At 33.4% G+C, this 72,089-nt stretch overlaps 3 protein-coding genes and 1 long non-coding RNA gene across 13 annotated transcripts; 3 read left to right on the top strand and 1 right to left on the bottom strand.

Moving 5' to 3' along the window:
- Positions 1–16,720: 16,720 nt before the first annotated feature.
- On the top strand, positions 16,721–17,603 carry LOC141701537 (uncharacterized). The gene is made up of 3 exons (XR_012566815.1): positions 16,721–16,859; positions 17,311–17,421; positions 17,521–17,603. It is a non-coding gene; the product is annotated as an uncharacterized LOC141701537 (long non-coding RNA).
- A 17,743-nt stretch (positions 17,604–35,346) lies between these two features.
- Positions 35,347–37,743, top strand: LOC141701533 (uncharacterized). The gene is made up of 7 exons (XM_074505158.1): positions 35,347–35,419; positions 35,594–36,008; positions 36,256–36,663; positions 36,760–36,859; positions 36,949–37,108; positions 37,198–37,456; positions 37,623–37,743. The coding sequence occupies exons 1-7, from the start codon at positions 35,347–35,349 to the stop codon at positions 37,741–37,743; spliced, it is 1,536 nt and encodes a 511-aa protein (XP_074361259.1).
- A 344-nt stretch (positions 37,744–38,087) lies between these two features.
- On the top strand, positions 38,088–40,165 carry LOC141701535 (uncharacterized). 7 transcript variants are annotated; one of them, XM_074505170.1, is made up of 7 exons: positions 38,088–38,244; positions 38,558–38,712; positions 38,830–38,966; positions 39,163–39,273; positions 39,422–39,467; positions 39,562–39,867; positions 39,977–40,165. In XM_074505170.1, exons 5-7 carry the CDS (start codon positions 39,454–39,456, stop codon positions 40,047–40,049), a joined length of 393 nt encoding a protein of 130 aa, XP_074361271.1. In that variant the 5' UTR covers positions 38,088–38,244; positions 38,558–38,712; positions 38,830–38,966; positions 39,163–39,273; positions 39,422–39,453; the 3' UTR covers positions 40,050–40,165. The 7 variants fall into 7 exon arrangements, with proteins under 7 accessions (XP_074361271.1, XP_074361270.1, XP_074361264.1 ...); XM_074505165.1 differs by having other exon boundaries at positions 38,089–38,244; positions 38,830–38,945; positions 39,375–39,467; XM_074505166.1 differs by having other exon boundaries at positions 38,089–38,244; positions 39,375–39,467.
- A 1,376-nt stretch (positions 40,166–41,541) lies between these two features.
- LOC141701534 (transcription termination factor MTERF15, mitochondrial-like) lies at positions 41,542–46,521 on the bottom strand. 4 transcript variants are annotated; one of them, XM_074505160.1, is made up of 4 exons: positions 44,502–46,521; positions 43,176–43,476; positions 41,896–41,973; positions 41,542–41,819 (listed from the first exon to the last, which is right to left on the bottom strand). In XM_074505160.1, exon 1 carries the CDS (start codon positions 46,338–46,340, stop codon positions 45,270–45,272), a length of 1,071 nt encoding a protein of 356 aa, XP_074361261.1. In that variant the 5' UTR covers positions 46,341–46,521; the 3' UTR covers positions 41,542–41,819; positions 41,896–41,973; positions 43,176–43,476; positions 44,502–45,269. The 4 variants fall into 4 exon arrangements, with proteins under 4 accessions (XP_074361261.1, XP_074361262.1, XP_074361260.1 ...); XM_074505161.1 differs by lacking the exons at positions 41,542–41,819; positions 41,896–41,973 and having other exon boundaries at positions 43,035–43,476; positions 44,526–46,521; XM_074505159.1 differs by lacking the exons at positions 41,542–41,819; positions 41,896–41,973 and having other exon boundaries at positions 43,039–43,476.
- Positions 46,522–72,089: the final 25,568 nt, after the last annotated feature.

Genomic DNA, 72,089 nt, shown 5'->3' with positions numbered 1-72,089 from the left:
TCTTAATTTTTCCACATACTAAAAATCTATACGAATTTGATATTTGATTTGAATGAAGTGGATAGGATGGCTCTTCTAAAATTATGACAGTTGAATCATTCTTAAAAATTAAATGGATTTTGATGCATATTTAGGGTGATTTGATCAGAACACAATACGTAGGAAGGCCTATTCGCAGTACAGTTAATAATAAAGGGGAAAATGTGGAATTCGCAGCCTAATAAGAATTAAGACTTTTAGGGTTATGGTGGACTTCACAGTGTGTGATATATTGCAAAAGAAGAAGTACTACACCACTTCTGGCACACAGAACTTCCAGAATTAAGGAAAAGCAGTTTAAACAAAGATTCTATGGTATAGGCTTATAAAAATTCGTCACACATTTCAGGTCCCACATAATGTTTTAAGTGGATATGTTCATGTTAAGTTATTGTGTACTGCTAGAAAGATAATTAAGATGTAAAGAAAGATGGTGTGTATGGTGGAAGAGTGGAAAAATTGTAGGTTACTAATGATCTAACACAAATTGCATCTTATTTGTAACGCAGGTCATGGTCAACAAGCCGGGAAGAGCAATATTACCCTCCGATAAGAAGCGAAAGAGCAAGAAGGATTGAAATGATGAACTCCTTTCCTAATAAAGGGGGTTTGCTTTTGATAAGGGCCTTTCTTGGCTGTAAAAGAAAGTAAATAATTGCAGGGAAGGGCTTAGCAGCCTGTTTCCAGAGTTTAGATCATAGACCAGATAAGCTAAGATATAAGCACATCGGGTTTAGAGATAAAACTACTAACTTTGCACAAAGAAGAGAAGAAGTGATGAAGGCAGCCCCTAGACTTATTCGTTAAATGTGCCAATCATTCTACAAAATTTAAATTGTCTAGAATGGCCTTGTCAAAAAAATTAGTCAAGAATGGTACAATATGGTAAACATAGAATCACGCAATTTGCATATCTACAACCCCATACAAAGTAGTCTAAAGTTTTTATAAAATTAATTTACAATTCTCTCTTATATCAATTTGATTTTTTTGAAAAAATTAGCAAAAAAAAGATATTATTTTTTAGAAAATTAGATTAATAACATTTACTTGTTGAAAAGGGTCCAAAACTAGAAAAATAGAGATTATGTTGCTAGAGGTTATTGAGCTAATAATCCAACTTCAAAAGATTGTTAACTTTATAAAACGTGTCATGTATATACTTTTACAAATACTTTGAAATTGAGAGATTTAGAAATTACATAAATTATAAAAAGTTGTAGCAAATATATTAAAATCCATATTTTTTAGTTTAAAAATCCTCCAATACATTGATATTACATTTAAATTTACAATTCAAATCTAATGTACTGGAATTTTTAATATTTTGGAATCCTAGTGGAATACCCAATATTTTCAAAAACAATTAACAAATCTAATCTAGGTTAAGTTATATGTAGACCACTTTTTTTGGAGACCTTGGAGACCACTTGTGTTCTGCAAGTTAAATGTTGCATAAAAAATTGCAAAACATATTATTTTGTAAATCATGCTCTACAAAGATCTTTATTTTATTCAAAATCTTGAATATCATATATGTACTGCATGTAAAATATAAAATATTACAAAAATACTTTATTCTGCAAAACATGTTAAGTTTGCAGAACATTTGTTCAGCTTGCAGAACATACACATTTTACTTAGGGTGAGTTCTATGGAGTCCACCTTTTTATCGGAGTCCTCGGAGTCCATCTACGTTCTGCAAATAAAATATATTGTAAAACGTGTTATTTTGCAAAACATGTTACACAAATAGCATAACTTCAACAAAATCATGCAAATCTCATATATTTACCGTACAATATGTATGTTCTGCAATATGTTCTGCAACATGAACATTTATGTTCTGCAAACTAAACATGTTTTGTAGAATATATATTTTTGCAATGTTCTGCTTGTAAAATGTATGCAATCTACAAGATTTTTGATAGAATAGTGATGTTTGTCGAAAAATAATATGTTTTGCAATATTTTAAGCTATATTTTACTTGCAGAACATATAAGGACTCCGAGGACTCCAATTAAAGGTGGACTCCATAGAACTTTACTCTTAAACTTAAATGATCTTCAATAATTTTAATGAATTAGTGATATTCGTAGAACATACTTTACAAAATAATAAATTTTATAGTGTTTTGATTGCAGAACATATGTGGTCTCCAAGGTCTCCGATTAAAAAATGGTCTCCATAGAACTTTTCCATCTAATTGAATACGACAAGATTTTCTAAATTTCTTAAAATATAATTTAAGTAAATATGAATATCTTTAACATCCAAAAAGATCATTTAAAATCCCCTCAAATACACCTACTAAGCATCCCTTTTAGAATATTTTAGGCCCGTCAATATATTTATACCCCTATCTACAATAACCATTTACACTTCTCAAAACAAATAACATATACACAGTTTTATGCACAATCAGTACAAGATGAGAAAAATGGCACCACCTGAGTACCAGATCATGAACTTAGACATAGATTTGGTCATCATCATCTTCTCCTTACTCTTGAATGATAACTTCATAGATTTTGCAAACTTCTTTCACATATGGGTATTCTATCAAACTCCAAAACATATATCTATAATCCTACAACATATAGATTGGTCAATTATCCATATTCATGAAAGTAGTTTAAACCCAATTTCCCAACACAAATTCTCCGCCTTCGTTAAAGACTGCAAAACCAGAGGTATAAATCATGCACTGTGTTATGATGCCTGTAAGCATCTTCTACAAAGGAAAGATCCTGAAAATAACCTATACATCCTTCGACAACTTTCACACAACCATTTCCTTTCATTTCTAGCATTTCATGTATTCAGCTCAATATCTAATGGAGCTTGTGTTGAAGAATCTGCTACATCCATCTACCATAGACTAAAGAATTTCCAGTTCAAATCTAATTTACAAAGTATGGTGATAACGCTTCAGAAGTACACCAGGCAGCACAATCGAGGAAGCTGGAATGCAGTTCAACCATTCACCCCACTCCCTTTATGGTGTCGATTGGGTAAGGAAAGGATAAGAACACATTTCTATTTCCATGGCTGGCCTCCTACTTTTGAAGAAATTATCAACTCTACTTGCCCTCTCTGTTGTCTGCAGATGATATGTTACGAAATTTTCGAGGAATATCTGTATTGGTTTTAATTTTTCTTATAGTGCTTTTATGAAGTATACCATAGATATTCACTTTTTACCTAATATATTGCAAATAAATTACGGAAAAAAAATATGGCGGTGTCTACACTCTCGACTTTTTTCACAAATTTTTGGACTAACCACTCAAGTGAAAGAACATAAAAATATTCTTCATAAATTGTTTCATCTATCATATTTTTTCTTAGAAAGCCATGTTTAAAATTTCAGATTGGTCAATTGTTGTTGACATCTAAAGCCTGAGAAAGGTAAAAGATCAGAGCATCGATCAGATTGAATTTTACGTACCTTAAAAATTTGGAAGAATTAAGAATATATCACTCGAATTTCAACTTACATCCAACCTCCGCAAGTAAAATCATGTCTTCCTAATTATGTCTACCATACGTTAATTTCCCCAAATCTAACTTATGCAAAATTCATGAAGTTTTGGTACATAAGAAAAAGCCTTCTAAACACGATTAAAAAAGGACCTGCTAGTCAAAACTGATACGTCAATAATACTTGAACACAACACTATATTAAAAAAACATGTAAAAAGTAAGTTATAATAAATTTCATTTTATAGATTAAAATAAAGAAACCTTAGTTGAATACACACTCCACATGATTTTGCACACATTCATTCGAAACTAAATTAATGTGAGATAAAGCTAATAGTTACAACGGCAAGAGTTAATCTATACATTTCTTGTGTGGAAAGCCGCCATCTTCAGGTACATCATAAATTCATAATTTATGGGGGAGTAGTTTCTTGTGCACATAAAAGTCTAATATAGAAAAGAATTTAATTATGAGTGCACTGGTATTATATATTCGAAACCTTTTTTCATATTTGTCATCATGCGAGATAAAGACATTAATTCTACAAATATACTGATATTGTATACGATTCACAAATTTATTAACATTCGTCAATAATCATATACTCTTAAGAGTTTTAATAGTTTTAATAGTTAATGTATATGACTGTAGCACTAGGTGTTAGTTTCGAATATTGAAGCATTTTGTAAGTTTTGTCTAAGTGATCTTCAATGGTTGGTGCCTTTTTAATTTTTTTCTCATACTAAAAATAAATATTTTGATTAGATTGAAGTTGATATGATCGATTTTCAAAAAATCTGACACTTGATCCCTTTTGAAGAATTAAATGGATTTTGATGCGGATTTAAGGTGTTTTAATCAAAATATTATAATAAATCATCTTATAATTATCATACTATATAAGCTAAACCTATTTTTTACCTTCATCATAATGCTAGATAAAGACATTATTTCTTCAAATACACTCATATTGTATTCACAAGTATTCACAAAATTTTTAATCAGAGGTAATAATTACTTAATGTTAAAAATTTGGAGATATTAAGCCATTCCAAAATGTGGTATGACAACTAGACCCGGTTCTTTGGTGTAGCTTGCTGGAGTGGAGAACTAATAATTCTTCGACCTTTCAAATTTCCACGATCGTTGAAAACCGATTAATGTTTGAAAAGTAAATAATATTGAGCACTATAATACTCACAATCCATATACGAGTGCAAGTATGATAGTATGGGAGAACCGATATAGGGTATATATTTTTCTATGATTTTAAACGTGTGAGTATAGTAATATCATTTTGAAATCCATTGCCCTCTTTATTGTCAAGTTGGGACCTTGGCTTTTTGTATATTTCATGAATTGGTGTACACACATTTCAAGTGTCATTGATTCTCGTAATGATATGTCTTTGTTAACCCTCGAGCCCCTAAGTTGGTGTGCGGGGCCTTCAACAGCCTATAGTATCATGAACTATCGTTTGGATTTTTGTATATTTCTTGAATTGGCGTACACACTTTTCAAAAAATTTAAAAAAATTATTAGTAAAAATATAAAATATCTATTTTTTAAGTAAAAGTGTAATTATTCATAAAAAAAAACATTTAAAAAATTTGTATCAGATACAATTATCGATGTTAAAAAAACCTATTATTAAATATATGTTATTCAATCAATTTAAATTTTCGAAAAAGTTATTTGAGTTTCTTTTTTTCAAAAGAAAAAGAAAATAATTTTTTAAAGAAATTAGTCGGTAACCTTACCGGAAATGATACTGAGTTGATCAGTGATAAATTCGTTATTAAACTGGATGCCTGATCAGTTGCACGTCACTTTTTTGTTATCCATTTTAAGGCGAGCTAAATCATTAATATATTGAGCTCAATATGTAATGAAGCATGTGTCGAAGAATCTGCTACATCCATCCACTAGAAGCTAAAGAAATTTGCGTTCAAATCTTATCTATAGAGTTTGGTGATAAGACTTCAGAAGTACAACAGACAACACATAATTTGCACGACTAACCAAAACTTTCAGTTTTCACAAATTTTTACACTAATTAGAAATACACTCATATAGTATTCAAAAAATTATTAATATCGTCAAAATCACACACCCTTAAATTTAGTTTAAATAATTAATGTATATGATTTTGATAGTGGGTGTTAGTCTCGAATGTTGAAGCATTTTAATAAGTTGGGTTTATCTAAGTGATCTTTAATCGTTGGTGCCTTCTTAATTTTTCCACATACTAAAAATATATACAAATTTGATATTTGATTTGAATGAAGTGGATATGATGGCTCTTCTAAAATTATGAGAGTTGAATCATTCTTAAAAATTTAATTGGATTTTAATGCATATTTAGGGTGATTCGATCAGAACACAATCCGTAGGAAGGCCTATTCGCAGTACAGTTAATAATAAAGGGGAAAATGTGGAACTCGCAGCCTAATAAGAATTAAGACTTTTAAGTTATAGTGGACTTCACAGTGTGTGATATATTGCAAACGAAGAAGTACTGCACCACTTATGGCACACCAAATATTATTTCAATGCAGTATAGGTTTTAAAATATGATTTTACGGGGTGGTTTTGGTCAATTAATTTTATCATATTAAATAATCAAACTTAACGATCCAACCGTACAGATCTATATGTTATGAAATATAAGAGCCTTGCTAAAAGTTTAATATTTTTTTAATTTATTTATCTTAGTTATTATAGGAAAAAAAATCAAACTTCCGTGGGATTCAATCCGTGGAAATAAAGACCCAAATGCCACAGATTTCTATATCCGTAGAATTCAAACTTCCGTGGAATTAAATATCTGTCACATTTATAGCCTATTCCGTGGTATTTATATCGGCTGAATATGTAAATTCGACTCACGTAACGGTAATTACTTTCCTTATTTTTTTAATATTGTTTTGCATTATAGGATCAGTGGTATTTATAAATTCCACCGAATTCAGTCAAATTAAAATCTTCCAAAATAGAAACCCTACTGCCACTTTGTTTCACTTTTTTCTTGTGGCCTCCTTTCTTCTCTATTCTCTTATCTCCTTCCACCATTTCTATTCTAGTGGAGTTTCATATAACATCAAGTAAGTATAATTTCTTACTTCTAATTAAGCTTAATGTGATTATTGTTGTTTTATTATTATAATCGTCTTTAAATACTTGATTGCGATACAATTGTATTTGGGGATCTTGATGTTATTCATGGAATTTACATAATTTTGAGTTTTCACTAGTTACATTGTTTAAGTTATTGAACTTATTATTAATAGTTACATAATGTTTAATCACAATATTCATGAATTACACATCTACATATTTTCTTGTTAAAATTAATTTCATCCTTTATTTTTATGTATATATAGAATAGTTAATTTCACTTGTTCTTAATTATGTTTGGGACACTAGTATGATTACTAATAAATTTTGTAAAAAATATCTTACAATTTTAAATTTGAAAAATTTACTTTTGACATTTATAACCTACTAAATTATGTGTAAATTTTGTAGATGACATCCGATCGTAGTTGGATTGGTCGTAGTCGATTTGATACATGGAAAAATATATTCGAAGATTATAAAAAGGTGTAGCAAGTTTATTAAATTTGCAAGTGAACATGTTGAAGATGATTCCAATATCATAAGATGCCATATCAAGAGTGTGAAAATAAACTTTGGAAAGGTTATGATGATGTGACATATGACTTATATCGACATGGCATTATGGAGTGGTATACTAAGTGGGATTTGCATGGTGAGAAGAATGTGAGACATGTTGAGGCCGGAACAAGTTCGTGTAGTATTGGTCAAAGAGATGTTGATATGTACGACGTAATGGATATGTTAAGAGACATTGGAGAAGCAAATAGACATTTGGAGGATTTGGAGGAGGAACCAAATGCATCAGCAAAAGATTTTTACAAGATGTTGGATAGTGCTTCCGAACCAATTTATCCAAATAATACCGATTTTACAGCATTGTCATTTGTAAACAAGCTGCTTCATTTCAAGAACAAACATAATTGCAGTAATAATGGGTTTGATGAGTTGCTTAAAATCATTACATCAGTTCTTCCTCCTGGCCATAAATTGCCACTTACTTACTATGAAGTAAGGAAGATGATAAAAGGATTACACATGAGATATGAGAAGATTAATGCTTATGAGAATGATTGCATTTTGTTTTACAAGGAAAATAGTGAGAAAACGCATTGTGACATATGCACTGTAAGCAATATAAGGCACAAAAGGATCAAAAAAAAAGATCCCAAAAAAGATCTTGCGTTATTTTCCTCTTACAGAGAGACTGCAACGTCTATACATGAATAAAAACACCGCAGAATGTATGAAGTGGCACCACAATAGAGTTGTAGTTGATGGTCAGTTATCTCACCCGGCGGATGGAGATAATGAATGGAAACAATTTGACCGTAGATTAACAAATTTTACAGAGGAAATACGGAATGTGAGACTTGGCCTTTCTGCTGATGGATTCGATCCTTTTCGTGATTCACATGCAAGGGAATATACAGTTTGGCCCGTTGTGGTTGTAGTTTACAATCTTCTCCCATCCATGTGTACAAAAGCTCCATACATGTTTATGCCTCTTCTCATTCTCGGGCCAAATGATCCTACAAAAGATTTTCATGTTTATCTTCGACCACTAATTGATGAATTGAAGCTATTGTGGCGGAGAGGGGTGCAAACATATAGGTGACTTTCCTGATGTTTATAATAGGTCATCAGGAATAAATTTTATGATGAAGGCAGCATTGATGTGGACAATTAGTGACTTTCCTACACTTGGCATGCTTAGTGGATGGTCGACTAAGGGTAAGTTGTCATGTCCAGTATGTATTGGAGGTGTCAAAGCCAAACATCTTAAGCATGGTGGTAAACCTAGTTTTTATGGCACTGCTCGATATTTCTTAGAAGCAGATGACCCATTGAGAAGGACATAAAATTTGGAAGTAGAGAGACACGATCAGTCACTTCTCGATATTCAGGATTAATTGAAAGACCCTTTGTGAGGAGATTCGGTTTCCTCCCCCTGGAAAGACAATCAGAAGAAAACCAAGGGATTATTGTAACACATAATTGGACATACTTCTCTCCATTTTTTGAGCTACCGTATTGGGAGACACTCAGTCTTCGTCATAATATCGACGTCATGCATACGGAAAAAAATATCTTTGAAAACATCTTCTTCACTTTGTTGAATGTTAGGAAGAAGACCAAAGATAACTCGAAGGCAAGGAAAGATTGTAAAGAATTAGGTGTACATCGTGAGTTGTGGATTCAAGATGGTGACACAATGCCGAGTGCTCCTTATGTACTTGAGAAAGAACAAATCCTCAAATCGTTCAAGTGGACTGAAGAATTGGAACTTCCAGATGGGTATGTATCAAATATATCCAGGTGTGTTAATTATGAAAAATGCACCATGCATGGGATGAAATCATATGATTGCCACGTTTTCATGCAAAAATTGTTGCCTATGTTTGTCATGACTTATTGCCGAGGAATGTAGCTGATGTTCTTATATTGAGATGTCTAACTGTTCCAAGATTTATGCTCATCCAACTTGAAATACACGGATCTTGAGAAGATGGAAATTGATATAGTGAGGATATTTTCAACTTGAAATCACTTATATTTCAGGTTTTTTTTATTCGATGGAGCATTTGCCGGTTCATTTGGCTACAGAGTGTAAGTTAGGTGGTCTAACTAATTTTCGATGGATGTACTTTGTTGAAAGATTTTTGCACGACTTGAAATTGAATGTAAAAAATAAAGCTCGGGCAGAAGGTTCAATGGCAGAACGATATATTGAGGAAGAATGTGTTCACTTTTGCTCATTATATTTCGAATCCAAAGCCAAGACAGTGCATAATCAGTTACGTCAAAATGAGGCATCAAAAAGCTTATTTGATCCTAACTTGTTAGAAGTTTACACATACCCAACATACCCCATGCTTCGGACCGGATTTAGAATTTTGAGCGATGATGAGCATAAACTTGTGACCTACTATATTCTAATTAATTCTCCAGAAGTCGGAAAATTTTTGCGGTATTATTTCTCAACCTTACTTAAGTAAATCTAAATTTACTATATATCTAGTCAACTAATTTTAGTTTTTTTAATATTTTTTAATTTTTATAATAGGGGATTCCAAAGGTTAGTGGATAAAGAACCTCCTGATTTCAATGATGCAAAAAAAGAAGAGTTTCAAAAAATATACTTCATTGATTGGTTTTCGTAGAAGCGTATGTTGAATAAATTTATACGTTGCCCGCTTATGTATTTGTTCATATAATATAACCGCACCCTATGTGTTTATCTTCTTTACTATTAGGTGGAAGGTGATCAAGAGCTCAAAGCTAATTTAAAGATTTTAATAAGAGGACCTATGTATGATGTTGAATCCTTTAAAGGATGCAAATGTAATGGATTATAAATTCGGTTGTGCAAAGGAAAAGGAGCTCACCTCATCAAATTCCGGTGTGGTGTTATTGGTAAAAAGTATAATAGATCATTCTTAAACTTGTAAATTGCATTAGTCTTATGTTATTTGTTACTAAATTTCATACATTTAAAATTATAGGAAGTTCATACCAAGGGAAGCTTTGACAATTATTAATGGACGACTACAAGAAGTACTTAAGCTCTACTAGCACAATGGCAATCAAAGTTGTCTTATTCAAATGTCATGGTTTGATCATACGCAACACATGTAAAAGTCGATAGAAATAGGATGACCACGGTGGATGTAAAATCAAAGTTAAGAGCCGAAGATGTATTTGTGTGGCTAGCCATGCCATCAAGTATATTACGCACCGAGCATTACAAATCCAAAGTCTTCATGGTACACGGTCTTAACAACTAAGAGATCGACAAGTTACGAGAATGTGGCGTCTAAGTAAGAGTAACATCTTTCGATGATACTTTACAAAATGATGCATCAAGCGCTTCATCATCACATATCGAAAGTAATTATTCGAGAGCCCTCAAATTTTTTTATTGACTTGAGTATTGTTCGAAAATGATTTCTCTTATCATGAGTACAATGAGGACAAAAACAAAGAGAAAGACGACGATGAAGAGAGGAGTATTCCATGAGGAGAGTTGATAGGGATCATGATGATTTGGCGTAGATTATTTCTTTTGTAATTTTAAATCACTAGTTCACATATTGATATTTTTTTTGAAATTAATATATAAGTCATATAAAAATATTTGTGTAATTGTGATTAAGAATTTCTTATTTTTCCCAGTATTGAGAATGTTGAATTTCTGTAATTGAGAATGTTGAATTTAATTTTATGCTGAACAAAGAGGTTTTAGTCAGTAGCTTCTGTTAGTTTTGTAAATTTGTAAATATCTTCGACCGAATTCAGTGGATTAGAACAGAGGACATGCCGGTTATTTCCACCAACTTCAGTGATATATTTAATGGGCTGGGTAATTTAGATTATGGGCCGGGTTATCAACTGATATCAGTCGAACAAAAGCAGTAACATATATACCTAGGTTAATCAGCTCTCTTTTTCTTACTTTTCACCTCTTTCGCCGTTGAATACAATCTCAAGTTGTTCTATATAAAATGGAAGTTGTTCTAATACTCACTTTCTTAGCACTATTTCGGGTATCTGAGGTATTCATTGTTGGATTTTGTTTAATCTAAACATATTCAAATAATATGTCAGTTGGTGTGGAATTAGTCACCCGCACTAGCATGATTTTAGGAGCTAAATAATAGCAGTGGAGTTGTGGAGAATCTGTTAGAATTAGTTCCTATTTTATAGCTTTCATTTACTAGTTTTATATAAGTCTGTACACTACATTATTTGAATAACAGAACTTCTATTTTTTCCCAGTTTACATACATACAAGAGTGTGTGCGTGTGTTGTGTTGTTACTAATACTTGGTATCACAGCACAGGAGATTACTAGGTCCAGAACAGCGTCAAGATGGAAACAAACAAAGCCAAAGAGAGAACTCGATCGGCCTGAGCTACCCGATGCTAACAAAGACGAACTATACAATATGGGCTCTCAAAATGAGAGTATTTATGCAAGCCCATGGCGTGTGGGAGGCCATTGAACCTAAAGACCCCAAGGCAGCAGTCGAATATAAGATGGACAAGCGTGCTCTAGCCGTTATTTACCAAGGAGTCCTGAAGACATTCTATTGTCCATCGCAGAAAAGAAAACATCCAAAGAGGCCTGGAACGCAGTCAGAACAATGTCGTTGGGAGCTGATAAGGTGAAAATGGCGAAGGCACAGACCCTTAGGTGCGAGTTCGAAACTATGTGTATGAAAGAAGGTAAACAGCTGGATGAATTTTTCCTGAAACTGAACAGTCTGGTGACCAACATTAGAGCCCTGGGAGAAACGGTGGAAGAAGTTATGTTGTTAAGAAGTTACTCAGAGCAATGCCTTCTAAATTCCTCCCAATTGCTTCTGCGATCGAACAGTTCGGTAAGGTGGAAGAAATGTCAGTCGAGGAGGTCATTGGGTCACTGAAGGCTCACGAGGAGAGATTAAAAGGAACGATAGAAACAAATCAAGGACAACTTCTATTGACTGAGGAAGAATGGAGGAAACGAGAGAGCAACGAGGGACAATTACTTCTGACTCGTGAGGAATGGTTAAAGAGGACCAATAGAAATGGGACTCGAAGTGGTGAAGAGTACCGTGCGAAAGATGGAGTTCGCGGAGTAAGGGACAAAAGCAGAGTGAGATGTTTTAAGTGTCAGGCATATGGGCATTATGCCGTAGAGTGTCGTAAGCCAAGAAGAGAAAGAGAGGTGCAAAAGGAGGCAAACCTCTCACAAATTCTTGAGGATGAGCCGGCCTTGTTGATTGCCGAGGTAGGAATAATAAAAGCAAAATCAATGTTGTTGAAGGAGGACTCGGTCATTCCAAAACTCTGTACAAAACGTCGAGGGACAAAGAGACTCGCAAGTGTGGTACCTCGACAAAGGGGCAAGTAATCATATGACTGGACAACGTGGAAAATTCAAAGAGCTTGATGAAAGTGTGACCGGAAGAGTGAAGTTCGGGGACGGATCTACTGTCAATATTTAAGGAAAGGGGTCGGTTGCATTCCAGTGTAAAAATGGCGAGGAAAGAATTTTACAGGAGGTATATTCTATTCCTAATCTGTGTAATAACATTATAAGTCTGGGCCAATTATCGGAGGCAGGAAATAGAGTAATACTTGAGGGAGATTACTTGTGGGTCTACGAAGGCAATGGAAAGCTTCTGATGAAAGTGAAAAAAACCGAAAATCGGTTGTATAAAATTAGCCTTGAGGAGAGCAAACTCTCATGTTTACTCACGAAGTTGGAAGAGAATACATGGTGTGGCATGCTCGGCTTGGGCATGTCAATTTTCGAGCATTAGAGCTTATATCAAAAGAAGAAATGGCACTGGGATTCCAGAAATGATACAACCATTGAAGAAGTGTGAAGGGTGCTTGATGTCGAAACAGTCCAGGAGGCCATTCCCGTCCCAAGCAATTTTCAACTCGAGAAAGACACTGGAGATAGTACATGCTGATATTTGTGGACCCATCATGCCAATAACACCCGGAGGTAATCGTTATTTTTTGTTATTTGTCGACGATTATAGCAGGAAGATGTGGGTGTACTTACTGAAGGAGAAGAGCAGTGCATTCGAAATGTTCAAGAAATTCAAGGCCTTGGTCGAAAATGGAGCTGAAAGAAGTATTAAAATACTGAGGACGGATCGAGGCGGGGAATTTTGTTCGAAGGAGTTCACGGAATTTTGCGAAAAGGCTGGTATCCAGAGGCACTACACAGCCCCCTACACCCCTCAACAAAATGGGGTGGTTGAGCGTAGAAACCGAACTGTCGTGGCTATGACTAGAAGCATTTTGAAGGAATCAGGACTGCCAGCGTTTATGTGGGGAGAGGCAGTGCGACATTCGATTTATGTACTAAATCATCTACCAACTCGTATATTGAAAGGCAGAACTCCGTATGAAGCATGGTATGGTGAAAAACCAGATTTGTCACATGTAAGAATTTTTGGGTGTACAGCAGTCATGAAGGTCCCCTCGATACACACAAAGAAACTGGACGATCGTGGTAAGTTGGTTGTGTATCTCGGTAAGGAACCAGGTACGAAAAGAAATAGGCTGTATGATCCGAAAACAGGGGAGGTGCACGTAAGTCGAGATGTGGTGTTCCAAGAAGACAAATTCTGGTCGTGGGAACAAGAGCAAGTGAACGAGGTGAGTTTTCCCGGTAAGTACGTTGAGATGAGCTGTCCCATGGATACAGGAGATGGCACTGAAACAGAGCCGGAGCCACACCCCTGCAGTCGCCACAGTCACAGTCATCAGCTCTACAATCTTCAGGTGCTGCAGTTAATTCGACGGGAGAGACAACAGATATGCCCTCTGCAGAAAGTAGTGCAGGAAGTAGTGAACCCAGACGCTACAGATCTCTAAATGAAATTTACAACGAGACGGAGGTTTTTGATATGATTGATGAACTGATTTTACTAAAGGTAGAAGGGCCAACATCCTTTAAAGAAGCAGCAGAGGAGGGAGAATGGCAGGACGCGATGAAGCAGGAATTGATGCAATTGAGAGAAACAACACATGGATTCTTACAGACCTGCCACCCGGACACAGATCCATTGGACTGAAGTGGGTATTTAAATTGAAAAAGGATCCAGAAGGGAACATAGTGAAGCACAGGCGCGCTTAGTCGCAAAGGGCTATGTGCAACAAAAGGGTATTGATTATAATGAGTGTTCGCACCTGTAGCTCGTCTTGACACGATTCGATTGTTGCTAGCTCTGTCGGCAAAGGAAGGTTGGGAGGTTCACCATCTCGATGTACAATCTGCGTTTTTAAATGGTGAACTTCAAGAAGAGGTATACGTAACTCAGCCCGAGGGATTTGTGAAGGAGGGACTAGAACAAAAGGTGTACAAACTAGTTAAGGCACTATACGGACTACGTCAAGCGCCTAGGGCCTGGAATGCTAGATTGGATAAGTGTTTGAGAGAGCTAGGTTTCAAGAGATGCTTGCATGAACAGGCTGTATACACAAGATTCGACAGAGGAAATGTAGTGATAGTTGGAGTTTACGTTGATGATCTGTTAGTGACAGGCACACACAAGCGTGAAATTGAGGAGTTTAAGTTACAGATGAGTGAACAGTTTGAGATGAGTAATCTGGGTTTGATGTCGTTTTACTTGGGTATAGAAGTTAGTCAGACAGATTTGTCCACCACGTTGAAGCAATCTGCATACGCCAAAAGGCTGCTGGAAAAGACAGGTATGTTGAACTGTAACCCATGTAAATATCCTATGGAATATAAAATTGCAGTTGGACAGGGACGATGGTGGTAGGCTAGTAGATGCAACTGAATATAGAGGCATCGTTGGGAGTCTGCGATATTTGACGCATACTAGGCCAGATATATCGTATGCAGTAGGTGTAGCAAGTCGTTTTATGGAAAAGCCCACTGTCAAGCATCAACAGGCAATAAAACATATACTGAGATATGTGAGGGGCACAATCGATCATGGGTTAGTGTACAAGAACGAGAGAAATGAGAAGTTTTTGATTGGCTTCTCAGATAGCGACCTAGCTGGTGATGTTGTAGACAGGAGAGTACATGTGGGATGTGTTTTTTATCTAAATAAAGCTTGATCTCATGGGCTTCACAAAAACAGAGAGTAATGGCATTGTCATCCTGCGAGACAGAATACATGGCGGCTACAACCGCAGCCTGTCAAAGCATCTGGCTCCAGGGACTGTTGGAAGAAATTTCTGGGCAACGAGTTGGACCAGTCATACTTCATGTGGACAATAGATCTGCAATGGAGCTGATGAAAAATCCAGTTCAACATGGAAGAAGTAAGCATATTGATGTCCGCTTTCATTTCATTCGCGAGTGCATAGAACGAGGAAAGCTGGTGGTCAAGTACGTACCTACGCACAAGCAAAGAGCAGATATTCTAACTAAGGCATTGGGAAAAGTTAATTCGAAGAAATGAGGAAGGTGATCGGTGTCTTAACAACTAAGAGTCGACAAGTTAACGAGAATGTGGCGTCTAAGGTAAGAGTAACATCTTTCGATGATACTTTACAAAATGATGCATCAAGCGCTTCATCATCACATGTCGAAAGTAATTATTCGAGAGCCCTCAAATTTTTTTATTGACTTCAGTATGTTCGAAAATGATTTCTCTTATCATGAGTACAATGAGGACAAAAACAAAGAGAAAGACGACGATGAAGAGAGGAGTATTCATGAGGAGAGTGATAGTGATCATGATGATTTGGCGTAGATTATTCTTTTGTAATTTTAAATCACTAGTTCACATTATTGATATTTTTTTTGAAATTAATATATAAGTCATATAAAAATATTTGTGTAATTGTGATTAAGAATTTCTTATTTTCCCAGTATTGAGAATGTTGAATTTCTGTAATTGAGAATGTTGAATTTAATTTATGCTGAACAAAGAGGTTAGTCAGTAGCTTCTGTTAGTTTTTGTAAATTGTAAATATCTTCGACCGAATTCAGTGGAATTAGAACAGAGGACATGCGGGTTATTTCCACCAACTTCAGTGATATATTATAATGGGCTGGGTAATTTAGATTATGGGCCGGGTTATCAACTGATATCAGTCGAACAAAAGCAGTAACATATATACATAGGTTTATCAGCTCTCTTTTTCTTACTTTTCACCTCTTTCGCCGTTGAATACAATCTCAAAGTTGTTCTATATAAAATGGAAGTTGTTCTAATACTCACTTCTTAGCACTATTTCGGGTATCTGAGGTATTCATCCCTGTTCATCATCGCATCAAATATTTTGGTGCCTATTCGTATGTACTATTATGTGTATATAGGGTTTTGTCTGTAAATTAACTTGGGCGTTTGTATATACTTGACTTTAGGGGTTTTGTGTTTACTTGATTTTAGTGGTTTTGTAAATACAAGATTTATGAGTTTACAATTTAGGGTTTTACATATTTTTTATTTTGATTTCTATCCAAATTATGGTAATTAATAATGTCAAATTTTAAGAGTAAGTATGGGTTATACTTAAGAGTAGAGTAGTTAACTATCTTACATGATTTTGTTTTCAGGGTCCCGAGTGTGAAGCATTTGGTGAAGGTCGCAACTTCAGACAATGAAATTCAATTTGCTCAAACAAACAGCAACAAGGTTGCCAGAATTTTATTCCCAATTATTAAGGCACCATATCATTTTCTTGGCCTGGTGAAAAGCGAGCAGGAGAAATTTACAAGTCTCGGTAGGTGGAACATTAGTTATTGGTTTTGATTTTGCTATCGGCTTTTCAAACTATGTATATAGGTCCATTTATATTTTACATTCATTAAGAGGTTGATGCTTTCTCTCTGTTTTGCAGAAAATGCTTTTAAAGTGGGCAAAAAATCAGTTTTTAGATGATAACAAATTCGTGTTAGTTAGGCTTCTGACTAAAATCAACTTTGCTAGAGTGTATTCTAGTTCAAACAAACTACAGGTCGTTTGTGTTTTCTCTTAGGTTGTGCCATTGCAACTATAATTTTTTTTAATTTCCTTTTCCTCCTCTAATATTGTATTTTGTGTTACAATTTTGGTATCTAGGTTATACATATTTATATACTTATAATAGATTTTTGTCCTTATATAATGTCAACACTTAATTTCATTTTCATATCAGTTTCTTTTATATGTATTTATCTTCTTTTATGATACAGTTTCTTGCATTACTATTTGTGGTGTTTATCCGATGACAAAGACGAATCCACATATCTAAAGCTCCCAAGTTCGAACTCATCATTCCTTCCATTGATATTAGTTATTTAGGGGTAACATGTTTATCTTTTCTTTTTATCTTTGTTTGTATTTTTTAGTAATTTTTGTATCTGTTTACTTATATTTTAATTTTATTTGTTTTCTTATTCCAGTTTATGGCCCCCACTCATTCTGTTGTATGCACACTTTTGATATCTAGTTTATTTGGTTTGCGGAGGCACGACCAGATTATGCAACTTCAAGCATAAGTATTTTTCTATTTTAAATTTCATATTACATACTTGTTTGACCAATTTGTTAATACCATTTATCTTTACATTTGCATATTTTATGGCAGGGTTGCTGGTTGTGGTTTTTTATTATAAATTTCATGACGGTAGGTGCTAGTAGCAGAACTTCCAGAATTAAGGAAAGCAAGTTTAAACAAAGATTCTATGGTATAGGCTTATAAAAATTCGTCACACATTTAGGTCCCACATAATGTGTTAAGTGGATATGTTCATGTTAAGTTATTGTGTACTTCTAGGAAGATAATTAAGATGTAAAGAAAGATGGTGTGTATGGTGGAAGAGTGGAAAAATTGTAGGTTACTAATGATCTAACACAAATTGCATCTTAATTTGTAACGCAGGTCATGGTCAACAAGCCGGGAAGAGCAATAGTACCCTCGGATAAGAAGCGAAAGAGCTAGAAGGATTGAAATGATGAATTCCTTTCCTAATAAAGGGGGTTTGCTTTTGATAAGGGCCTTTCTTGGTTGTAAAAGAAAGTAAATAATTGCAGGGAAGGGCTTTAGCATCCTATTTCCAGAGTTTAGATCATAAGCCCAGATAAGCTATATAAGCACATCTGGGTTTAGAGATAAAACTACTAACTTTGCACAAAGAAGAGAAGAAGTGATGAAGGCAACCCCTAGACTTATCGTTAAAGTCAATCATTCTACAAAATTTAAATTGTCTAGAATGGCCTTGTCTAAAAAAAAATAGTCAAGAATGGTACATATGGTAAACATAGAATCACCCATTTGCATATCTACAACCCCATACAAAGTAGTCTAACGTTTTTATAAAATTAATTTACAATTCTCTGTTATATCATTTGATTTTTTTGAAATAATTAGCAAAAAAATATATTATTTTTTAGAAAATTAGATTAATAACATTTACTTGTTGAAAATGGTCCAGAACTAGAAAAATAGAGATTATGTTGCTAGAGTTATTGAGCTAATAATACCAACTTCAAAAGATTGTTACTTTTATAAAACGTGTCTTGTATGTGTATACTTTGCAAATACTTTGAAATTGAGAGATTTAGAAATTACATAAATTATAAAAAGTTGTAGCAAATATATTAAAATCCATTTTTTTTAGTTTAAAAATCCTCCAATACATTGATATTACATTTAAATTTACAATTCAAATCTAATATACTGGAATTTTTAATATTTTGGAATCCTAGTGGAATACCCAATATTTTCAAAAACAATTAACAAATCTAATCTAGGGTTAAGTTCTATGTAAACCACTTTTTTTGGAGACCTTGGAGACCACTTGTGTTCTGCAAGTTAAATGTTGCATAAAAATATTGCAAAACATATTATTTTGTAAATCATGCTCTACAAAGATCTTTATTTTATTCAAAATCTTGAATATCATATATGTACTCCATGTAAAATATAAAATATTACAAAAATACTTTATTCTGCAAAACATGTTAAGTTTGTGGAATATTTGTTGAGCTTGTAGAACATACACATTTACTTATTAAACTTAAATGATCTTCAATAATTTTAATGAATTAGTGATACTCGTTGAACATACTTCACAAAATAATAAATTTTATAGTGTTTTGATTGCAGAACATATGTGGTCTCCGATTAAAAAGTGGTCTCCATAGAACTTTTCTCATCTAATTGAATACGACAAGATTTTCTAAATTTCTTAAAATCTAATTTAAGTAAATATGAACATCTTTAACATCCAAAAAGATCATTTAAAATCCCGTGAAATACACCTACTAAGCATCCCTATGTTATGAAATTTTCGAAGAATATCTGTTTTGGTTTTAATTTTTCTTATAGTGCTTTTATGAAGTATACCATATATTCACTTTTTACCTAATATATTGCAAATAAATTACCGAAAAAAAATATGGCAGGGTCTACACTCTCGACTTTTTTCACAAATTTTTGGACTAACCACTCAAGTGAAAGAACATAAAAATATTCTTCATAAATTGTTTCATCTATCATATTTTTTTCTTAGAAAGCCATGTTTAAAATTTCATATTGGTCAATTGTTGTTGTCAACTAAAGTGTGAGAAAGGTAAAAGATCAAAGCATCGATCAGATTAAATTTTACGTACCTTAAAAATTTGGAAGATTTAAGAATATCTCACTCGAATTTCAACTTGCATCCAACCTCCGCAAGTAAAATCATGTCTTCCTAATTATATCTTCCATATGTTAATTTCCCCAAAACTGACTTATGCAAAATTCATGAAGTTTTGGTACATAAGAAAAAGCCTTCTAAACACGATTAAAAAAGGACCTGCTAGTCAAAACTGATACTTCAATAATACTTGAACACAACACTATATTAAAAAAAATCATGTAAAAAGTAAGTTATAATAAATTTCATTTTATAGCTTAAAATAAAGAAACCTTAGTTGAATACACTGCAGATGATCTTGACACACATTCATTAGAAACTAAATTAATGTGAGATAAAGCTAATAGTTACAACGACAAGGGGTAATTTATACACTGTTAAGTGAACAAAGGGAGATTATCTATATTACTTTAATAAATTAAAATCATTCTCAACAATAAAATGACTAAACTAAGTACATTTCTTGTCTAGAAAGCCGCCTTCTTCAGGTACATCATAAATTCATAATTTATGGGGAGTAGTTTCTTGTGCACATAAAAGTCTAATATAGAAAAGAAATTAAATATGAGTGCACTGGTATTATATATTCGAAACCTTTTTTCATATTTGTCATCCGTGCGAGATAAAGACATTAATTCTACAAATATACTGATATTGTATATGATTCACAAATTTATTAACATTGGTCAATAATCATATACTCTTAAGAGTTTTAATAGTTTTAATAGTTAATGTATATGACTTTAGCACTAGGTGTTAGTTTCGAATATTGAAGCATTTTGTAAGTTTTGTCTAAGTGATCTTCAATGGTTGGTGCCTTTTTAATTTTTTTCTCATACTAAAAATAAATATTTTGATTAGATTGAAGTGGATATGATCGATTTTCAAAAAATCTGACACTTGATCCCTTTTGAAGAATTAAATGGATTTTGATGCGGATTTAAGGTGATTTGAATCAAAATATTATAATAAATCATCTTATAAATATCATACTATATAAGCTAAAACTATTTTTTACCTTCATCATAATGCTAGATAAAGACATTATTTCTTCAAATACACTGATATTGTATTCACAAGTATTCACAAAATTTTTAATCAGAGTTAATAATTACTTAATGTTAAAAATTTGGAGATATTAAGCCATTCCAAAATGTGGTATGACAACTAGACCCGGTTCTTTGGTGTAGCTTGCTGGCAGTGGAGAACTAATAATTCTTCGAGCTTTCAAATTTCCTCGATCGTTGAAAACCGATTAATATTTGAAAAGTAAATAATATTGAGCACTATAATACTCACAATCCATATACGAGTGCAAGTATGATAGTATGGGAGAACCGATATAGCGTATATATTTTTCTAAGATTTTAAAAGTATGAGTATAGTAATATCATTTTGAAATCCATTGCCCTCTTTATTGTCAAGTTGGGACCTTGGCTTTTTGTATATTTCGTGAATTGGTGTACACACATTTCAAGTGTCATTGATTCTCGTAATGATATGTCTTTGTTAACCCTCGAGCCCCTAAGTTGGTGTGCGAGACCGTCAACAACCTATAGTATCGTGAACTATCCTTTGGATTTTTGTATATTTCTTGAATTGGCGTACACACTTTTCAAAAAAATTAAAAAAATTATTAGTAAAAATAAAAAATATCTATTTTTAAGTAAAAGTGTAATTATTCATAAAAAATAAACATTTAAAAAATTTATTGTCAGATACAATTATCGATGTTGAAAAAAACCTATTATTAAATATATGTTATTCAATCAATTTAAATTTTCGAAAAAGTTATTTGAGTTTCTTTTTTTCAAAGAAAAAGAATTTTTTTTTTAAGAAATTAGTCGGTAACCTTACTGGAAATGATACAGAGTTGATCAGTGATAAATTCGATATTAAACTTGATGCCTGATCAGTTGCACGTCACTTTTTTGTTATCCATTTTAAGGGGACTAACGGGAGTAACATATTTAAAATATTTTTATTGTTAAGGTGTTTGACTGAAAACTTTTTTGGGCTCGTAACCCAAGTGAAAGTTTTGGTATTGTACAGTGGCGAGCTAAATCATTAATATATTGAGCTCAATATGTAATGAAGCATGTGTTGAAGAATCTGCTACATCCATCCACTAGAAGCTAAAGAAATTTGCATTCAAATCTTATCTATAGAGTTTGGTGATAAGACTTCAGAAGTACAACAGACAACACATAATTTGCACGACTAACCAAAACTTTCAAAACTTTCAGTTTTCACAAATTTTTACACTAATTAGAAATACACTCATATAGTATTCAAAAAAGTATTAATATCGTCAACAATCACACACCCTTAAATTTAGTTTAAATAATTAATGTATATGATTTTGATAGTGGGTGTTAGTCTCGAATGTTGAAGCATTTTAATAAGTTGGGTTTATCTAAGTGATCTTTAATCGTTGGTGCCTTCTTAATTTTTCCACATACTAAAAATCTATACGAATTTGATATTTGATTTGAATGAAGTGGATAGGATGGCTTTTCTAAAATTATGACAGTTGAATCATTCTTAAAAATTAAATGGGCATATTTAGGGTGATTTGATCAGAACACAATACGTAGGAAGGCCTATTCGCAGTACAGTTAATAATAAAGGGGAAAATGTGGAATTCGCAGCCTAATAAGAATTAAGACTTTAGGGTTATGGTGGACTTCACAGTGTGTGATATATTGCAAAAGAAGAAGTACTACACCACTTATGGCACACAGAACTTCCAGAATTAAGGAAAGCAAGTTTAAACAAAGATTCTATGGTATAGGCTTATAAAAATTCGTCACACATTTAGGTCCCACATAATGTGTTAAGTGGATATGTTCATGTTAAGTTATTGTGTACTGCTAGAAAGATAATTAAGATGTAAAGAAAGATGGTGTGTATGCTGGAAGAGTGGAAAAATTGTAGGTTAATAATGATCTAACACAAATTGCATCTTAATTTGTAACGCAGGTCATGGTCAACAAGCCGGGAAGAGCAATAGTACCCTCCGATAAGAAGCGAAAGAGCAAGAAGGATTGAAATGATGAACTCCTTTCCTAATAAAGGGGGTTTGCTTTTGATAAGGGCCTTTCTTGGCTGTAAAAGAAATTAAATAATTGCAGGGAAGGGCTTTAGCATCCTGTTTCCAGAGTTTAGATCATAAGCCCAGATAAGCTATATAAGCACATCGGGGTTTAGAGATAAAACTACTAACTTTGCACAAAGAAGAGAAGAAGTGATGAAGGCAGCCCCTAGACTTATCGTTAAAGTCAATCATTCTACAAAATTTAAATTGTCTAGAATGGCCTTGTCAAAAAAATTAGTCAAGAATCGTACATATGGTAAACATAGAATCACGCATTTGCATATCTACAACCCCATACAAAGTAGTCTAAAGTTTTTATAAAATTAATTTACAATTCTCTCTTATATCAATTGATTTTTTTGAAAAAATTAGCAAAAAAAGATATTATTTTTTAGAAAATTAGATTAATAACATTTACTTGTTGAAAAGGGTCCAAAACTAGAAAAATAGAGATTATGTTGCTAGAGTTATTGAGCTAATAATACCAACTTCAAAAGATTGTTACTTTTATAAAACGTGTCCTGTATGTATATACTTTTACAAATACTTTGAAATTGAGAGATTTAGAAATTACATAAATTATAAAAAGTTGTAGCAAATATATTAAAATCCATATTTTTTAGTTTAAAAATCCTCCAATACATTGATATTACATTTAAATTTACAATTCAAATCTAATGTACTGGAATTTTTAATATTTTTGGAATCCTAGTGGAATACCCAATATTTTCAAAAACAATTAACAAATCTAATCTAAGGTTAAGTTATATGTAGACCACTTTTTTTGGAGACCTTGGAAACCACTTGTGTTCTGCAAGTTAAATGTTGCATAAAAATTTGCAAAATATATTATTTTGTAAATCATGCTCTACAAAGATCTTTATTTTAATCAAAATCTTGAATATCATATATGTACTGCATGTAAAATATAAAATATTACAAAAATACTTTATTCTGCAAAACATGTTAAGTTTGCAGAACATTTGTTCAGCTTGCAGAACATACACATTTTACTTATTAAACTTAAATGATCTTCAATAATTTTAATGAATTAGTGATATTCATAGAACATACTTCACAAAATAATAAATTTTATAGTGTTTTGATTGCAGAACATATGTGGTCTCCAAGGTCTCCGATTAAAAAATGGTCTCCTTAGAACTTTTCTCATCTAATTGAATACGATAAGATTTTCTAAATTTCTTAAAATCTAATTTAAGTAAATATGAATATCTTTAATATCCAAAAAGATCATTTAAAATCCCCTCAAATACACCTACTAAGCATCCCTTTTAGAATACTTTAGGCCCGTCAATATATTTATACCCCTTTCTACAATAACCATTTACACTTCTCAAAACAAATAACATATACACAGTTTTATGCACAATCAGTACAAGATGAGAAAAATGGCACCACCTGAGTACCAGATCTTGAACTTAGACATAGATTTGTTCATCATCATCTTCTCCTTACTCTTGAGTGATAACTTCATAGATTTTGCAAACTTCTTTCAGATATGGGTATTCTATCAAACTCCAAAACATATATCTATAATCCTACAACATATAGATTGGTCAAATATCCATATTCATGAAAGTAGTTTAAACCCAATTGCCCAACACAAATTCTCCGCCTTCCTTGAAGACTGCAAAACCAGAGGTATAAATCATGCACTGTGTTATGATGCCTGTAAGCATCTTCTACAAAGGAAAGATCCTGAAAATAACTTATACATCCTTCGACAACTTTCACACAACCATTTCCTTTCATTTCTAGCATTTCATGTATTCAGCTCAATATATAATGGAGCTTGTGTTGAAGAATCTGCTACATCCATCTACCATAGACTAAAGAATTTCCAGTTCAAATCTAATTTACAAAGTATGGTGATAACGCTTCAGAAGTACACCAGGCAGCACAACCGAGGAAGCTGGAATGTAGTTCGACCATTCACCCCACTCCCTTTATGGTGTCCATTGGGTAAGGAAAGTATAAGTACACATTTCTATTTCCATGGCTGGCCTCCTACTTTTGAAGAAATTATCAACTCTACTTGCCCTCTCTGTTGTCTACAGATGATATGTTACGAAATTTTCGAAGAATATCTGTATTGGTTTTAATTTTTCTTATAGTGCTTTTATGAAGTATACCATAGATATTCACTTTTTACCTAATATATTGCAAATAAACTACGGAAAAAAAATATGGCACGGTCTACACTCTCGACTTTTTTCACAAATTTTTGGACTAACCACTCAAGTGAAAGAACATAAAAATATTCTTCATAAATTGTTTCATCTATCATATTTTTTTCTTAGAAAGCCATGTTTAAAATTTCAGATTGGTCAATTGTTGTTGTCAACTAAAGCGTGAGAAAGGTAAAAGATCAGAGCATCGATCAGATTAAATTTTACGTACCTTAAAAATTTGGAAGATTTAAGAATATCTCACTCGAATTTCAACTTGCATCCAACCTCCGCAAGTAAAATCATGTCTTCCTAATTATGTCTTCCATATGTTAATTTCCCCAAAACTGACTTATGCAAAATTCATGAAGTTTTGGTACATAAGAAAAAGCCTTCTAAACACGATTAAAAAAGGACCTGCTAGTCAAAACTGATACTTCAATAATACTTGAACACAACACTATATTAAAAAAAATCATGTAAAAAGTAAGTTATAATAAATTTCATTTTATAGCTTAAAATAAAGAAACCTTAGTTGAATACACACTCGAGATGATCTTGCACACATTCATTCGAAACTAAATTAATGTGAGATAAAGCTAATAGTTACAACGACAAGAGTTAATCTATACACTGTTAAGTGAACAAAGGGAGATTATCTATATTACTTTAATAAATTAAAATCATTCTCAACAATAAAATGACTAAACTAAGTACATTTCTTGTCTGGAAAGCCGCCTTCTTCACGTACATCATAAATTCATAATTTATGGGGAGTAGTTTCTTGTGCACATAAAAGTCTAATATAGAAAAGAAATTAAATATGAGTGCACTGGTATTATATATTCGAAACCTTTTTTCATATTTGTCATCCTGCGAGATAAAGATTAATTCTACAAATATACTGATAATGTATATGATTCACAAATTTATTAACATTGGTCAATAATCATATACTCTTAAGAGTTTTAATAGTTTTAATAGTTAATGTATATGACTTTAGCACTAGGTGTTAGTTTCGAATATTGAAGCGTTTTGTAAGTTTTGTCTAAGTGACCTTCAATGGTTGGTGCCTTTTTAAATTTTTTCTCATACTAAAAATAAATATTTTGATTCGATTGAAGTGGATATGATCGATTTTCAAAAAATCTGACACTTGATCCCTTTTGAAGAATTAAATGGATTTTGATGCGGATTTAAGGTGATTTGATCAAAATATAATAATAAATCATCTTATAAATATCATACTATATAAGCTAAAACTATTTTTTACCTTCATCATAATGCTAGATAAAGACATTATTTCTTCAAATACACTGATATTGTATTCATAAGTATTCACAAAATTTTTAATCAGAGTTAATAATTACTTAATGTTAAAAATTTGGAGATATTAAGCCATTCCAAAATGTGGTATGACAACTAGACCCGGTTCTTTGGTGTAGCTTGCTGCAGTGGAGAACTAATAATTCTTCGAGCTTTCAAATTTCCTCGATCGTTGAAAACCGATTAATATTTGAAAAGTAAATAATATTGAGCACTATAATACTCACAATCCATATACGAGTGCAAGTATGATAGTATGGGAGAACCGATATAGCGTATATATTTTTCTAAGATTTTAAAAGTATGAGTATAGTAATATCATTTTGAAATCCATTGCCCTCTTTATTGTCAAGTTGGGACCTTGGCTTTTTGTATATTTCGTGAATTGGTGTACACACATTTCAAGTGTCATTGATTCTCGTAATGATATGTCTTTGTTAACCCTCGAGCCCCTAAGTTGGTGTGCGGGACCGTCAACAACCTATAGTATCGTGAACTATCCTTTGGATTTTTGTATATTTCTTGAATTGGCGTACACACTTTTCAAAAAAATTAAAAAAATTATTAGTAAAAATAAAAAATATCTATTTTTTAAGTAAAAGTGTAATTATTCATAAAAAATAAACATTTAAAAAATTTATTTGTCAGATACAATTATCGATGTTGAAAAAACCTATTATTAAATATATGTTATTCAATCAATTTAAATTTTCGAAAAAGTTATTTGAGTTTCTTTTTTTCAAAAGAAAAAGAATTTTTTTTTTAAGAAATTAGTCGGTAACCTTACTGGAAATGATACAGAGTTGATCAGTGATAAATTCGATATTAAACTTGATGCCTGATCAGTTGCACGTCACTTTTTTGTTATCCATTTTAAGGGGACTAACGGGAGTAACATATTTAAAATATTTTTATTGTTAAGGTGTTTGACTGAAAACTTTTTTGGGCTCGTAACCCAAGTGAAAGTTTTGGTATTGTACAGTGGCGAGCTAAATCATTAATATATTGAGCTCAATATGTAATGAAGCATGTGTTGAAGAATATGCTACATCCATCCACTAGAAGCTAAAGAAATTTGCATTCAAATCTTATCTATAGAGTTTGGTGATAAGACTTCAGAAGTACAACAGACAACACATAATTTGCACGACTAACCAAAACTTTCAAAACTTTCAGTTTTCACAAATTTTTACACTAATTAGAAATTCACTCATATAGTATTCAAAAAAGTATTAATATCGTCAACAATCACACACCCTTAAATTTAGTTTAAATAATTAATGTATATGATTTTGATAGTGGGTGTTAGTCTCGAATGTTGAAGCATTTTAATAAGTTGGGTTTATCTAAGTGATCTTTAATCGTTGGTGCCTTCTTAATTTTTCCACATACTAAAAATCTATACGAATTTGATATTTGATTTGAATGAAGTGGATAGGATGGCTCTTCTAAAATTATGACAGTTGAATCATTCTTAAAAATTAAATGGATTTTGATGCATATTTAGGGTGATTTGATCAGAACACAATACGTAGGAAGGCCTATTCGCAGTACAGTTAATAATAAAGGGGAAAATGTGGAATTCGCAGCCTAATAAGAATTAAGACTTTTAGGGTTATGGTGGACTTCACAGTGTGTGATATATTGCAAAAGAAGAAGTACTACACCACTTATGGCACACAGAACTTCCAGAATTAAGGAAAGCAAGTTTAAACAAAGATTCTATGGTATAGGCTTATAAAAATTCGTCACACATTTAGGTCCCACATAATGTGTTAAGTGGATATGTTCATGTTAAGTTATTGTGTACTGCTAGAAAGATAATTAAGATGTAAAGAAAGATGGTGTGTATGGTGGAAGAGTGGAAAAATTGTAGGTTACTAATGATCTAACACAAATTGCATCTTAATTTGTAACGCAGGTCATGGTCAACAAGCCGGGAAGAGCAATAGTACCCTCCGATAAGAAGCGAAAGAGCAAGAAGGATTGAAATGATGAACTCCTTTCCTAATAAAGGGGGTTTGCTTTTGATAAGGGCCTTTCTTGGCTGTAAAAGAAATTAAATAATTGCAGGGAAGGGCTTTAGCATCCTGTTTCCAGAGTTTAGATCATAAGCCCAGATAAGCTATATAAGCACATCGGGGTTTAGAGATAAAACTACTAACTTTGCACAAAGAAGAGAAGAAGTGATGAAGGCAGCCCCTAGACTTATCGTTAAAGTCAATCATTCTACAAAATTTAAATTGTCTAGAATGGCCTTGTCAAAAAAATTAGTCAAGAATGGTACATATGGTAAACATAGAATCACGCATTTGCATATCTACAACCCCATACAAAGTAGTCTAAAGTTTTTATAAAATTAATTTACAATTCTCTCTTATATCAATTGATTTTTTTGAAAAAATTAGCAAAAAAAGATATTATTTTTTAGAAAATTAGATTAATAACATTTACTTGTTGAAAAGGGTCCAAAACTAGAAAAATAGAGATTATGTTGCTAGAGTTATTGAGCTAATAATACCAACTTCAAAAGATTGTTACTTTTATAAAACGTGTCTTGTATGTATATACTTTTACAAATACTTTGAAATTGAGAGATTTAGAAATTACATAAATTATAAAAAGTTGTAGCAAATATATTAAAATCCATATTTTTTAGTTTAAAAATCCTCCAATACATTGATATTACATTTAAATTTACAATTCAAATCTAATGTACTGGAATTTTTAATATTTTTGGAATCCTAGTGGAATACCCAATATTTTCAAAAACAATTAACAAATCTAATCTAAGGTTAAGTTATATGTAGACCACTTTTTTTGGAGACCTTGGAAACCACTTGTGTTCTGCAAGTTAAATGTTGCATAAAAAATTGCAAAACATATTATTTTGTAAATCATGCTCTACAAAGATCTTTATTTTATTCAAAATCTTGAATATCATATATGTACTGCATGTAAAATATAAAATATTATAAAAATACTTTATTATGCAAAACATGTTAAGTTTGCAGAATATTTGTTCAGCTTGCAGAACATACACATTTTACTTATTAAACTTAAATGATCTTCAATAATTTTAATGAATTAGTGATATTCGTAGAACATACTTCACAAAATAATAAATTTTATAGTGTTTTGATTGCAGAACATATGTGGTCTCCAAGGTCTCCGATTAAAAAATGGTCTCCATAGAACTTTTCCATCTAATTGAATACGACAAGATTTTCTAAATTTCTTAAAATGTAATTTAAGTAAATATGAATATCTTTAACATCCAAAAAGATCATTTAAAATCCCCTCAAATACACCTACTAAGCATCCCTTTTAGAATATTTTAGGCCTGTCAATATATTTATACCCCTTTCTACAATAACCATTTACACTTCTCAAAACAAATAACATATACACAGTTTTATGCACATCAGTACAAGATGAGAAAAATGGCACCACCTGAGTACCAGATCATGAACTTAGACATAGATTTGGTCATCATCATCTTCTCCTTACTCTTGAATGATAACTTCATAGATTTTGTAAACTTCTTTCACATATGGGTATTCTATCAAACTCCAAAACATATATCTATAATCCTACAACATAGAGATTGGTCAATTATCCATATTCATGAAAGTAGTTTAAACCCAATTTCCTAACACAAATTCTCCGCCTTCCTTAAAGACTGCAAAACCAGAGGTATAAACCATGCACTGTGTTATGATGCCTGTAAGCATCTTCTACAAAGGAAAGATCCTGAAAATAACCTATACATCCTTCGACAACTTTCACACAACCATTTCCTTTCATTTCTAGCATTTCATGTATTCAGCTCAATATCTAATGGAGCTTGTGTTAAGAATCTGCTACATCCATCTACCATAGACTAAAGAATTTCCAGTTCAAATCCAATTTACAAAGTATGGTGATAACGCTTCAGAAGTACACCAATCAGCACAACCGAGGAAGCTGGAATGCAGTTCAACCATTCACCCCACTCCCTTTATGGTGTCGATTGGGTAAGGAAAGGATAAGAACACATTTCTATTTCCATGGCTGGCCTCCTACTTTTGAAGAAATTATCAACTCTACTTGCCCTCTCTGTTGTCTGCAGATGATATGTTACGAAATTTTCGAGGAATATCTGTATTGGTTTTAATTTTTCTTATAGTGCTTTTATGAAGTATACCGTAGATATTCACTTTTTACCTAATATATTGCAAATAAATTACGGAAAAAAAATATGGCAGGTGTCTACACTCTCGACTTTTTTCTCAAATTTTTGGACTAACCACTCAAGTGAAAGAACATAAAAATATTCTTCATAAATTGTTTCATCTATCATATTTTTTTCTTAGAAAGCCATGTTTAAAATTTCAGATTGGTCAATTGTTGTTGACATCTAAAGCCTGAGAAAGGTAAAAGATCAGAGCATCGATCAGATTGAATTTTACGTACCTTAAAAATTTGGAAGAATTAAGAATATCTCACTCGAATTTCACCTTACATCCAACCTCCGCAAGTAAAATCATGTCTTCCTAATTATGTCTACCATATGTTAATTTCCCCAAAACTAACTTATGCAAAATTCATGAAGTTTTGGTACATAAGAAAAAGCCTTCTAAACACGATTAAAAAAGGACCTGCTAGTCAAAACTGATACTTCAATAATACTTGAACACAACACTATATTAAAAAAAATCATGTAAAAAGTAAGTTATAATAAATTTCATTTTATAGCTTAAAATAAAGAAACCTTAGTTGAATACACACTCCAGATGATCTTGCACACATTCATTCGAAACTAAATTAATGTGAGATAAAGCTAATAGTTACAACGGCAAGAGTTAATCTATACACTGTTAAGTGAACAAAGGGAGATTATCTATATTACTTTAATAAATTAAAATCATTCTCAACAATAAAATGACTAAACTAAGTACATTTCTTGTGTGGAAAGCCGCCATCTTCAGGTACATCATAAATTCATAATTTATGGGGGAGTAGTTTCTTGTGCACATAAAAGTCTAATATAGAAAAGAAATTAAATATGAGTGCACTGGTATTATATATTCGAAACCTTTTTTCATATTTGTCATCATGCGAGATAAAGACATTAATTCTACAAATATACTGATATTGTATACGATTCACAAATTTATTAACATTGGTCAATAATCATATACTCTTAATAATTCTTCGAGCTTTCAAATTTCCACGATCGTTGAAAACCGATTAATGTTTGAAAAGTAAATAATATTGAGCATTATAATACTCACAATCCATATACGAGTGCAAGTATGATAGTATGGGAGAACCGATATAGGGTATATATTTTTCTAAGATTTTAAACGTGTGAGTATAGTAATATCATTTTGAAATCCATTGCCCTCTTTATTGTAAAGTTGGGACCTTGGCTTTTTGTATATTTCATGAATTGGTGTACACACATTTCAAGTGTCATTGATTCTCGTAATGATATGTCTTTGTTAACCCTCGAGCCCCTAAGTTGGTGTGGGGGGCCTTCAACAACCTATAGTATCATAAACTATCCTTTGGATTTTTGTATATTTCTTGAATTGGCGTACACACTTTTCAAAAAATTTAAAAAAATTATTAGTAAAAATAAAAAATATCTATTTTTTAAGAAAAAGTGTAATTATTCATAAAAAATAAACATTTAAAAAATTTGTATCAGATACAATTATCGATGTTAAAAAAACCTATTATTAAATATATGTTATTCAATCAATTTAAATTTTCGAAAAAGTTATTTGAGTTTCTTTTTTTCAAAAGAAAAAGAAAATAATTTTTTAAAGAAATTAGTCGGTAACCTTACCGGAAATGATACTGAGTTGATCAGTGATAAATTCGTTATTAAACTGGATGCCTTATCAGTTGCACGTCACTTTTTTGTTATCCATTTTAAGGGGACTAAAGGGAGTAACATATTTAAAATATTTTTATTGTTCAGGTGTTTGACTGAAAACTTTTTTGGGCTCGTAACCCAAGTGAATGTTTTGGTATTGTACAGTGGCGAGCTAAATCATTAATATATTGAGCTCAATATGTAATGAAGCATGTGTTGAAGAATCTGCTACATCCATCCACTAGAAGCTAAAGAAATTTGCGTTCAAATCTTATCTATAGAGTTTGGTGATAAGACTTCAGAAGTACAACAGACAACACATAATTTGTATGACTAACCAAAACTTTCAGTTTTCACAAATTTTTACACTAATTAGAAATACACTCATATAGTATTCAAAAAAGTATTAATATCGTTAACAATCACACACCCTTAAATTTAGTTTAAATAATTAATGTATATGATTTTGATAGTGGGTGTTAGTCTCGAATGTTGAAGCATTTTAATAAGTTGGGTTTATCTAAGTGATCTTTAATCGTTGGTGCCTTCTTAATTTTTCCACATACTAAAAATATATACGAATTTGATATTTGATTTGAATGAAGTGGATAGGATGGCTCTTCTAAAATTATGAGAGTTGAATCATTCTTAAAAATTTAATTGGATTTTAATGCATATTTAGGGTGATTCGATCAGAACACAATCCGTAGGAAGGCCTATTCGCAGTACAGTTAAGAATAAAGGGGAAAATGTGGAACTCACAACCTAATAAGAATTAAGACTTTTAAGGTTATGGTGGACTTCACAGTGTGTGATATATTGCAAACGAAGAAGTACTGCACCACTTATGGCACACCAAATATTATTTCAATGCAGTATAGGTTTTAAAATATGATTTTACGGGGTGGTTTTGGTCAATTAGATTTTATCATATTAAATAATCAAACTTATCGATCCAACCGTACAGATCTATATGTTATGAAATATAAGAGTCTTGCTAAAAGTTTAATATTTTTTTAATTTATTTATCTTAGTTATTATAGGAAAAAAAGAAAAAAATCAAACTTCCGTGGGATTCAATCCGTGGAAATAAAGACCCAAATGCCACAGATTTCTATATCCGTAGAATTCAAACTTCCGTGGAATTAAATATCTGTCACATTTATAGCCTATTCCGTGGTATTTATATCGGTTGAATATGTAAATTCGACTCACCTAACGGTAATTACTTTCCTTATTTTTTTAATATTGTTTTGCATTATAGGATCAGTGGTATTTATAAATTCCACCGAATTCAGTCAAATTAAAATCTTCCAAAATAGAATCCCTACTGCCACTTTGTTTCACTTTTTTCTTGTGGCCTCCTTTCATCTCTATTCTCTTATCTCCTTCCACCATTTCTATTCTAGTGGAGCTTCATATAACATCAAGTAAGTATAATTTCTTACTTCTAATTAAGCTTAATGTGATTATTGTTGTTTTATTATTATAATCGTCTTTAAATACTTGATTGCGATACAATTGTATTTGGGGATCTTGATGTTATTCATGGAATTTACATAATTTTGAGTTTTCACTAATTACATTGTTTAAGTTATTGAACTTATTATTAATAGTTACATAATGTTTAATCACAATATTCATGAATTACACATCTACATATTTTCTTGTTAAAATTAATTTCATCCTTTATTTTTATGTATATATAGAATAGTTAATTTCACTTGTTCTTAATTATGTTTGGGACACTAGTATGATTACTAATAAATTTTGTAAAAAATATCTTACAATTTTAAATTTGAAAAATTTACTTTTGACATTTATAACCTACTAAATTATGTGTAAATTTTGTAGATGACATCCGATCGTAGTTGGATTGGTCGTAGTCGATTTGATGCATGGAAAAATATATTCGAAGATTATAAGAAAGGTGTAGCAAGTTTTATTAAATTTGCAAGTGAATATGTTGAAGATGATTCCAATATCATAAGATGGCCATATCAAGAGTGTGAAAATAAATATTGGAAAGGTTATGTTGATGTGACATATGACTTATATCGACATGGCATTATGGAGTGGTATACTAAGTGGGATTTGCATGGTGAGAAGAATGTGAGACATGTTGAGGCCGGAACAAGTTCGTGTAGTATTGGTCAAAGAGATGTTGATATGTACGACGTAATGGATATGTTAAGAGACATTGGAGAAGCAAATAGACATTTGGAGGATTTGGAGAAGGAACCAAATGCATCAGCAAAAGATTTTTACAAGATGTTGGATAGTGCTTCCGAACCAATTTATCCAAATAATACCGATTTTACAGCATTGTCATTTGTAAACAAGCTGCTTCATTTCAAGAACAAACATAATTGCAGTAATTATGGGTTTGATGAGTTGCTTAAAATCATTGCATCAGTTCTTCCTCCTGGCCATAAATTGCCACTTACTTACTATGAAGTAAGGAAGATGATAAAAGGATTACACATGAGATATGAGAAGATTAATGCTTGTGAGAATGATTGCATTTTGTTTTACAAGGAAAATAGTGAGAAAACGCATTGTGACATATGCACTGTAAGTCAATATAAGACACAAAAGGATCCAAAAAAAAAGATCCCAAAAAAGATCTTGCGTTATTTTCCTCTTACAGAGAGACTGCAACGTCTATACATGAATGAAAACACCGCAGAATGTATGAAGTGGCACCACAATAGAGTTGTAGTTGATGGTCAGTTATCTCACCCGGCGGATGGAGATAATGAATGGAAACAATTTGACCGTAGATTAACAAATTTTACAAAGGAAATACGGAATGTGAGACTTGGCCTTTCTGCTGATGGATTCGATCCTTTTCGTGATTCACATGCAAGGGAATATACAGTTTGGCCCGTTGTGGTTGTAGTTTACAATCTTCTCCCATCCATGTGTACAAAAGCTCCATACATGTTTAAGTCTCTTCTCATTCCCGGGCCAAATGATCCTACAAAAGATTTTCATGTTTATCTTCGACCACTAATTGATGAATTGAAGCTATTGTGGCGGACAGGGGTGCAAACATATAGGTCGACTATCCTGATGTTTATAATAGGTCATCAGGAATAAATTTTATGATGAAGGCAGCATTGATGTGGACAATTAGTGACTTTCCTACACTTGGCATGCTTAGTGGATGGTCGACTAAGGGTAAGTTGTCATGTCCAGTATGTATTGGAGGTGTCAAATCCAAACATCTTAAGCATGATGGTAAACCTAGTTTTTATGACACTGCTCGATATTTCTTAGAAGAAGATGACCCATTGAGAAGGAGCATAAAATTTGGAAGTAGAGAGACACGATCAGTCATTTCTTGATATTCAGGATTAATTGTAAAGACCCTTTGTGAGGAGATTCAGTTTCCTCCCCCTGGAAAGTCAATCAGAAGAAAACCCAGGGATTATGGTGTAACACATAATTGGACACACTTCTCTCCATTTTTTGAGCTACCGTATTGGGAGACACTCAGTCTTCGTCATAATATCGACGTCATGCATACGGAAAAAAATATCTTTGAAAACATCTTCTTCACTTTGTTGAATGTTAGGAAGAAGACCAAAGATAACTCGAAGGCAAGGAAAGATTTTAAAGAATTAGGTGTACATCGTGAGTTGTGGATTCAAGATGGTAACACAATGCCGAGTGCTCCTTATGTACTTGAGAAAGAACAAATCCTCAAATCGTTCAAGTGGATTGAAGAATTGGAACTTCCAGATGGGTATGTATCAAATATATCCAGGTGTGTTAATTATGAAAAATGCACCATGCATGGGATGAAATCACATGATTGCCACGTTTTCATGCAAAAATTGTTGCCTATTATTTGTCGTGACTTATTGCCGAGGAATGTAGCTGATGTTCTTATATTGAGATGTCTAACTGTTTCCAAGATTTATGCTCATCCAACTTGAAATACACGGATCTTGAGAAGATGGAAATTGATATAGTGAGGATATTTTCCAAACTTGAAATCACTTATATTTCAGGTTTTTTTATTCGATGGAGCTTTTGCCGGTTCATTTGGCTACAGAGTGTAAGTTAGGTGGTCTAACTAATTTTCGATGGATGTACTTTGTTGAAAGATTTTTGCACGACTTGAAATTGAATGTAAAAAACAAAGCTCGGGCAGAAGGTTCAATGGCAGAACGATATATTGAGGAAGAATGTGTTCACTTTTGCTCATTATATTTCGAATCCAAAGCCAAGACAGTGCATAATCAGTTACGTCAAAATGAGGCATCAAAAAGCTCATTTGATCCTAACTTGTTAGAAGTTTACACATACCCAACATACCCCATGCTTCGGACCGGATTTAGAATTTTGAGCGATGATGAGCATAAACTTGTGACCTACTATATTCTAATTAATTCTCCAGAAGTCGGAAAATTTTTGCGGTATTATTTCTCAACCTTACTTAAGTAAATCTAAATTTACTATATATCTAGTCAACTAATTTTAGTTTTTTTAATATTTTTTAATTTTTATAATAGGGGATTCCAAAGGTTAGTGGATAAAGAACATCCTGATTTCAATGATGCAAAAAAAGAAGAGTTTCAAAAAATATACTTCATTGATTGGTTTCGTAGAAGGGTATGTGAATAAATTTATACGTTGCACGCTTATGTATTTGTTCATATAATATAACCGCACCCTTATGTGTTTATCTTCTTTACTATTAGGTGGAAGGTGATCAAGAGCTCAAAGCTAAATTTAAAGATTTAATAAGAGGACCTATGTATGATGTTGAATCCTTTAAAGGATGCAAATGTAATGGATATAAATTCGGTTGTGCGAAGGAAAAGGAGCTCACCTCATCAAATTCCGGTGTGGTTGTTATTGGTAAAAAGTATAATAGATAATTCTTAAACTTGTAAATTGCATTAGCCTTATGTTATTTGTTACTAAATTTCATACATTTAAAATTATAGGAAGTTCATACCAAGGAAGCTTTGACAATTATTATGGACGACTACAAGAAGTACTTAAGCTCTACTATCACAATGGCAATCAAGTTGTCTTATTCAAATGTCATTGGTTTGATCATACTACACATGTCAAAGTCGATAGAAATAGGATGATCACGGTGGATGTAAAATCAAAGTTAAGAGCCGAAGATGTATTTGTGTTGGCTAGCCATGCCCATCAAGTATATTACGCACCGAGCATTACAAATCCAAAGTCTTCATGGTACACGGTCTTAACAACTAAGAGTCGACAAGTTAACGAGAATGTGGCGTCTAAGGTAAGAGTAACATCTTTCGATGATACTTTACAAAATGATGCATCAAGCGCTTCATCATCACATGTCGAAAGTAATTATTCGAGAGCCCTCAAATTTTTTTATTGACTTCAGTATGTTCGAAAATGATTTCTCTTATCATGAGTACAATGAGGACAAAAACAAAGAGAAAGACGACGATGAAGAGAGGAGTATTCATGAGGAGAGTGATAGTGATCATGATGATTTGGCGTAGATTATTCTTTTGTAATTTTAAATCACTAGTTCACATTATTGATATTTTTTTTGAAATTAATATATAAGTCATATAAAAATATTTGTGTAATTGTGATTAAGAATTTCTTATTTTCCCAGTATTGAGAATGTTGAATTTCTGTAATTGAGAATGTTGAATTTAATTTTATGCTGAACAAAGAGGTTAGTCAGTAGCTTCTGTTAGTTTTTGTAAATTTGTAAATATCTTCGACCGAATTCAGTGGAATTAGAACAGAGGACATGCGGGTTATTTCCACCAACTTCAGTGATATATTATAATGGGCTGGGTAATTTAGATTATGGGCCGGGTTATCAACTGATATCAGTCGAACAAAAGCAGTAACATATATACATAGGTTTATCAGCTCTCTTTTTCTTACTTTTCACCTCTTTCGCCGTTGAATACAATCTCAAAGTTGTTCTATATAAAATGGAAGTTGTTCTAATACTCACTTTCTTAGCACTATTTCGGGTATCTGAGGTATTCATCCCTGTTCATCATCGCATCAAATATTTTGGTGCCTATTCGTATGTACTATTATGTGTATATAGGGTTTTGTCTGTAAATTAACTTGGGCGTTTGTATATACTTGACTTTAGGGGTTTTGTGTTTACTTGATTTTAGTGGTTTTGTAAATACAAGATTTATGAGTTTACAAATTTAGGGTTTTACATATTTTTTATTTTGATTTCTATCCAAATTATGGTAATTAATAATGTCAAATTTTAAGAGTAAGTATGGGTTTATACTTAAGAGTAGAGTAGTTAACTATCTTACATGATTTTGTTTTCAGGGTCCCGAGTGTGAAGCATTTGTGAAGGTCGCAACTTCAGACAATGAAATTCAATTTGCTCAAACAAACTGCCAGAATTTTATTCCCAATTATTAAGGCACCATATCATTTTCTTGGCCTGGTGAAAAGCGAGCAGGAGAAATTTACAAGTCTCGGTAGGTGGAACATTAGTTATTGGTTTTGATTTTGCTATCGGCTTTTCAAACTATGTATATAGGTCCATTTATATTTTACATTCATTAAGAGGTTGATGCTTTCTCTCTGTTTTGCAGAAAATGCTTTTAAAGTGGGCAAAAATCAGTTTTTAGATGATAACAAATTCGTGTTAGTTAGGCTTCTGACTAAAATCAACTTTGCTAGAGTGTATTCTAGTTCAAACAAACTACAGGTCGTTTGTGTTTTCTCTTAGGTTGTGCCATTGCAACTATAATTTTTTTTAATTTCCTTTTCCTCCTCTAATATTGTATTTTGTGTTACAATTTTGGTATCTAGGTTATACATATTTATATACTTATAATAGATTTTTGTCCTTATATAATGTCAACACTTAATTTCATTTTCATATCAGTTTCTTTTATATGTATTTATCTTCTTTTATGATACAGTTTCTTGCATTACTATTTGTGGTGTTTATCCGATGACAAAGACGAATCCACATATCTAAAGCTCCCAAGTTCGAACTCATCATTCCTTCCATTGATATTAGTTATTTAGGGGTAACATGTTTATCTTTTCTTTTTATCTTTGTTTGTATTTTTTTAGTAATTTTCTGTATCTGTTTACTTATATTTTATTTTTATTTGTTTTCTTATTCCAGTTTATGGCCCCCACTCATTCTGTTGTATGCACACTTTTGATATCTAGTTTATTTGGTTTTGCGGAGGCACGAGGAGATTATGCAACTTCAAGCGTAAGTATTTTTCTATTTTAAATTTCATATTACATACTTGTTTGACCAATTTGTTAAATACCATTTATCTTTACATTTGCATATTTTATGGCAGGGTTGCTGGTTGTGGTTTGTTTATTATAATTTTCATGACGGTAGGTGCTAGTAGCAGCGGGAGTGGTAGTGGTAGTGGTACTGGTCAAGGGAATAGGAGTGGGATGGGTCGGCGAGAAAGCGAAAGGAAAAAAGATGAAAATGATGGATCAGAATATATGGGAGATGGAGATGACGAGGATGAGGATAGTGACGATGAGATACTGATTCAGAAAGCTGCACGAAGTGCTTCAGAGGGTCACTACAAGAAAAGGCCAAAGGACGATGAACCTAAACTTGGAGTTGTTCACTTCCTTGATGGTGCCTTGTAAGTTAACTTGAAGGATTGTAATTTATTGATTTAAATTGAAATTTTTCATGTCTATTTTTTTGATTATAACTTGTATTGATTCGTGTTTAAATTGTTGTTATTATAGATTTCAACGGACAATTCTCCCTGTTCTAAGGCATAGATGTCTTTCAAAACTTGATAAACTCTGTGGCCATTAATACTTGAAAACTGATCTGTAAGTTCATCCCAAACTTCTTTTGCAGAACTAACAATATCCATTCCATTATTGATTTCATCAGAAACGGTATTGAGAATCCAACTCAAAACCATGTCATTAACTCTATCCCATTGAGATCTAAGTAAAGAAGTTTCTTCAGACCTAGGCACAGTTCCATCTACTATACCTAGTTTGTTTTTAGCGGACAAAGCTATTGTTAATGACCTTTTCCAAGGACCAAAATTCTCAGATCCTGTTAATTTCTTAGTGATAAGAATTAAACCAGGATGATCAATATTTTGCAAATACAAAGGATGTAGATTAGAATTCATCGAATTATCTGCAGTCTCACTGTTATGATCTGCAAGATCTTCAATGTTTCCACCAGAAGAATTTACAACTTCAGTTGTACCTCTAACCATATGTGCATATGTAGGCCGAGACATTTCAACAAACACTTAAAACTCGTTCAAGTCTTCAGAATAACAAGCTTCTATCACATAGATTAATGAAAGCAAGTAACTCTAATAAACCCTAGAATAGAAGATCTTCACAGATATGAAGTCATCGAATCAAAAATTGAGTAATTAAAGCAATTTCCTAGTTAATCATGATTTTTATCACATACGTCCATCAAATAATCTCTAAAACACGTTTCTGAAATAAATCAAGACTCTAATCACAAAATCTATTCAGAATTCTATTGCAATTGAAGAAATCTTACGAGTTTTACGATCGCAAGAAGAATCGAATCAGCACGGAATGAAAATTCAACCAAGATCTAAGCTCTGATACCATAATGAAAATTGTTATTTCTGGTAGCATAACATCATTAGTTATAAACTTATAATAATCTGTTAATTAACGTATATTTGCATTTGTAGAAATAATGTCGTAATTAATAGCAACAGCCAACGGGTATGTAAATATAAATAATTTCTACTTTGATCAGCGCTTTCCAGTGAGTAGGCGGGGTTTACAAAGTATTCATCTCATGTTATTGCTCCCTTTCCTTCAATTTTTTATCTCGTACAACGATGATATGAACATGGTGCATATATGTAGATAAGATTTGATGCATTGCTGTAGATAAGGGTTCGATAACATATAAAATATGAACTCCGGGTTATTATTACTATGTATCTATTTTAAATGCAATTCGTACGTGAAGAATGCTTGCTATACAAGAGCTGCACTCAGATTACTCATTGTATTCTTCAGAATGTTTTATATATTTAAGTAATATAGTTTCCTTTGTTGGTATCAACTCAATCTCGGATATATTGTATTCTTGAAAAAATATTACTTTAACGAGTTTATTACTTTATCAGGAAGTAAATATACATTGTGTCCATTATGTTGGGACCGGAGAAAAACATTATTTTAGCGAGCTTATTACTTTATTGATTATTATTTCATCTAGGTTCAACTGTTGTTAGAAAGAGACATAACTTCTAGGTATAATTCAGTATTAATCTTGAAAGACTGATTGTTATGCCTCCAAGGACAAGGTGTTTAGAGTTCAGTATTCTGGTTGCTTTGCTCTTTTTGCCTTCTTAAGCTTTCGAATTCTACAACATTTCTAAAATTAGAAATGCATCAACGGATACAAAGAAAGCACTTAAATGCACTATCCAAAGTACCAAGTTTCCAACTTCCTTCGGATCAACTCTCTGTCTTCCTTCAGGGGAAGCATTCATTGCAAGATCAGATCTTTCTGAACGGAATGTTTTCCTTGCAGAGGGCTTCTGTAGCAGCATTTGTGGAATATCTGCAAAGAAAGTACAATTAAAGAAACCTGCACAACGTAAATGAAGACGATAGCACAGGACTAATTAGATCCCTACCTTATTCCATGGATGAGCTTAATCTCTGGAAACTTGAATTCTGTGTATACAATTTCTCTCGGGTTGGGTTCGTAAAACCTGCATCAGCAACCATCAGACTAAGTTTATGAGAAATTATAACAAAAGCTAAACAAGACTATTTCATTCAGGACTCAGGACTAGGGAGTCATCAAGAAATAAAAATTTCCAAATGTTACTACTAGCCATGGGTGAGAATACATGAATAACTAACCATCTGAAGTGGCAAAAAACCATATATAACCTCTATCATCATAAAATAAAGGATAGAAATGTAGCACAAACTAATTAATTCGTATTAATTCCGCTCTGTAGCACGTAGAAGATGACAACATAATAACCATTGAGAAGCATATAAGCAACTTCAATACTGCCAAGTAGGGGTAAGCGCGGTGCGGGCGGTGCGGTTTTTTCCTCAAACCGCAAACCAAACTGCGCATGCGGTTTGATCAAATTTTCAAAAACCGCAACCGCACCGCGTACCCTCAAAAACCGCATAAACCACACCACAAAAATGCGGTGCGGTGTGGTGCGGTTCATTGCGGTTTACACATTACAAGTTCGAAAATTTTAAATAAATACAAAACTTAAATTTAATTAAATTTTTGAATAATATAACAAAGTCGCCAATATTCTTCAATAATACAAATTAGAAATTCCACACTATAAAGTTTAACGTAGAAGTTTGGCTTGGCAATTAAATGAGTTCACTATTAATAGGTGGCTTTGTACCATGTGTCTCATTATTCTTGAAGAAACACAAACATGATGATCACCACGCAACAATTGGTCTTGGAGAAACAAGATGATCACTAAGCAAGCACTCCTAGTATGTTAATTGGAATCAGACTTAATAAATCGAATCATGAAATATAAGTATTATATATATATATATATATATATTAAATATTGCGGTGCGATGCGGTTTGAACCGCATTTCAGAAATTTAAAACCACAACACGCACCGCACCGCGCGGTTTATTAAAAATTCAAACCGCAACCGCACCACGAAAATTAAAAACCACATTTTGCGGTGCGGATTGGTGCGGGCGGTTTTTGCGGTTTTCTGCTCACACCTACTGCCAAGTATGTAAGCAAATGCTCCCAAAATCTACTAAAACAATAATTATCAGAAAAGAAATGATGAATGAAAAGAAAGCCAGAAGTGTTATCTTAGCTATTCATAATGATATAGTGAGATCAAGACCCTGCAAATTTGTACACAACAGCTAAGGAAATTTAAGTCCCAACGGGTATCCTACCAGTAAAAGCTCTAGAAAAATACGGAAGCTGTACACATGCCCTATGTGTAAGCTTCTATTAAGACCTAAAGACACGCCTGAATGTCATCACAGCCTTAAGCGGAGTACTACAGAGAATTCCAAGAAGTAAATAATCAGGCAGTTTTATTCCAGTTAGTCCCTCCAGTAACGGTGCAGAAGCTACTGTTGTTGTTGAGTGATGCTGCTGTTGTTGATCAGCTGTGTTAAGCCTTTCATTTCATTTTTTACTTCTTCCACTCTGACCTCGTGGCCATTTTCAAGCAAGGGGTTTAGGCTTCATCTGATGATTATAAAAGAAAACTTATTTAGGGATTAAGCTACAGCAGAAGAACACAGAACCCCAACTTCTTTCATGAGTTTGTGGCAACCACATTATAATGACTAATGAGAATATAATAGAAACAAGACATTTTGTTTTATGATTTATATTAAAAAATAATTTTGCTTTTTTTCGTAAAAGTATAAATGTTACAGTAACAACGAACAAAAGTTATGCTTCATCCATGTGCTAAGTTTTAAATTAATGAACGAATAGAACATCTAAATATTTTTTCTTCACATCTTACTATTATGTGCTTGATTTTCAATTATGATGTTAGATTAAAAATTCAGTTCAATGCAATTTCTTCTATCTATTTTATTGTTTTTATACGAAGAGTCTTCATTTGCATTAATTATTTTTTAGATAGATAGAGAAGTCATTCCAAAATTATCATTTCTAATATTATTATTTTCTGGAATTGATTGGCTTGCATTTCAGGTGCTAGTGTAATCACAGGGAATATAGAAAGGAAAATAAAAATCTCACAAAATATTCTTCCATAGGTTATCTTTCATTTTATGAAACAGATTGTTTCAGAAGCGTTCATCTGGAAGCAAGTACAAGTTGTTAGAATCACTGTAGTGATAATCTAGACTTTCACCCTAAACATAACACATAGCATCTCCAACAGTCTCCTAGTTCGCTCCTAAATATAATATAAATAGTGTGATTCTTAGCAAGTTAGTGCATAGATTTTCGTGTCAAACTCCAACAATACTCTTTATCTTGACTCCTAAACTATAAATTATTCATATTTAAAATTTCACAATAACAAAAATGTGAATGGAAACATGTGCTTGTAGATATTTTAATAAGTAAAAATAGGTTAAGAGCCATATAGTGGCTCTTAAAATAAAGGAGAGAGAAGAGACTCCTAAGGATTTAAGAGTCACTAAGAGCCTTGTTGGAGCTCTATTTTTTATCATACTCTTTATATTAAGTTTTAAGAGCTTGTTTAGAAAGCATATTGGAGATGCTCTTACCAATGAAATATTTGAAACAAGTACCGTAGATAACTTCCGTCAGGTGTCAGTGTGTTGATTTATTTTGTTGAACTCTTCCAACAGCAAACAAATAAACATGATCTATTCAATACTCAGCAGTGGCTTTCATCAGCTTATTGGCGTTGGTGCCTCCAATTGCTTTTCCCGAGGAGCATACAAAGTCGGAAGAATTTTTTCCCCCCGGGAAGAAACTGAAGCTGCAAATTCAGTCTATTATCCTCTGTTATGCCGTACAAATTAAGCACTTGAGGAAATTCCACACAGAATCTATCCACATATTATTCTCCAAATTTACCACCTTGCAGTTGTATGATCGAATATAAGGTCAAGTTCTTCTTCACTACACCCCTTGACAACAAAAACTGAACAACCAAACACCGTGGCTTAGTCCACTTTTCCAAGCTATGCATAATAGCAGGACAAAATGAAACCTGCGGTGCATTCCATCCCATTTTGTTAACCAAAAAATCCATGACTTGCTCTATCTTCTCCTCGAAACTTAGCATAATTTTAGGCTGCTTCTTAAATGCCATAAAAATTTCATCATCTGACCAGCCCCACATCCTTGACAGATCCCACTTTCGCTCTCGAGGCTCTTTACTTAACCCACTCCACACGGTGATTGCATCTGCAAGGTGAATCTTTCCTGGATCTACCCAAATTCAATGATGATAAAAAAACACCATTAAATCTAGTGGATGACATAAAAGAGTTTTTCTTTCAATAATTTAAGTGAAAGTAATAACTTTAGTTGGTGATTTTTCTGCTAAATTTCTGTGCATTATCCTCCGCGCCTCCATACAAAGTAATCACTTCCGGAAAATCAACACAGAATTTATCCACAAACCTTTTTCTAAAGTTGTCCTCACTCATTCTTATGAACGAACTCAAGGTCAAGTTCTTCTCCACTACACCCTTTGACAACAAAAACCGAACAACCAAACACCGTGGCATCGTCCAGTTTTCCAAGCTATGCATCATAACAAGGGGGCGATATGAAATTTGTGATGCATTCCATCCCATTTTGTTAACCAAAAAATCCATGACTTGCTCTATCTTCTCCTCGGAACTTATCATAATTTTAGGCTGCTTCTTAAATGCCAAAAGAATTTCATCATCTGACCAGCCCCACATCCTTAACAGATCCAACTTTCGCTCCCGAGTCTCTTTACTTAACCCACTCCACACGGTGATTGCACCTGCAAAGTGAATCTTCCCTGGATCAAACCCCATTTCGCTAATTTCTTTAACCAAAATTTTAAACCTGTTAGCACCTATTAGTAAAGTGCCCGGCTGTTGCTTTAACATTGCCAAAATCCTAGAATTCTGTACCCCATAATGTCGTAACAATTCAATATTAGGTACTACTGAATTTCTCAAATCTTGTTTTATCACCCTGGGATGCTTCTTAACCAAAACAATTACGCTCTTACAATCTTTAAGTAAACCCTTCAAAATCTCACAAGATGGTATGAGACAATTTTCTAAACTGCGTCTCATAACATATCCATTATCTGCTAGTACTTTACAAAGGTCACTGGATGTAAACCCAAACGAATGTAAAAAGTCTAATTTGGGTTTGGCTATATCTACCTTCAAAGTTATCATAAATGGGTACTTCTTGAACAATGTCGAAACTTGGGTATCAGTGAATCCATAATTCTCGAAAAGGGCCTTAATACAAGTGAGTTTAGAGCTAACATTTTCAGACAAATATCTATGGGTTGAATTCAAGAAACACAAATGGGTTGATTTTAAAGAAGTAATAGCAGCAGCAGTGTTATTCTTGAGCAAATATTTGTGCATAAAACTAATCATATCGACAATTATAGTGATTATACATAAATGGGGTTTGATAAAATAACAGAAAGTACCCAACTTTGAGCTTCTTTTGAGTGTAGAGACAAGGCACTGTGCTTTGTTGCTGCAATTTGTGTGCAGTGCGGCAAAAACAACCCTCGTTGCTTCTTGTGAAAGTGGAGTGATTTTGATAGTTAGAACTTGGGGGAGAAAAAAAGCCCTAAGGGATTGGGCTGAAGTATAGTTTTGGGTCATATTTTTCGAAAAATGGGTCGGACTTCCTCTGAAATATATACTGAAATATATAAAAGACCCGTTTAAGCCTGTTGTCCAGATTAAATCAGATCGGGTTTTTAATCGAATCAGGTTTTTCAGAATTTTTCCGTAATGGATTATATTGGTCTTCGGTCTTCGATCTTTGGACTTTTTAAATAATATATCTCTATTATCGACTGAATTGACCAATTTTCTTTTAGGTCATTAGTTTGATAAAAAAAATCAATATTTAATTATGTTAAAAAAACTCAAACTATATTTAATGTCTTAAATATGAATTACATATTTTTTAGTAAATTAAAATTTATCTATATTACGAGTATTATTCGAAAATTTAAAACTGAAATTTAAAGTCTCTTTCGTATTTAATATTTAAATAATTTAATACCAAATTACGATATAATCATATTTCTGGATTACATAAAAAGTTAAGTTTGTTTATCTAATTAACAGTACTCTTAATACCTTTATATTTTAGTAGGGAACTAATTTTATACCCGTGCATCGCACGGGATATTTATTAACTTTTTATAATTTTTTTGAATATTTATTCTTTATTTAACTAATTTTTAATAAGATAATTTTATTTTTTAAATATATTTTATATTCTTCATGAATAATGTATTTTCCAAAAAATTGTACGTTTTGTACTTATATATTAAGTTATTATTATATTATTTATATTTGACATTGATAACCTAAATATAACATATGTATTATAATTTATTTTATTTCTCCAATTATTTGATTTTTTTCACATTATAAATTTTTTAAATAGAATATATTTTAATCATACTATATAATATGTTTATGTAATTATTTTTCATTTTTATAGATATATATTTTTTCTTAATCTTGTGCAGTTTGATCGAAAATTGGAAAGTTTTTTGGGATTTGCATCTTGCGGCGTTTGTAATAATATTTTATAATTCTTCGGTTCTAGTAATGATTTTGAAAAAAATATTTTACACTTAATTGTTATAGTAATTTTAAATATATTTTATTAGATTTGTATTTCAGTTTTGAATTGTAAATTTTTTTATATTATTATAATATTTCTTCCTAATTTTTATGTTTTATGTTTTATAGGATTCATGTGTTACATCTATAATTTTTTTTATTAGATTTTTCAATTTTGAATTGTAATAGTGTTTATTAATATATTTTTTCCTTATTTCTAAGTTTTAGAGGATTGATGTGCTCTAAATTTTTTAAAAGACAAACATATTTTCTCTTGTAACAAAATAAAACAAAACAGAGGTAATACTTGTACTTAAATATAATTTATACGTGTTCCTTTATAAAATAAAAATTACAATTATATATTTATAAATATTTTAAATCAAATTGTTTCTTGTATTATATATATAACATAATACTTTTAATATTAGTTTACATCATTTAAGAATATATAATTTTAGGTCACATAATATGTTTACATAGTTATTTTTCTTTTATTTATATATTTTATTTTCTTAATATTGCGGAGCTTGATCAAAAATTGAAAAGTTGTTCTTTTTTTTTGAAAAATTGTTCTTTGTTTGCATCTTTCCAATATTTCATAATTAATCGGTTTTAGTAATGATTTTTGTAACTCCTTAGTTTTGATGATCACAAAACAGCAAGCCATCATGTTGTTATTTGAGAATATTTGCAGGATATAACAGCTTAATGTCAGTGCTGTTTAAGTATCATGACAGCAAGTTATCATTAGTCAGTAATCTATTTCAGCAGGCTATGATCAACAGTGTCAGAATAACAACAAGCCAAAATGCACAGTTCTGATTCAACAAGGAAGTCGAATTTCATGGAGATTTTATAAGATCTTCATATATATCAGTTGTAAGGACTTCTCTAATATAATAAACGTGCATGATATATAGAGAGCTCAATTTTAAAACGTTTTTACTCATTTAAATTATTTTTCTAAAGAATAGGAGTTTGTTTTTCTTTCAAACTCTATCTTCTATCTTCTGATTAAAATGTTTTATACTCTACAAAATAGAAGAGATATTTTCTGGACTTTGGACATCTTTGTTTCTCTTCTATCTAACGTACACATGAACGTTGGAAACCATCCCAACGATCTTAAACGGTAGAATTGGATTCTAGCCGTTGTAATTTGTTGAGAATGTTTCAAACGTTAATGTGTGGTTATATATGTGGTTTCTTGCAGTTTTATGACTAACAACTTTGCAAGCAAGAACACATACAACTCCTGATCTTTATTGATTTCAAAATACTCTCGAGCTCCTAATTATATTCACATATTTTATTGAAGAGAGTCTATAGTTTGAGTTGTAAACTTTATCACTGATTTGTATTGTTCAAATTGTATTGATTAGTTGCTGGATAAGTTGGCTAGGGAAACAAGGGTTTAGTGGTACTTGCTAGAGGAGTTTGTACTACGGTGTAGTATAGTACTTAGAGAGCAGGTTCTTAAACAGGGTTTTCAGCAAGCCATTATCAGCAGCTGGGATAAAGGAAGATATATTGTTGTATCTTGTAGTTATAACCTTCATTGATCAATAATATATTCTCTTACCAAGTTGGTAAGGGACCAGGACGTAGACCATAGGGGCTTAGGGGTCGAACCTGGCTAAAATTCTTGTGTGTTCTATTTACTTTTCTGTACATTATTTTCTGCATTGCATTTAGTCATCTCAGCTTACTATCATTGTCAGATTATAGTTCAGTTGGTAAAATCTCAATAAGCTATTATCGGGTAAAATTTAAAAGTAATCCTAGTTAGCCATAATCACTTATTCACCCCCCATCTAGGTGTAATTTCAGTTGGTATCAGAGCTTTGGTATACTAATCTTTCTGTAACAGGAATAGTATTCGATCGAAATGGCTGACAAATATCCCGAAGGAACCTCGGATTACCGAGCACCTCTCTTGCTTGGTACAGAAAACTATAACTGGTGGAAAGGTCGCATGGAAGTGTATCTATCCAGGGAGCCACTAGCTTTGAGAGTTGTTCAGAAGGGTCCATTTGAGTTCAAGGACAAAGAAGGCAAAGTGAAAGACGTTGATGATCTCACAGAGGCTGAACTAATCAAATACAGCTTCAATGGAAAGGCTAGGAATTCTCTCATGAATGGGTTATGTCCTAGTGAATGTGATAAAGTCTCTTCAGGCAAATCAGCTAAAGAGATATGGGATACTCTGGAATTGTATCATGAAGGATCCAAGAGCTTAAGGAAGGTGAAATTGAGCAAACTAATGAATGAGTTTGGAAATTTCAAGCTTTAAGATGGAGAAACTATTCGAGAAAGTCAAGTAAGATTCCAGATAAATCTGAATGCCTTAAAGCAGCTTGGCAAACATATCCCACAAGAGGAAATCAACATGAAGATACTTAGTGTTGTGCCATTTATCTATGAACCAAAGGTAACAGCTCTAGAATCCTCTCCAACTATAGATACTATGAATCAATTGGTTGTTTTTGCAGAATTGGAACAATTTGAAAGCAAAATCAAGGAAAGCCAATCAAGTTCTATGCAAGCTCCAGTTGCTCAAATGAAGCAATTAGCTCTTTATACTGATAACAGCTTACTGGAATCTGAAGATGAGTCAGATGAAGAATTAGCTTTAATATCCAGGAAGATCATAAAGATGATCGAGAAGTAGAACAGGCTAAAAAGAGATAAAGGCAGATTTTCCAACAACAAGAAGCCCAACAAGGATTCTAAAGATCAGACATACTTTGAATGTGGAAAGCCAGGCCATTATAAGCGGGACTGCTACAAATTGAAGTCAAAACAGCAAACTGTCCTCAAGGATAAGAAGAAAGCTAAAGCTCTAATGACTTGGAGTGATGATGACTCAGTTTCCAGTGATGATTCAAGTGGAGACATGGTCAATCTTGCCCTAGTTGGACTTGATGATGATTCTGTTCGAGGAAATTCAGAAAGTGGCTACCTAGAAAGTGATTCAGAAGAAGATCAGAGTGAGGTAAACTCTTGTAAATATAATTTATCTTCTGAAAATATTGTTTTGGAACCACTAACCATGCAGGAATGTGAGAATGTATCTATGGAAGAATATTATTCTCTTAAAGCTGAAAATAGCAAGCTAAAAGAGAAGAATAATTATCTCAAGACTATAGTTCAAGATTTGATGAGCAAGGTGGATACTTGGATTGACAAGAAGGTGCCTACACAAGCTGACAAAGAGGCTGAAATCAAGGATCTTCAAGCTAAAATCAGTCATGTGGAAAACTTCAATAAAATTCTCCTCAAAAGAAACAAGACTCAATTAATGGAGAACACAGAGTTAAAGAAGGAGATTGAAGCAAGGGATGAATGTTTGGAGCTGTTCAAACTCAGAGAATCAATAGATGCAACACCTTCAAATGAAGCAAAAGAACCATCTCAACAAGCTGAAATCATAAATCAGCAAGCTGAAAAGATTGATCTGCTCACAAAGGAAGATGAGGATCTGAAAAGGGGCATGGGATCGTTTGTTCAAGGAGAAAAAAGTCTCAAATCAATGATGAACAACACAAATATTCCATTGGTCATAGAAGGAATTGGAATGAATGCAAACAAGAAGGACAAGGCTCTAAGATATGAAGGAAAACATGGCATACCCTATGATTATGCTATGCCTTGGAAGATATGCAACAGATGTGGAAAGAAGGGACATCTGGAAAAATATTGCAGAGCTCAGAATGGTCAGAAAGCTTATCATGGAGGAAACAAACATAAGACAGCTTACTATCATCAGGCTGGCAGAGTTAAGTCACCTAGATTTATCCAAAAATGGATAAAGAAATCTGATTTACATGTTTTATATGTTCTATCTGCTAACCATGTTGGACCCAACAAACTTTGGGTACCAAAAGGTTGAGTTGTTTTAATTGTTTTGTAGATGTGTCTTTCCGCTCGAGTCAAATAAACTCAATGGATCTTGGATAGCGGATGTACTAGACATATGAGTGGAGACAAAGCACAATTCCTGAGTCTTCAGATGAAGAAGGGTGGAAGAGTGACAATTGGCGATAGCAAAACTCTTCAAATCCTTGGAAAAGGTAAAATAGGTAATAAACACATTTCAATTGATAAAGTTCAATATGTTAAAGGCCTTAAATATAATCTGCTTAGCATAAGTCATTTATATGATGATGGTCATACTGTTAACTTTGGTATTGATAAGTGTATTAATACTATTGGTACTAACAAAGTCCCCCTAGTTTCTAGAAGGGAAGGAAATATATATATATATATATATATATATATATTGGACTTTGAGTTGCAGAAAATAGCTTGTTGTCTTGCTGCAATAGACACTGATCCTTATGTTTGGCATAGAAGATTGGGTCATGCTCACATGGACTTGCTTAACAAGCTTTCAAAGAAGAAGCTAGTCAGAGGTTTACCTAAAATCAAGTATGTCAATACTGAGGTGTGTTCGGCATGCCAATTAGGCAAGCAAATTAGAAGTACTCACAAAGCAAAGAAAATGGTATCTACTTCTAAACCCTTAGAACTTTTGCATTTAGACTTATTTGGTCCATAAGCCTATAAAAGTATAGGAGGTAAGCAATATGGTTTTGTAATTGTTGATGATTATTCTCGTTTTATATGGGTATTGTTTCTTAGAACTAAAGATGCTGCTTTTAATGAGTTTGAGAAACTAATTAAATTACTTGAGAATAAGCTCAATACAAAGCTTGTAGGTATAAGGAGTGATCGAGGTGGTGAATTCCAAAAAGACTTTGTTACTTATTGTGAAGAAAGAGGAATATCACATGAATTCTCGGCTCCAAGGACTCCACAACAAAATGGTGTGGTGGAGCGTAAGAATAGGTCATTGCAAGAGACAGCAAGGATATTGTTGCAAGAAAGCAAGTTACCTAGAAGTTTTTGGGCAGAAGCAGTCAACACAGCATGCTATGTTCTGAATAGAGTATTGATAAGACCTATTTTGGACAAGACTCCATATGAATTGCTCAAGAAAAAGAAGCCCAACATCAGTTACTTCAAAATCTTTGGCTCAAAGTGTTTTGTGCTCAAGACAATTGGTAATGATGGTAAATTTGATGCTAAATCTTATGAAGCTATTTTTCTTGGTTATTCTATGAATAGTAAAACCTATAGAGTTTGTAATTTGTCTAAGCATATTGTTGAGGAATCTATAGATGTTACTTTTCAAGAACCTAACAATGATCTTCCAAGAGACGAGGAAGATGATGCAGGTGAAGCTGGACAACAGCAAGCTGAAACAGAAAAGGCTACTCCAAAATAGCAACCTGAAACAGAGACTGATTCTGGAAAACAGCAAGCTGAAATTGAAACTGCCTCAGGAAATCAGCAAGCAGAACCTTCTACTCCAGTTGATGATGCAATTGTAAAAATGGCAAAGATGACTCTTGATGGTCCTAGAGGAAATAGAGCAAAGGATATAATGCCAATCTATAATGGTGAAGACTTAGCTCCTCCATCTAATATAAGGAAGACTTCACATGAAGATATTGCAAAGTATTCATTGTCAAAAGCTACACGGACAGTGAAGAATCACCCTCCAGAACAAGTTATTGGTAATATTTCTGATGGTCTCAAGACAAGGAAAAGCACTGCAAATTTTTGTGCTTATGCTGCATTTCTAGCTCAAAAGGAACCCAAGAATGTCAAAGAAGCACTCGAAGATGAAAATTGGATCACGGCTATGCAAGAAGAACTCAATCAATTCGAACGATGTGATGTTTGGGAACTTGTCAAGCCACCAAAGAATGTCTTAATCATTGGTACAAAATGGATTTTCAAGAATAAAGTGGATGAATTTGGTACTGTTACTCGAAATAAAGTAAGGCTCGTGGCACAAGGGTACAACCAACAAGAAGGCATTGACTTTGATCAAACTTATGCTCCAGTAGCTAGATTGGAATCAATTAGGATGCTTCTTGATTATGCATGCTACAAGAAGATCAAGCTACATCAAATGGACGTTAAAAGTACTTTTCTTAATGGATTTCTGGAAGATAAAGTTTATGTCAAGCAACCTCCTGGTTTTGAACATGAACAACATCTGGACTATGTTTACAAGCTCAAGAAGGCATTATATGGATTAAAGCAAGCACCAAGGGCTTGGTACAAGAGGCTTAGTAAGTTTTTTATCAAAAATGGCTTCATTCGAGGTAAAATTGATCCTACTTTATTTACTAGGCAAAATGGTGATGATATTTTGATTGTCCAGATATATATAGATGATATAATCTTTGGATCCACTAATGATTCTATGTGTAAGTGGTTTTCTAAGTGTATGAGCAGTGAATTTGACATGAGCATGATGGGTGAGCTCAATTATTTCTTGGGGCTCCAAATTAAACAATCTAAAGATGGAATTTATGTGCATCAATCAAAATATGTCAAGAATTTGCTGACCAGATTTGGTTTTGACAATGTCAAGCCTAAATCTACTCCAATGAATCAAAACAGCAAGCTGACATCAGATTAAAAAGGTAAAGATGTTGATATCAAGAAGTATAGAGGTATGTGCTCGTTTTCAAGCTAAACCTAAGGAATCACACTTAAATGCAGTTAAAAGAATATTTTGATATTTAAGTGGGACTATTAATCTTGGGTTATTTTATCCTATTACAAGCACATTTGATCTTGTGGGGTATAGTGATGCTGACTATGCAGGTTGTCAAACTGATAGAAAGAGCACAAGTGGTGTTTGTACATACTTAGGACAAAGTCTCGTATCTTGGCAAAGTAAGAAATAAACTTCAGTTGCATTATCCACAGTAGAAGGTGAGTATTTGGCAGCTGGTAGCTGTTGCTCTCAAATTTTGTGGATGATTCAGACTCTACGAGATTTTGGAATCAAGTGTGGCAAAGTTCCAATCTATTATGACAACACTAGCACCATCAACATATCAAAGAATCCAGTGAATAACTCAAGAACAAAGCATATTGATGTTCGTCACCATTTCTTGAGTGATAATGCTGCCAAAGGTAAGATCGAATTAGTTTTTGTGCCTACTGAATATCAATTGGCAGATATTTTTACAAAACCCCTTGGTGAAGCAAGATTTTCTACCATTCGAAGGGAACTTGGCATGTGCAGTGTATAATGGCAAGCTATCATTGGAAATTTGGTAATGTTGGCTTACTATCATATTTCATGTTAGCTTACTATGATTGGTTATTTAAATGACATTTTTTTGTTAAGTTATTTTTTAATTATGATATGTCATTATCTGTTTAATTATGTTTAAATATTTGCATGATTTTCTGATTTAATTGTTAAATGATTAAAGTGCTAATTATGGTGTTTTAGATAGAGTAAAACTGTTTTAATGATAAGTGTTAGATTTTAGGATATTTATAATTTGTTTTTAATTGTTATCCTAAACTCTCCCCTAAATATCATTAAAATAGCACGGGTTAGGGTTTTATTTCACACCGCGTCTCAGCTTTCTCTATCTACCGCCGCTCCGATCAATCATATCACCGTCTCAATTCTTCAACATGGTTCGTGCTACTCGAAACTCCAGCACTTTAGGCAAGCGTACTTCCTCGAAGATGGATACTACAGTGGTTGATTTGGGTCACGAGAGCGATGAAGAAGTCTCTCACACCCCTGATTCGAAGAAACTTAAGCAATCTTTGGCGTCTGATTCTCCTGATCTTCAACAACGATTTACTGAAAATGCTTTGGATGTTCGTCCTATTATTCCTGGAATCCCGATTGTTGGTAAGCTTTTTCAAAACTCCGGTGCCTTACTTTTGTTTCAGAATTTGGGTATGGACTCTTTTATCATCGAAATGCCTAAGGTCTACTATCCTGACTTAATTCGTGAATTCTATGCTAATTTGATTGAAGATAAGTATGGGAACTGTATTACCACTGTGCATGACAAGAAAATTAGGCTTAACCCTCCCATTTTAAGTTCTATCATCAAGTTTGAGAATCCCTCTGAGATTGATATTTTTACTGGAAAAGGATATGTGTCATTCCCTGATTTTTCTGTGATGGATCAATTCAAGTTGCTATTAGGATCTGATGCAACTGTTGTAGAAAACCCTCAGCCCCCTTCCACTACTCAAGTAACTCCTATGACACATTTGTTGTTTAAAATCTGTAGGGCTAATGTTTGTCCTAGGGGTGGGAATAAATTGTTAGATATATTTGATAATGTCATGGCTAATATGATTTATATTTAGTTTTCAGATCTTACTTAAACAGGATAAATCAGTACTTACTGGAAGTCAGGACTTAAGGATATCAGTACTTATATTATCAGGAGATAATCATCAGAAGATGGATATCAGAACTTAAGTACTGAAGGACGTTCAGATAAGGACAACAGCTGATTAAAGGAAAGAAGATCGAGATAAGCATAAGAAGAGATATGCATGAAAAAGGAATTCTATGAAGAATAGAATACTTGGAAGAAAAGATATATGATTGATATATTTTAGGAAGCAGAATTATATTCCATATCAATTAGCGATTATCTTGTAACTGTGTAGTATATAAACACAGACATAGGGTTTACACTATAAGTGTTAAATGTATTCGAGAAGATTATTCATATAACCCTAGCAGCTCTCGTGATATTTGTTCATCACTGAGAGGTAACAGTTCCATACTGTAATAGAGTTTATTATTTCAATAAAGTTTGTTTTCTGTTACTTGAGTTATTAGAGTTCGATTTGATTGTACTTTACACTGTATTCACCCCCTCTATAGTGTGTGTGACCTAACAAGTGGTATCAGAGCCTTCTGTTAACACACATACAGTTTAAGATCCAAACACAATCATGTCTGACACAGAAACTCCAACTAAGCCTACCAAAACTGAAGAACCTCCAAAGACACAAATTCAAAGTTGGTATGAGACCATCAGAGTTCCCATACTGAGACCATCTGAATATGCCATATGGAAGGTGAGGATGACCATGTTTCTGGAAGCTACAGATCCAGAATATCTTGATAGAATCAAGGAAGGACCTCACAAACCAACGAAGCTCGCTGTTACAGTTGCAGGTGAAGCAGCAAAGACTGTACCAAAGGAGAAGAGTGATTATACTGCTGAAGATATCGCATCAATTGCTAAGGATGCTAAGGTACGACATTTACTGCATAGTGCCATTAATAATGTAATGTCAAATAGGGTAATTAACTGCAAGACTGCAAAGGAGATATGGGATGCTTTGGAAACAAGATGTCAGGGAACTGATACAATTAAGAAGAACAGGAAGACAATACTCACTCAAGAGTATGAACACTTTGACTCAAAGGCTAATGAGTCATTGACTGATTTATATGATAGGTTTGTCAAACTCTTGAATGATTTGTCATTGGTTAATAAAGAGTATGATCTTGAAGATTTAAACCTTAAATTCTTGTTAACTCTTCCTGAATGCTGGGATTTGAAGGCAACAACAATAAGAGACAACTATAATCTTGATGAAACAACTCTTGATGAAATTTATGGAATGCTCAAGACTCATGAACTTGAGATGGAACAAAGAAGCTAGAGGAAAGGAGGAAAGTCAAGGACAGTTGCTCTTAAGGCTGAAGAAGAATCCCCCAAGGCAGCTACCTCAAGGAAAGACAAGGGTAAAGCTTTTTTCACAAAGTCTGATACTGAGTCATCAAGTTCTGAGAGTGATGATGACTCAGATTCTGAAAGCTTACCTGAGACTGATGCTGATGAGGAGATGATGAAGCTGTGTGCTCTTATGGTGAAAGGGATCACAAAGATTGCATACAGAAAGTTCAGGAAGGGAAAGAAGTTTTCGAGGAAAGGCACAAGTTCTGATAAGAAGAATTTCAGAAGATCTGAGGGCAGAGGAGGAAAGTCTGATAGAGGAGATTATACCAATGTCAAATGCTATAACTGTGGTGAGAAAGGCCACATATCTCCTGATTGCAAGAAAGTGAAGGGTGACAAAGACAAGGCTCTTGTCACAAAGAAGAAAAGCTGGACAGACACCTCAGACTCTGAAAGTGAGGAGAATTATGCTTTAATGGCAAATGCTGATAAAGCAAGTGCTGAAAGCAGTTCTAAAGCTGCTGAATCAAAGGTACCTCAGACTACTTATGCTTTTCATACTGATGATATTAATGAGTTGAGAAGATATCTTAAAACCATGTTTGTTATTTATAGAGATCAAACTTTAACATGTGAAATATTAACTTCTGAAAATCTTGCTTTTAAGAAAAGAAATGATTTCTTAGAAAAAGAGTTAGTTATGTTCCATCAAACTCAGAAGGATAGAGATGATGCTTTTTATGTTAGGGATGAAGTGCTAAAAATGAATGAATCTCTAAAAACTGAGTTAGAAAAGGAAAAAGAGATTATCAGGACTTGGACTAACTCTTACAGAACAACTCAAAATTTGCTAAGTAGTGAAAACTGGAAAGAGGACTTAGGTTATGGAGAGGACAGGAATGATAAAGGAACTGTAGAAATTAAGCCTGTTGTTGTTAAGCAAAAGCCAAAGTTAAAACCTGTTAAGTTTGTAACTGTAAAGTCTGATAATGAGAAATTAGAAGTTAAAGAGGGATTAACTTCTGACAAACTAAAACAGGAAAAGACATCTGAAGTAAATATAGGCTTAATGACTAAGAAGCAGCTTAAGCATAAGCTGAAAGATGTTAAGAATACAAACAAGGTAAAATCACCTAGAAAAAATAGGAATGGAAAGGAAGGTGTGAATAAAAGTAATGATTATAAGCCTGTTCCTGAAGCTCCGAGGAAAACTTGTCATAACTGTGGAAGTTCTAACCATCTGGCTTCTTTTTACAGGAAGAATAAGAACAGAAACTCCTTACCTTTAAAGTCAGGAGTTAAGAGTCAGTCTGTTAGATATAAGCCACAAAATCCTTGTTTTCATTGTGGTAGTTTATGGCATTCCATTTATACTTGTAAGAAATATCATAGTTTGTACTATGATTATTATCAAATAAAACCTTCTTTAAAGAAAGTTTCCATTGTTCCTTCTAGTGTAAATTCTGATTCAAAGTCTGATAGTGTAAATTCTGATAAGAAAAATGTTAACATAAACTCTGATGCTAAATTCGTTACAAATGTTAACAAACTTGATAAGACCAAAGGATCCAAGCAAGTCTGGGTCCTTAAAACTAATCATTAGTGGTCTTTGTGATTGCAGGGCAACAGGAAAAATATCCTAGTTCTGAACAGTGGATGTTCAGGATATATGACTGGAAATAAAGCCCTGCTATCAGACTTTGTGGAGAAACCTGACCCAGGTGTTTTTTATGGAGATGGAAATATTGGAAAAACATTGGGATATGGCAATATCAATCTTGGGAATGTTAGCATTAAAGAAGTAGCTCTAGTCTCAAGACTTAAACACAATCTGCTGAGTATAAGTCAAATCTGTGACAGAGGTTATCATGTTGATTTCTTTGAAGAACACTGTGAAGTTGTGAGTAAATCAAAAGGAAAAGTTGTTCTGAAAGGATACAGGCGTGGTAACATTTATGAAGCTAAGCTTTCAACAAGTACTAATGGTTCTGCAATCTGTTTGATGAGTAGAGCATTAATTGAAGAAAGCTGGAATTGGCACAAGAAACTCTCTCATATAAATTTCAACAATATAAATGAACTAGTCAAGAAAGATCTTGTGAGAGGACTGCCAAAGTCAGTATTTGCTCCTGATGGCCTTTGTGATTCTTGTCAGAAGGCCAAACAAAGAAAATCCTCATTCAAGAGCAAGACTGAATCATCAATTCTTGAGTCTTATCATCTACTACATGTTGATCTATTTGGTCCAGTGAATGTCATGTCTATTGCAAAGAAGAAATATGATATGGTCATAGTGGATGAGTTCACCAGATACATATGGGTGTATTTCTTGCACACAAAAAGTGAAACTGCATCTATCTTGATTGATCATGTCAAACAACTAGATAAATTGGTCAAAGATTCTGTGAAGACAATAAGGAGTGATAATGGTACTGAGTTCAAGAATTTGATAATGGAAGAGTTCTGCAAAAACCATGGAATTAAGCAGGAATTCTCTGCTCCTGGAACTCCACAGCAAAATGGAGTTGTTGAAAGGAAGAATAGAACTCTCATTGAAGCTGCACGTACAATGCTTGAAGAAGCAAAGCTTTCAACCTATTTCTGGGCTGAAGCTGTACAGACTGCTTGTTTTACTCAAAATGCAACACTCATTAACAAGCAAGGAAAGACACCATATGAGATGGTGAAGAAAAAGAAGCCAAATCTGAAGTATTTTCATGTATTTGGATGCAAGTGTTTTGTTCTCAAGACTCATCCTGAACAGCTATCCAAATTTGATCTAAAAGCTGATGAAGGAATCTTTGTTGGATATCCACTTTCCATAAAAGCCTTCAGAGTCTATAATCTGAGAACAAGAGTGGTCATGGAATCTGTCAATGTCTCTTTTGATGACAAGAAGATTACTGGACTTGAAGATTTTATTGATCATGATCAGCTGAGATTTGAAAACGAAGACTCAAATTCTGATACTGAAAATCCTGACAGTCTAAGTCCTGATACTGTAAACTCTGATGGATTAAACTCTGATGTTATTGAAACTGTGGTGACTACGCCAAAGAAAGATGCACCTATACAGGGGGAGCATACTCAAGATCTTACCATATCTGAAGAAGCATCAGAACATACATCTGGCTCTTCAAGTTCTGATCCATCAAGTTCTGATAAGCCAAGTTCTGATAGTTCTGAAAATCTAAATTCTGAAGAATCCAACTCAGAGAGCATAGTTTCAGGGGGAGCATCAGAAAATGAAAATGAAGACAGCATGGATCATGGGGGAGCATCCAGTTCTAGAGAAAACCTTCCATCTGCAAGGAAGTGGACTAAATCATATAAACCTGATTTGATAATTGAAAATCCTGATGCAGGTGTCAGAACTAGAACAGGTACTTCAAATGAATGTCTTTACAATTCTTTTATTCCTCATACTGAGCCAAAGAAAGTGAAAGAAGCTCTTCAAGATGCTGATTGGGTGCAAGCAATGCAGGAAGAGTTAAATGAATTTGAAAGAAACAAAGTCTGGACCCTAGTGCCAAGACCAAAGAATAGATCTGGTGTTGGTACAAAGTGGGTATTCAGAAACAAAAATGAATGGATGGCATAATTACAAGGAATAAGGCAAGGCTGGTTGCAAAAGGATATTCTCAACAGGAGGGAATTGATTATGATGAAACATTTGCACCAGTTGCTAGGTTAGAAGCCATAAGGATATTTTTGGCTTATGCTGCTCACAAAAAGTTTACTGTCTTTCAAATGGATGTAAAAAGTGCTTTTCTCAATGGAGAATTGGAGGAAGAAGTATATGTTGAACAACCTCCAGGCTTTGTAGATTCCAAATTTCCAGATTATGTCTACATGCTAGATAAAGCACTTTATGGACTTAAGCAAGCTCCTAGAGCATGGTATGAGACTTTAGCTCAGTTTCTTCTGGAAAGTGGATTTAACAGAGGAACAATAGATAAAACACTGTTCTACCTCAACCATGGAAAGGACTTACTTCTGGTCCAGATTTATGTCGATGATATCATTATTGGATCTACAAATGACAGACTTTGCAAAAAGTTTGCAACCTGATGCAGTCAAGGTAACAGATGACTATAATGGGGGAACTTAGCTATTTTCTGGGCCTTCAAGTCCAGCAGAATGAAGAAGGAACTTTTGTTTGTCAAACTAAGTACACCAGAAACTTGCTGAAGAAATTTGGAATGCAAGATTGTTCAAGTGCATCCACTCCCATGGCCACTGCAACAAAACTGGACAAGGATACTGGTAAATCAGTAGATATTACTGATTACAGAGGTATGATTGGCTCTCTACTCTATCTAACTGCTAGTAGACCTGATATCATGTATGCTACCTGTCTTTGTGCAAGATTTCAAGCAGATCCAAGAGAACCTCACCTAACAGCTGTGAAAAGAATTTTCAAGTATCTTAAAGGAACAGCTGATCTGGGATTGTGGTATCCCAGAGAATCAGATTTTAAACTAATAGGTTACTCAGATGCAGATTTTGCAGGTTGCAAAATTGACAGGAAAAGCACAAGTGGAAGATGCCAATTTCTTGGAGGCAGATTGGTTTCTTGCTTTAGCAAGAAACAAAAGTCAATTTCCACATCAGCTGCAGAAGCAGAGTACATTGCTGTAGGAAGCTGTTGTGCACAGATTCTTTGGATGAAGAATCAGTTACTGGATTATGGGTTAACATATTTCAAAATCCCTATTTACTGTGATAATCAAAGTGTTATTGCTATGACAGGTAATCCAGTTCAACACTCAATGACAAAGAACATCAGCATCAGGTACCACTTCATAAGGGAACATGTGGATGAAGGTACAGTGGAATTGCACTTTGTTCCAACAAATCAACAACTAGCAGATATCTTCACCAAACCATTGTGTGCAGCTACTTTTACAAGATTGGTAAATGAACTTGGAATGGTTTCAGGTTTTTTTTTTCTAAATCTGCTTAGTTTTGTTCTGATGTATTAGACTTTATGATCAGTATTCACAGAAATTACTCTCTTTGTGTATTCTGTGCTTAATTAAAAACTTGCTTAAGTACTGACTGTTGTCTGATGTAACTTTCTAAAATCTGATAGTGATATGTCTGTTTAGGTAACTATTCAATCCTATGAGGATACATGTGCTAGATGCTGACCTAGTAATCTTCAATATACTAATGATCCCATGTTAGAAGTAATTATTTCTGTGGAAATCTATTGACACAAGCAAATTCTAATATTGAGCTTAGTTGAATTTACTTTGTCTATCTTATTACTAAGTCACAAACTAGAATAATGCTACTCATCTGTTAAGTTCTGATGCTAGTAAATCTGTTGAATGTACTAAGTGCTGATAAACCTCACTTATCAAAAGAAATAGAAAAAGAAACAAGGATTACAAATCAGGTACTCCTTTGAAATCTAGAGAAAAAAATGTGGAAGGGAAGACCCAAGTGCATTGTTGGTATTAAGTAATATGCATCAGAAAAGCAAATAAAATATTTTCTTGGTGACTTTTCACACTCTATGATTACTGGAGATATACTCTGATAATAGCATAAATTCTGATAAGCAGTCGTGACTCACTTACACTGAGAAGCCACTGTAAAATGGAATTTAAAAAGATGCACAAAATTAGCACAAAATAGTTGAGGTGGACTCAAGCATGAATTCATTCAATAGTAGGTTTCAGAATAATGACAGGTTTTTAGTAAAATTTTAGTTATGCCTTATTTCTAAGATGTACTGAAGTGAATTATACTTTACTCTTTGTCTGATATTTAGCTTAATGCACATACTAAACACTCCATATGAATGATAAAAATAACTGTGGTGATCTATGTTATTTTAGATGAACAGTTTTTGTGTCACATTGCACGAATTCTGAGGACAAGTTCTGATTGCATGTTCTGATGATAAAGTTCTGAAGAATCTAAATCAGAATTTGTGTGAGGACTTACTAAGATAGGCATTCATTTTTCGAGTTAAGAAATTATGTTCTGATGACCGTTAAGTTCTGATATAAGTCTAAGTTCTGATATTAAATTTTGATTCTTTACTTGACTTATTTGTGGATAAAATTTAAAAACAGTCTCAGTTTAAACCAGAATATATTGAAGTGGAAGATTAACAGTCACTATATTTAGGGATAGTGGTACTCGTACATGCACAGTCAATTTTTACTTGCTACTTGTGCGCATTAAACCATGTTTTATCTTTCCAATGACTGTTTTTCTTTTTCCAAGTCTGGGGAGACTAGGTGGAATTAATTCTACCTGTCAGCATTAAATTTCTTTGCGTCTCCTGGCATTCTATTGCCTATATAAACTACCACTTCACATTAGCTTTCCCATCAATTCTTTTATCACAAACTCACCTTCATAATCTTTATATCAAAAACACCATGGTAAATTACAATATGTTTCTGAACTATGAAACATTTAACATGGAGCTGAGTTGTGAAGCCTGGCAGCAGGAATGGCACGTCACTGTCATTCCTGATGAGATATGGGACTCCGTTCCCCAGGAGGTACTCACCCACCTCCTGTTCTTCTACATGGACTACCATCGCCATCTGGAGCGATTGGAGGAAGAAAGGCTGGAAGCTCTCCGCCAGCAAGAGCGAATAATACGACTCGTTATTCTGTTTGTCGAGAGTAGGAAGAAGAAATGATTTATTTTCTTCTTCCTGTTTTTCTTCATCATCAGCCTTGCCCTGCTTCTTGAGCTAGGACAAAGGCTGTTGACGTTAGGTTTAGCAGCTTAGGGCAATCTTGTATAAGTTCTGATGTAATTTAAATTTCATGAATGTATTCTCTTGATATATTAATGAAATTTGTTTTTTTTTCAAGATCTTGTCTCTGAGATATTTTGTAATACATTGATAAATCCTGATAAATATTCATATTCTGTTGACCATATAAATTTTGTTTTAAATTAAGTTCTGATTTTACTTTATCAGTACTTGCTCATCTGATTTATTTTGGTCATTTTCACTCGAATTTTTTTTCAGAATATTGGTGTTGCAGTGAAAAAATTGAATAAGTGGGAACAGTTTCAATTTTGAATTAAAACTGATTCATCTTGATTAATGGAATAACTGGGTAAATGGAACGGTTTTTCCTTGAAAAACTGCGAGTGGGTAAGTAATGATTACTATTTTCTCGTGCCCATTAACTATCCGTTATTACTGCATGTCTGACAGGTGTCCAACGGTTTCATTTTTTTTCAAAAGTATAAGTAAGACAGAGAGTTGATTTTCTAATCTTTTATTCACTTTTATACTTTTTCTCTCTATTTGCTTTTACTCTCTTTCTTCTTCTAACACTGGTTTTTCATATAGACATTCTATCAAACACCTAACAGACACTTATAAATCTCGATTAATTTCATGGCACCTAAGGATTTAATCATTGATGGAGCTAAATTTGTTCCAAACAACTATGCTGCAATTCTTGATAATGCTGAAGCTCCGTCTGAGTTGCATTTTGTGCAAGATCTTCTTCCATACGGTGAAATCGGGTATGCATTGACACAACCTTCAGTCTTCTCAAGCCAACAAGTTCTGACATTTTGGAGGACTGGAAATTTTGATAATGGTGGTCAAAATGGTACTCCTAGTATTGTTTTCGAAGTGAGTGATTCTACATATGTAGTCACTCCTGGTACAATACGCAAGGCTCTACATCTACCAGAAGGATGTACTTTTTCAACTCCAGAGGAATCGGCTCTTCAGGAGTTAATGGTCAGTTTGGGGTATGAGCAGAGTTTGGCAAAATTTGGGCAGTTGAAACGGGCTCATATCAGGAGGGAATGGAGCTTCTTCTTCGACTGCATCACTAAAGCTTTTGGGAACAAGTGTTCAAATTTTGATGCAATCCCTATAATGAGTCAGCACATCGGGTATGCTATCATTAACCAAACTCATTTTGATTTTGCAACTGTTGTAATAGGTTTTATTGGGCATAGGATGATAGAGGATAGGAATGTTGTCTACTTTGCTAGATTCTGTCAACTTATATATACTTTTTGTACTGATGAACCTCGACTAGCCAGTACCTTAACTCCACCTTTCAAAGTTGCAAAACGTTACTTTAATGACCTGGTAAATGCTGACACTAAGAAACAAGTGGTTAGACCTTTACACATGCCTCAGTCTGTAAAACAGATCTTAGTAAATGCTGATCCTGAATCCTATAGATCTGTTTATCCCAATGTTCAACCAACCACCACATCCCAAACACCACAACAACCATCAGAACATACCACCCATACTACTGAACCAACCCTCAGGCAATATCTCAAATCATATCTCACCACTTCACAGAAAGTTCAATCTTCATCCTCAGAACCTACTGTGAAGCCTTCATCTTCCAAGCCAAAGAGGACAAAGACTGTTCCTCAAACACCTCAAAAGAGAAGGAGGATTGCTTTGAGAGATGAGTCAGACAGTGAGGAACAGGTTTCTACATCAGAACCTGTTGTCAAAGAAGCTGAGAAAGTGACTTCTCAGAAGGATTCTGGCATTGGGGGATCTAAGCTTCTCAAAAGGCTTATAAGAATAACTGTTGCTGAAACTCCCAAGGAATCCATATCTTCAAAGAGATACAAGAAATAGAGGGAAAAAAGGCCAGTTTCAGATGATGAAGAAGCAGCAGCTAAGGAAGGAGATCAGGAATCTCTGGTCTCACAAGAACCAGAATCTGCTAAAGCCACTGTTTCTCCATCAACTCCAACTCAGGAAGCTGTTACTGAAAATGCCAACATACCATCTATGTCTCCTAAGACTGTATCTCCTGTTAATACAAGCACAAGTGCTGATATAGATATCCAGACCTTGGTTGTGCCTGAAGTAATTTGCTTAGAAGCTCCAACAGCAACTAATCCATCCACAACACCTGTTACTGATGCTGCTCAAACTCCAGAATTATCTACTACACCTTCTATGCATCTAGATGCTGATGATCAGAATATAGGTGAGCATCAGGATATGGCTGTTGATCAGAACTTGGAACTAGATCAGTAATTAGAGGATGCTGAAGCCTCCATTGCTACTCATACTGTTGTTTTATCAGAAGATACTGATTCTATAAGTTCTGATGCTGCAAATGCTAGAGATACCGGTGATGCTGCTCCAAATGCAGATGCTGATGAAGTAGGTCCTTCAGGACATGCCCCTCAACAAACTGTTCTTAAATCTAAACTTGTTAAGAAGTTTGTTACAAGAGAAGCACCAGTGCCTTGGAGTGAAACTCCTGCAGGACAGGAGTGGACTAAGGAATGGAACTCAGTAACCTGTGCTCCATCTGCAAGGAATTTGGCTGAGCACTTGACAAAAGCTGATGAAATATTAAATACTGATGATTTCAAAATACAGCTTAGAGTCACTGCATTGAGTACTAAACATTTACAAGGTCTCCATTCAAATACTCATGCAGAGTTACATTTCTTAAGGGAAGAACTAATCAAGCAAGAACAAGTTCAAAAGATTGATAAGAAAAAGTTCTTCCAACCTACCTTTGACAGGGTTGCTTATATTGAGAAGACTCAAGAGACCCAACAAGCTCAGATTGGTAATATTCTGAAAAATCAAGCTTCTCAGCAATCTCAACTTAATGAAATCCAAGCCTCAGTGGAATTGCTTGTCTCTCTTCTATTACCTGCTGATGCCAAAAAGGGGAGAAAGTAATTAAGTCCAAATGCAAAACTGATAAGACACTGAAAGGGAAGGATGATACAAAGGATGATCAAGGAAACTCTGGAATGGGTAGAGGTCATAGTCAAGGTAGAGTTTTCTCATCAAGAAAAGCTAAAATCACAAGTCACAGGACAAGTTCTGATACTAGGAAAAGAATTAGTGCTGCTACTGGTAAAAGGAAAAGTTCTGATGAACTTTTAGATCTTGATGAAGAAATGTCAAGACAGTTATTTCTTCAGGAAAATCCAGGAATGGACTTGGAGAGTTTAATGGAAGAAGAAGCCAGACTTAAATCAGAGAAAGTCACATCTAAATCTGAAGCTTCTGGTAAAAAGACACTTCCAAAACTCAAAGGCATTGTGATAAAAGAAAGGACAAATACTGAAGCAACATTGGCTAAATCACAACCGCAGATAGATCCAAGATCCAAGGGTAAAGAAAAGGTTGGTGAACCTATCAAGGTTTATGTGCCTCCTGAGAATGAAGAAATCACTGATGAAAAGGATGATCTTGCTCTGACTTCAAGAAAAGTTCTTAAGACAACCTCTGACATGGCTCAAGTTGTTCAGAGTCAAGAGACAGTAAGTTCTGATATTTCGAAGAAACAAGTAACCTCTGACATAGCTCAAGTTAACTTGATATCAGAAGATAGATCAAAGACACTCCTACCAGGATTCACTAAAGCAAAACAGACTCAACCTTTGAAGACTGCTGCAAGTGGTTTTGAAGTAAGAGTAGTTACTGGAAAGGAAGCAAGAGATAAAACTGGATTGGGAAGTGCTGATGAAATAAGAATACAGAACACTACCAATGATCCAACTTCCTTGAGTGAACCAGGTATTGGAGCAACTCCTGAGAGATTGAATCAACTAGAATCTGTACAAATGGTTTACCATACCTACTTGAAAGAACACATCTTGTTGTACTTCATGACAGATGGTAGGGTTTATCATATAAGGCAAAATGCCATTCCATTGAAGTATTTTGAAGAATTGGAGCATGTACTATTCTTACTTCAAGTGAATGACAGATTGACAGGAAGTGCTGCAAACTATTTGAAGGATCAGATTCAGAGACAGAAAAGGCTTTATTCTGTTAAGTCTGACAGCACATATGTTCCAAAGTACAGAGATCACAAGGGTGATATAGTTGAAATGAAGTCCAACACTGCTAAGATTATAACTACTTTTCTGGGTTACAGGGCTGTGGAATTCAATCTTGAGTCTGATAAGGCATATTTGATCAGACTGGATCAGGATATAAGAAAAGCTAAGATTAATGATCTCAGGGCAGCAATCTTTCAAATTGGTGAAGATACTGCAGAGCTTAAAGATGCTAAAAGGAGGATGATTGATGAACTTAGATATGCTGAGAAATATTTGTTAAAGAACTATCTCAGAACAACTCCTGACATCAGAGAGATCAGAAGATGAAGCCAAGTCAAGATCTACAACTGATTAAATTCTGATATTTGTACAGACTTAAGCTGTTATCAGAAGTTAAAGATTGGTAAAGCTTTAAGGACTGTAAGTTGTAGTTATCTAGTCTAATTCTCATGTATTTGTACTTAATATTTTTGACATCATCAAATATCTATTAAACTTGTGTATTATGCTAATTTACAAGTTGGGGGAGATTGTTAGATATATTTGATAATGTCATGGCTAATATGATTTATGTTTAGTTTTCAGATTTTACTTAAACAGGATAAATCAGTACTTACTGGAAGTCAGGACTTAAGGATATCAGTACTTATATTATCAGGAGATAATCATCAGAAGATGGATATCAGAACTTAAGTACTGAAGGACGTTCAGATAAGGACAACAGTTGATTAAAGGAAAGAAGATCGAGATAAGCATAAGAAGAGATATGCATGAAGAAGGAATTCTATGAAGAATAGAATACTTGGAAGAAAAGATATCTGATTGATATATTTTAGGAAGCAGAATTATATTCCATATCAATTAGCGATTATCTTGTAACTGTGTAGTATATAAACACAGACATAGGGTTTACACTATAAGTGTTAAATATATTCGAGAAGATTATTCATATAACCCTAGCAGCTCTTGTGATATTTATTCATCACTGAGAGGTAACAGTTCCATACTGTAACAGAGTTTATTGTTTCAATAAAGTTTGTTTTCTGTTACTTGAGTTATTAGAGTTCGATTTGATTGTACTTTACACTGTATTCACCCCCTCTACAGTGTGTGTGACCTAACATAAATCAACCTTTAGTTGTCAAGATGTTACTCTGGTTTCTATGCTTCTAGCTGGTAGGGCTTTTGATTTGTCAAATCTGGTTCTAAAGAATATGTTTGCTGCTGTTAATCAGAAAAAGATTGGACTTCCTTATGGTTTAATGCTTACCAAGGTATTTGAATTCTTTAAGATTGACCTTAAGAGTGCTATTAAGGTGAGTGTTAAGGAAGTTTTGGATGCTAAAGTGTTAGCTCAGTCTAATTTACAAATTGACAATGGAGAGTTAGTTAAGATTTTGCCTACCATTGTTCCTGAGTCTCCTGCTGTAGCTGAGCCTTCAACCTTTACTCCAAATACTGAGATGATGCAGTTGCTAAAAGGTATTCAAGATGATAATACCTTGTTGTTTGGTCATGTTACTGCCACTACTGAGCAAATCAACCAGCTCAAGACAGAGGTTAAGGGCTTAAAGGATATTTTGCTAAACTTCATGTCTGCTCAGAAACCTTCAGCTTCTCAGTCAAATGCAGATTTAGACACTGGCTTGGATGATCTTGTGGATGCTGCTGAAGATTTGGAACAACAGGAGAAGCAAGATGAGTTTCTTTCACCAAAAGAGGATGCAGCTGTCAATTCTGCTCAGGAAGACTAATCTGATTTTGATGATATAAGGGGGAGAACTTAGGAGAATTTAATTTCTTTTAAGTACTTAGTTTCTGAACTTTATTTAGTTTTTGTTGAAGTATTTGTGGTTTTTTAAGACTTGTTGCATCTGGTACTTGATTTGATGTTTATCTGTTTATTTGGTGTGGTAAAACTTGTTGATGGATGTTTTGGTTTAAGACTTGGTTATGCTGATGCTACTAATAATTGAAATCTGTTAAATTGTTTTTGCATTTAGAAGCTTATTATGCTAATTGTGATATCTTTAGTTTTATTTTATATTTTGAGATATGCATAGATTTAGGGGGAGTTTTTTATAATTCTCTTAAATGTGTGTAATCATCAAAAAGGGGGAGATTGTAAATTCTTAGTTTTGATTATCACAACACAGCAAGTCATCATGTTATTATTTGAGAATGTTTGCAGGATATAACAGCTTAATGTCAGTATTGTTTAAGTATCATGACAGCAAGCTATCATTAGACAGTGATCTATTTCAGCAAGCTATGATCAACAGTGTCAGAATAACAACAAGCCAAGATGCACAGTCCAGATTTAACAAGGAAGTCGAATTTCATGGAGATTTTATAGGATCTTCATATATATCAGTTGTAAGGACTTCTCTAATATAATAAACGTGCATGATATATAGAGAGCTCAATTTTAAAATGTTTTTACTCATTCAAATTGTTTTCCTAAAGAATAGGAGTTTGTTTTTCTTTCAAACTCTATCTTCTATCTTCTGATTAAAATGTTTTATACTCTACAAAATAGAAGAGATATGTTAGATATATTTGATAATGTCATGACTAATGTGATTTATGTTTAGTTTTCAGATCTTACTTAAACAGGACAAATCAGTACTTAACTGAAATCAGCACTTATACTGAAGTTAGAACTTAAGTCGTCAGTACTTAAGGTTCAGGAGATATTTATCAGAAGATAATATCAGGACTTGAAGGAAACGTTCAGATAATAAGGAAGGCAGCTGATTTACAGGAAGAGAAGATCGAGACAAACATAAGAAGAGATATGCATGAAGAAGGAATTCTATGAAGAATAGAATACTTGGAAGAAAAGATATCTGATTGATATATTTTAGGAAGCAGAATTATATTCCATATCAATTAGCGATTATCTTGTAACTCTGTAGTGTATAAACACAGACATAGGGTTTACACTATAAGTGTTATCAAAATCGAGAAGATTATTCATTTGTAACCCTAACAGCTCTCGTGATATTTGTTCATCACTGAGAGAGGACAGTTCCATACTGTAACAGAGTTTATTGTTTTGAATAAAGTTTATTTTCTGTTACTTGAGTTATTAAAGTTCGATTTGATTGTGCTATACACTGTATTCACCCCCTCTACAGTGTGTGTGACCTAACAAGTGGTATCAGAGCTTATCTGTTAACACACAAACAGTTTAAGATCCAAAAACAATCATGTCCGAAGTAGAAACTCCAACTAAGCCCACCAAAACCGAAGAACCTCCAAAGACACAAATTCAAAGCCGATATGAGACTATTAGAGTTCCCATATTGAGACCATCTGAATACCCCATATGGAAGGTGAGGATGACCATGTTTCTGGAAGCTACAGATGTAATATCCGGGATATATCGTGTAATTATTTTGCTATTAAATAATTATTATGTGTGTTCAGTATCTATTCTGTGAGTTAATTGTTAAATGTTATCTGTACTTGGATATTCAAAAAAAAATATTAATTGAGTATTTTAATTTTTATATGTCCAAAATAAAACATAGATAATTGTCATATCTTCCTAATTAATTTTATGTTGATTTATGGATTTATAAGGATCATATGAAATTTATAAAATCTTTTTCCGAGTATTTAAAATCTATTTTATAAAATCGGGAACCAATCGACGTCATCCGTTATTACGTTTTTGGAACCCGAAACTCTTCCGAGAACTCCTTCCTAACCTAATTGTAATATTCCGAGCATATTCCATGTTTTGACTTTTTCGATCCGGCGTACGGTTTGTTCTGCGCGGGTCCCGGCGCAACATTTTCGATACAATATTCATTTCGGTAAATCAATAAAACCCGTATTTTCGATAAACGGGAGCTTTTTATTAAACTATCCCAATTATCACTTCGTAGTACGTGTAACCAGGCACCGAGACCAAGACCGCAGTACAAATTGTACTGATTTGGATAATTATCCCGAAAACCGATACCGTTTGGATCAGTTTTTATAAATAAACGTACCATTTTATATCCGGAATGATCCAACGGGATACTAATTTTCCGTAATTATAAATAGTCTTTTTTCGTATTTTATTTCGTATCAAAATCATTTGCAAATAATTAATTCTATAATTTTCAGAGAAAATCCCTAATTACAAAAACTATTCTAAGAATCAAACAACAAAACGAAGGC

Source organism: Apium graveolens, unplaced genomic scaffold, assembly GCF_009905375.1.
Source record: "Apium graveolens cultivar Ventura unplaced genomic scaffold, ASM990537v1 ctg4013, whole genome shotgun sequence".
NCBI lineage: Eukaryota > Viridiplantae > Streptophyta > Magnoliopsida > Apiales > Apiaceae > Apium > Apium graveolens.
The sequence above is the reverse complement of the archived record's forward strand: the minus strand, read 5'-3'. Positions and strand labels throughout refer to the sequence as shown.

Bases quoted from the DNA above. Each gene is read 5' to 3' on its own strand.
- LOC141701533 (XM_074505158.1), top strand. From the start codon at position 35,347: ATGAAGGCAGCATTGATGTGGACAATTAGTGACTTTCCTACACTTGGC. The intron at 35,420-35,593 runs GTAAGTTGTCAT...CTTGATATTCAG, and splicing joins TAGTGGATGGTCGACTAAGG to GATTAATTGTAAAGACCCTT. The intron at 37,109-37,197 runs GTAAAAAGTATA...TTAAAATTATAG, and splicing joins TTCCGGTGTGGTTGTTATTG to GAAGTTCATACCAAGGAAGC.
- LOC141701535 (XM_074505163.1), top strand. From the start codon at position 38,601: ATGAAATTCAATTTGCTCAAACAAACTGCCAGAATTTTATTCCCAATT. The intron at 38,713-39,421 runs GTAGGTGGAACA...TTTGATATCTAG, and splicing joins GGAGAAATTTACAAGTCTCG to TTTATTTGGTTTTGCGGAGG. The intron at 39,868-39,976 runs GTAAGTTAACTT...TTGTTATTATAG, and splicing joins CACTTCCTTGATGGTGCCTT to ATTTCAACGGACAATTCTCC.
- LOC141701534 (XM_074505160.1), bottom strand. From the start codon at position 46,340: ATGATTAGTTTTATGCACAAATATTTGCTCAAGAATAACACTGCTGCT.